At 38.3% G+C, this 60,948-nt stretch overlaps 1 long non-coding RNA gene across 1 annotated transcript; it reads right to left on the reverse strand.

The window, feature by feature from the left end:
- Nucleotides 1-44,033: 44,033 nt before the first annotated feature.
- Nucleotides 44,034-59,829, reverse strand: LOC114013758 (uncharacterized). The gene is made up of 2 exons (XR_003556928.2): nt 47,897-59,829; nt 44,034-47,790 (listed from the first exon to the last, which is right to left on the reverse strand). It is a non-coding gene; the product is annotated as an uncharacterized LOC114013758 (long non-coding RNA).
- Nucleotides 59,830-60,948: the final 1,119 nt, after the last annotated feature.

Below are 60,948 nucleotides of genomic sequence, written 5' to 3' on the forward strand. Positions count from 1 at the left end.
GCTGAAGCAATTATATTTTGTTGCTATTCATTTTTATTAAGGCAGAATAAGCATAAAACTTTGAAACTTTTCAAGTCAAAATATGCTTTAAATATAACAGTTAAATATTTGAATCATACACGAAATCTTTGAGGAGCAGTAGGGGATCTCAGCTCATGGTTTGCATATGGGCACAACACTTTTTTCATTAATGTTAATTGGATTTATAAGCCTGCATCAAAGGAAGCATGTAAGCTTAAAAGTAACAGTCAGTAATGCCCAGACCTCACTTCTCCTTTGGCATTTTGTGCATTTTCCTAGAGTTTTTCTCAAACTGTTTTGAACTAAATGTAAGTTTACTGTGGAGCATAATGATGCGTGGTTTAATCACTTTATCAAGGTCAGCGTAACTAGACCACTTACACAGAGACACCTGTTCTTTCCTAACCATATTCTGCATGCTCTGTTATGATTCACCTGCAGGCATTTTTCTGCATTACATTAAGAAATAAAAAGATTTCTGTGCATTTGCCCCAAAACCACTGTCACTTTAGCTTGATCAGAAGCAAAGGAAAACAGGTAGGTGGCTTCCTCAGCTTCTTGGAGTCCACCATTCCATCCTCTTCACCCCTCTTTTTTTGGTAGTGGAGAATGGGGAAAAGAATTTGTAATTAGTTCTAACACAGTAACGCTGTTCTTCTGATGCATGTGTCTTCAAACAAATGATATAAAGCAGCAATGCATCTGATTGGGAGCATAGTCAAGGTGCCATATGATACACCTCTACCTATAATTATATGAGCACATAATGAGTCTGCAGTAGCCAGGACTGTATAAATATTTATATTGATGTTTACTTATATTATTTAGGCAAAGAGATACCCATTGTTACCCTGCTCCCAGGAGAACAAAGCAAAGGCACTCGCTGGTCCTTCCTTTAAGTGACCATCAGCATCACTGACACTTGGTTGTACTGTGAGATAGAAGACAAGAATTCATGGACAACTGCTGACCCACAGCTGCAATTAGGGTGCTGCAGCATTGGACACAGTCATGAAGGGAGGGCTATAGCCCTTATGTGAAATCCATCCAATAAGCAAGACTGTTTGCAAGGCAGACTCCTTACCTATGGAGATGGTTGTAGAAGTAACTGCACTTCTGCACATACAAACAGCAGTTCTAGACGTAATGTGTAGGTAACACAATTTCCACAACAGGTTAAGATTTAATTAAGAATGAAAAATAAGACAAAAAATTCAGAGCTACATGCATTATCTATGTTTTTTGGATTTCAAATCAATTTTAATTGTAAACCCTCTTGTCAACACCCAACAGCTTACTAAAACTTGTCTGGTTACAAATACATTTCATATTATTGTTGAACTTCTATAAAATGAACCTGGACTCTTCTGCAGAACTCCTTACACCTTCATAAATTTAAAATCACTGTGAAGACTTTTCCTTTCAAGTGGTGCTGGCTATTTAGATCCTCTGTGTGCAAACTCGTACTCTTCTGTTGAAATCAGGAAAAACTTTTCCCACTGCAGGGAGTGAATAGCATCCCCAGCAAGCAGTTACACCAGTGGTCTGTCTGGGGTGTCTAAGGTTCTGTGAGTCTGTTAAGCAACATGACACCTTTCTGATCTAGTTTTTTAAAAATACAAACTCATCTTCCAATGCAAGATTGTCTTGAACTACAGACTTTTGTCCAAACAGATTAACAAGAGAGTATAGCTAGTGCTTGCATTTGTTGTAGAACACAGTACAATTGCGTAAGTAGACATGTTCAAAATTGTAGCTGCATTATACAGTGCTCTGTTCCTAGGCTAGTGATTAGCAAAGGAATCAGACCTTTTTCCTTTCAGCTGTAGACCATTTTGATTAATTTATGCTTTCAGCGTGTCTGGAGTGTAGTCAGTCAAGGACTAAATACAAAGACACCATTTATTTGATTCAGCCCACATACTTTATCATACCATAATCAAATGAATACGTCATACTTCTTTCCAACAATCCTGTAAATTGCTAAGCACCTCAGCTTCTCTTATTCTGATAACAATTGATCCTTGAATCTTTGATGGGTCTGAGCCTTCATTATAGTGTGTGCTTTAAGAGCTTAGTTGGTAGGACCACAGACAAACTTCCCAGCTAATGTTTGGACTATCTTTGTGGCAAAATTCAGTGTCACTGGAATTAATAGTTCTGAAATTTTGCTATATTAAATGTTCAATTGCTAGCAGAATTTCCATGGAATTTCGGGGGGGGTTCTGCGTTGGGAGACTTTCAATTTTTTTTTTTCTTTATGTATCATCCTAGTCCCAAGATTTTTTTAAAAAATCGAATAAATAAGTTCCATGCTAATATGGTTAGCTGATTCAAAGATACACCTTTTTACCTTTCTCTTCCATCCCACCCTTAAAATTTTATATACATTTCAATATTTTTTTTATGTACATTTTAAAAAGAAGCACAATTTACAATCTCTGCAAAACGGTTTTCACAGTTATAGCCAGAAGGTGGAGACGAGGTAGGATGGGGACCTTTATATAAAGGTGAAGCACAATATTAAAGTGAAGATGGCACAGATGTGCACCTCAAGATCAAAAAGAAAAAAATATGATGAGAAGGGGAGAGTTGTTAGGTTTGTGTCCATGAAGAATTCTTCCCAAGGTGCACTGGTGCATCTGTTGTAGATTTGTCTGTATTTGTAGTGACAGCTTTAGAGATATTTATGCAGGTGAGCATCTGCAGATAAGATCCTAGCAGGCAGCTAGGTGAAACAAGGTGTTGAGATGCTCCTATCATAGTTACATATTTAACATAATAAGAAATAACATAGAAAATGAAAGGATAATGAAAAATGAAAAATATTTATATATTAGGCAGTAGGCTCTCCCCTCACAGGACTCTGACAACTTTTAGTTCCAAAATGCCTCAATTTTTGCAGTGGTCTGGAAAAAAAAATAAAACATTGGCAAGAATCTGTCCATCTGTGCTGAAGATATCTATGGGAAAATGTGTTTTATTTTTTAAGCTTATTATTAATTTTATTGGTGAAATGATAGAAAAATCTAATTTATGAAATATCCTCCCAACATTAGATTCAGCCAGGCATGATGTTTTTATTTTTAGCCGATGTAAGATGAATAATAACGTAACACTCTCCCTGGTATTATCATCCAGCTTGTCTTGTGGGGAGGGAGAGGGAATCTTTTAAACCACACAGCAATGGAAGTTCATTCAGCTTCTTTTCTGCTTTTTAAGGATGACACAGACTTATATATAATTTCATCCCATACTTCTACAGTCAACAGAACCTTCACTGCTGAAACCTGACCTTCATTTCTCTCACAGAACACCATCATAAATCCATTTCACTGTTTCATACAGTTGATTGAATTACAAATTATTGCCCTAGCTACAGTCTGATTTCAGGCAACGCTGTGGTCAGTCTAGGTGCCATCACTGGGCATCTCTGTCTCACAGGTGGTTGTCACAATAAATCCAGAATGATTAAATGGGTTGTTTAAAGTTTACAGTCCGTTTTATGTGTACTGACCTACCATATAATAATAAGGTAATAAAATGTAGTACAAGCTGAGCTTTAGACCTGTGTTCATGTCATGACATTATTTAATAATATCAAATGCGAACACATGAAAACACATGAAAAAGAATGTGGCCTAAGGTCTTTCAACAAATCTCCTCATGAGTTGGTGCTTTTTTCCTGTCATTGCTGTACTTTCTGGAGTGCACATACTAATTGGGGGGGGGGGAAGAGGTCTGATGGCATAACAACATGCCATTTGTCACAAGCCTGTTGCTGATGTCATTAACATTAGGTACGCTTTGGCATATTTTCATCAGGGTGACTAAATCTGTTCCCATTTTACACCAGTGCTAATCAGGTCACAGTTGGTTTCCACACTACTGCACTACCAACATTCACCACATGAAAAATATGGTTGCAGGGTATAATAATTGCCATAACAGTTACCCTTAATTTTATGAGATCTACCTTAGTCGCTCTCTAGGGACCACAGAATTATCCTTTTTGTGAAAGAGAAAGACAAGACTTGCTGAGCTACAGTATGCTTAATTTTTCCCAACCTGGTAACCATTTGCAAGTTGAAGGAATCAGTCAGTGGCATCTTTGAGATTTAGATGGAGGCTGAACCAGCTTTTGGACACACCAGAGACCTCTGAAGCACTCAGTAGCAATTCATGAGAAGTGAAAATTATCTCCCCCCAAATAAGGATGGAACAGAGACACACCAGATGTTCAAGAGAGAGCAAGATGTCTATTACTCCTTACAGTGTTATAAGCATTGAGTAGGTAGCACAAGAATTTCAGACTGGAATTGCTGCTTAGATGCTTGGAGGATATAGGGTATTCACAGAGTAAATCCTAATAACTTTGTGATTTAGAATGCCTAGTGACTGTGGACATCCTGTACCTTATCATTGGTAATTGTGCTGCTTTATACAACTCTGTAAATAAAAAAGCTTTGGCTGAAGAAAATTTTAAAAGAAATTAATTTTAAATCATTTTTGACCAAAACGGCATAGGTCCTAAACTAGTAAGTCATCAGAGGGCTGCATCACATGCTTTGTATGTTGTCTATATATTTGAGAACACTGGTGAATCATGATCCTGAACGGACTCTTCAGGCAATCCTCTAAATCTTGAAAATAACTAGGCTGAGGATCTAATGCATTAAAATAAATTCCTTAATAATGACTGGCCAGTGTCCAGATTTTGATGAATTTGAATCAATGTTTATCTTTCAGTCTATTTTCCAACCATTTCTGTGGTTTCCTGGATCAAAGGTAAACTGATATATTAGTCCAGCTTTCTCAGTCTGTACACTTTAGATACACTTGTAGAAAACTTTCATTGGATATAATCAAGGATGACAAACACTCTTCAGACTTTTTTTAATTAATTTAATCAATTAAATTTTAAGAGCCTTTTAATATCTTGAGTAGAATTTTATGGCACATTTTCAAAAATAATGGCATAGTTATTACCTTCTGTTAAATTCTGTAGATTTTTAGAATGATTTTTGAGAAGTCTTATAGATTCATGAGCTTCCCTCTGTTTTTTCTTCATTTTGTGTGTTCCTGGTTTCAGTAATAAGAGATATCTTTCTAATAGGAGAATCATTAGGCTGTGAATTTGAAGCTGTAAATTCTTTTCCCTGCATCACAATTTTATGTCATTATGACTGGGGTAAGTCTGGGGTTTTGAGCCCTTTCCCAGAAAAAATTCATTATGTCAGTATTATTCCATTTCATAGCCTATTGCCAATATATACTCATTTTGCACATTCATTCCAACACCTTGGTGTAGAGACGGTGTGATTATTTAAGACTGAAAATGCTTTTCTGAGTCCAAAGTACAATAACTAACATGAAAGCATTTCTTATAGAAGGACTGTAGGTGCTTACCCAGGTATTGCAGGATGACTTTGGTATTCCAAGAGACACCCTTGTTCTTCTCCTTTTCTCATTAATTCTTCTCAGAGGCATCCAAAATGAAGGACCTCTGTCTGCAGTATTTACATCGCTTTGGCAGGTAGGACCTGCAGAATCAGACTAAAATCCTACTGAAGGAGGCACGGAACACACAGCTATTGGAAAAAAATATCCTGAGATTGTTTGGACCTTATCTGGAAATTATCTAGTACATTTTATAGAGCCTTTAAAAATATTTAGCTAGAGCCTCTACAATCCTATGGTATGGTTACAATGAAAAGTTGAATGAGGATGTTTTGAACTTTTTCATCAGAATTTTCAGCTGCGTGAACTTTGCATTTCACTGAGTCTTTGGTCAGAAGGTCTAAAGACCCTAGTAGCTAGTGGTATTAGCATAAAAATAAGATTTCGTGTGCTGGCAACCTGCCCCTGTGTGAATGATTCTTCCTTTTTAAAGCCCTCTTAATTGTACTGAAGATGTCACACCTGACAAACTGCTGCCAGGAAATGCAGAAAGTCTTTTGTACTTGTTTGTCATTGGTTTTGCCTTAAATTATTTTTTATAATGGCTAATACATATAATTCTCAGCTTTCTCTCAAGAGATGTTGATGCAATTTTAAGAATGTAATTGAAATATCACAATCTTCTTTTTAAAATGCTATGTGGGTACTTTCAAAGCTAGCCGTTATACTTACAATACAATTTATATTTATCTTGTAGAAAAAAACCCCGCAAACTTCAAACTTATGAACTAAACTTTTCTTCTATTCTATTCAACTCTTGTTCAGTAGTTAAAAAGATGTTCTAATTATGAAATATTTTAAATATGTATATTTTCCCCAGTTCTATACTATGTCAAAGCCAAGAATGTCTGAGCCTCTTTAGTGGATATATGTTACCCACATACCACTACCATAACCTGTAGCTTAGTCTTATCCAATCAGAGCAAGGTCATGAGCATCAACCTCTCTCTTTCTAGGTAAGAGTTCTGCTTGTCAGGCTACTGGTCTTATTTCTTCTGATCAGAAATTCATGCTAAATCCAAGAAAGCTTTCCAAAAGGTTTGCAGAATCCTGTAAAATGACCTATTAAGTCAGCTTTTTGCAGCACTTGGTTTCTTTCAGCTCTAGGACTGAGTATGACTAATCTCAATATCTTTAGTGAAGATGAATGTCCACTGCATCTGTTAGTTCCTAAAATGCTTTTATCTGTGAAAGGTAGAAATTGCAGGGGATATTTCTAAGGGTTGTGCCATGGCCCTCCTTTTTGGGAGGGTGGAAGATATTTCTGTTGTAATGGAAGTTCTGATACTGTTTGACAGAGAGGAGATGAACTGGAGAGCTACAATCACAATACCAGAATTACTTAGACTTGTGGTGTCACTATTGATACTAGTTTGTACCCATCCATCCCTAGCAAAAGGACTAGAAGGACACAGAGGTATATGGGGAAAGGTTTCTTCAACTTCCATTTCCTTTATTCTCTTTAGGACCCAAGTACAATTTGGCCCTTGTGGGGTGATGTAGTGTGTCAAAACCCCTTGAATTCAGAAACACATGCTGAAAATACCATTCTGTACAAGTAAGATGCATTTTTTACTGTCATTCATATGTAGTATCTGACAAATTATCAAAGAATTTAGTATCTGATGATTAAAGAAAAAAATTTGTCACATCTCCACTCTGTACAGCATATTTAAATGGAAGCTGTGCAAAACCTCTGCCTTCTCACTTTCCTGCCTCCCCAGTAAAAATTCCTCTGTTTCTCAGGAGTTTTGGAAGTTCTCCCTCTTTGATTTTTGTATTTTAAATAAACCAGCTAATCTTTTATTAAATAAGCAATGATTTAATGCAAGCAGAATGAAGAAGTGTTTAAAAACAATGAATCGACCCCTAGAATACAAGCATGTTTTATGGATTAATATCTGGGATATGTTAATTGATGTACTCTCTTGTGGATTTCAAGAACATGCAGATTATTCTAACATGCAGACTATTCTATCTAAAATGGAAGCATGTGTCATTATCTGCAGGAGTTCCCAGAAGCCCAGTAACGGTGCTCAATGACAGCATAGTGTGAATGTGAAGCAGCTGTGAATAGCTTTTTAACGCTACCACACTCTCGGCGAACAATGTAACAAGAACGAGCTCTACTTAGAAAATGTCCATTACATTTTCTGTTTATTTTTCTGAGTCATTAAAAATAATAATAACAGTAATAAAAAAACCCCAAACCCCTCACCTCTCTTCTTGCATCCTGGCATTGCATGGCCTTTGTTGTGCAGTTTTCATGTAGCAGAAATAATTCGTCTTGCTCTTTTAAGTCTTGCTGACACAAGCATGTATGTGTGCTACATTATTAAACTAGTTGTCTCACCTGACTGGATTTTAAGACAGAATTCACTTGCAGCCAAGTGAAAAATACTTCACCTCGAAGGGGAAGACCTGTCCACTTGACTCTGTGTAAAGTATGTGCTGGAATATGTGCAGCTTCTGAGACTGAGCAGCTGATTTTTCTCTGTGCTGCTGTTATGCTTGCACCATCTGCCAAAGCAGTGGAAACCTACTTAAAGTCAAACAAGTGTCATGGAAAGCAGGAAAGAGTAAGCTTACCTTTGACAGATGCTTCCTTCTGAAGTGGTTCTCAAAGACATTGTTTCTCTACCTAAAAGCTGTCTTCTGGTGACTGCTTTATGGCACTTACATACTGTTGGTGGTAGTTCTCAATGTGACATGGTAACAGGAGCAGGATGGAGCTCACCAGCGAACTGAGGAAGGGCCAAGGATGTTGCATAGAGATAAGAACTGTCCCTCAGATGACTTGAACTGCAGGGAGAGTGGGTGGCTGAGTGAGAGTGGTATTACATTGCTTCAGATATAAAGGGTACTTACCCTCCATTTCCAGAGAGTTATATATTGCTTTAAATACCATGGAGAAAACACTAAAAATGTTCCAGAGATAGGTAAATACATGTTTCTGGAGACATAAATGATGAGTACAAACCCAGCGTTATTCCTTTGACCACCAGATTTCACATCTACTTGTTTGGATAGGGTCACCCTTTGCTTACCTGCTGAGTTCCTGGTCTTGAGTTTACTTACAGGTTTGCATGAATCTTTACAAGCAGACTTCTGTGTCCTCTTCATTTCACATAGCATAGCAAAGTGAAACAAAAAACAATTTTTTTTCTTTCATAATAAGTGCACTAAAAGGAAATGAGGAGAGAAACTGTGCATATTGATTACTAAATGTTCCTCCAAGACATCTCATGGCAAGATAACGTGGAGGGATAAATGAAGATCCAAGCATGTCTTCTCCCTTGTTTTAATAGAAAGCTGGAGATATATTAATCTATTAGCATTGACAGACAGGTGAGCATTTTCCCACATGTAAGGACTTCTTGGTTGCTTCTGGTTTTAGATGGCACTGAAAGATTTGTGTGTATTTCTATGCTGTTTCATGGGTGTTGGTTTGCTGCTCTGGGTGTGGTGTTTGGGAGCTGGTCTGGTTCTTCTGTTACCAGAATGCAGAGCAAAGAAAGCCTAAACCACAAGAGGTGGTTTCCTGCTTGGCTTTATTTCATCCTGCAATGCATGTGGAGAATAGATAAGACTCATACTCTCTCACTGCCATAGTGATAGGATAAGGTTACATATTTTCTAGTGAAAAACCTGTTAAATGGAAAGCAAATACTCTGCACCAAGGTCTGTGTGTGTCATACTGTTATTTGAACTTAGAATTCTTATTGGAAAGCAAATTCTTAGGCATACGCAGAAACAAGGAAGCCTGTCACCATCCTGCTTGGAATAAAGATGAAGTTCTGGCTAGTATCAGAGAAGATGCACGTTTGGGTCAGTGTTGAACTAGTTTGATTTTAGTTGCGATGAAAAATGTGTTAGTAAAAAACATGGGGTTTATACGTCTCTCTCCAGCTTTCAGGCTGTCATTCATCACAGTGAATTATGAATAACTGTGTGAAATCACTCTATATGTCTGCCTTTATTAGCAAAGCCTAAGGCTTCCCCCAATAGCCAGTTTGAGGCCCTTCAGTCAGTGACCTAGAAGAAAGGCTTGGCCCTGGCCAGAAGACCCCTTCTGAATGATTCCCAGCTATTCTCGGAGAAGTAAATTACTAAACACCACTGTACCATGCAAGCAGGGTATGATACCACTACACCACTGCTAGCAAGTTAGAACAAAATTTGCTTGCAAGCCCCTCTGGAAACTGTTCTTTTAGATAGGCACTGGCATTGCCTTTCACATAAGTGAAGTCCTGAGTGGCCCATGGAATCTCTTTATTTCTTGGATTTGGGATAGGATTTCCTGGACTTGCTGATGTACTATTTAAAATTAATTTTTTTCTTCCCATTATTAGATTGTTAGATGTGAGATGGAATGCTGTATACTCTCCAAAAGTGGAGATATTTTAAGGGACTTCTATTCCTCAGTTTCCCCTCTCTTGATTATTCTGCCTGTGTTGATAGAACGTAAAAGCAAATGTTAGTTCAGTGGATCTGTCAGGCATTCAGCACATTGGCCTAGAAAAAGAGCCTAAACAGCACTACTAATCTGGGCAGAAGAGAATGTCTCTACTGCTATCCTGACAGCTTGATTCCATAAACTTTGCTGTGCAGGAGTGCTGGGCATAAAGCTGGTGGAAAATTGGTCTTCTTAGAGCTACCCTCCAAGACAATGCAGAGTGAAATACTTGAAGTCACAATGCGTGTTTTGGCCCTGGAAAGTAGTCTTTGTCAAGCATATGCTGGGTCCAACCCATCAGCTGGAGCCGTGTTGATTCTCAAGAAAAATCCAAAATTACATGGTGGCAGCAAGAGCCAAAATATAGGAGTTTCCACAGCGAGAGAGAAACTGGAGGCAGGGGGGGTGGGGTGTGCAGAGGAAGAAAGATATTGCAGTGATTAACTTACAGATAGGAGAAAAAGTCTGGGAAAGTGGCTGAAGTTCATGACACTTCACCTTTCCTGAATCGCATCGGTGTTGGTCTTGTTTCCCTCCTTTCTCTAGATCCTAATTCCTCTTTTTTTTTCTTTCCACTCCCCTTCTTGCACCTCATAGCTTATCTTCTAGCTTGCCTTCATCCATCTGAATTCTCTTGCATTCCCAAACGTATCTGTGGAAATTCTGTATGCTCTACTCCACAGGTATTAGCAGCAAAGAAGAATTTACGCTATTTTTTCTCATTGAAGCACCAGCTCCACACAGCTGTCAGAAGACAAATAAGTTTCTACTGTTAACTCTCTCTTACTCTTATGTACAGTAGTCACACTGTGTAGACCACCAGAACATTGGCTTTACTCTTTGTCACAGAGCAAGGAGAGTGGGGCTGCTTCAGAAGGGAAGATCAGCCAGGGGTCACAGCAGGGCAACCTAGCCAGGGACTATAGCATCACTAAATAAGGAACAGTTCCACATCTCCAAGCAGGGAGCAGGACTAATGACAGCAGCAGGTTTTGAACAGTTCAAGGATCACCTAACAAAAGCAAGATGGTAAGTCAGTTCAGTCACTAAGGAAGCTCAGCAGCAGTAGAAGGCATATTTACCTACAGCATATCTTCAGGTAAGGAGTAGGTGTCCAATCCTCAGCATATATGAGGATTCTGAGCTAACAGGCAAGGAGTGTGTGGGTGGGAGTCTCAGGTGAGGCTGGTCAAGGCAATTAACACTAATTAATTCATACAATTCTGCTATTGCAGGAGAGGTTAAGCTGTCCAAAACTGGTATGCAACCTTCAGCATGTATGCAAAGTCCAGCTCACTTGTTTCACTCCTTTCAATGTTTTTTCTTCAGCCTTATTGACTCAGTTTCAAGGTACTCTTTGTCTATTTGGACAGGGAACCCCAAAGTTTTTACATACTCTGCATGTATGATCTATTGGATTCAGATCTTTGCATGCTGCATTTGGTTAAATGATAGGAAAAATAATTTGAAGTAATAAGCTGATGAAAAATCAGAAACCTTCACTTTCCTAAACATTTATTTGATGAATTTAGGTCTTCTTAGGGTCATTTTCATACTTATTCAGTCCTCGGAGCAGCCAGGCAGCAGTTGAGTCTGCATTGTAAATTAGCATGTAGTCATTTGGAGGAAATAAACTCCCCATTGACAGCCACAGAGATTTTTCTTTTGAGTTAAATAATATTAAAACTGACCTTGGTTAGCATTCTGCAAAATAAAAGGCTACAAAGAATGAATGGGTTAAAAACTGGGCTCAAAAGCTAGTCGTCAATAGTTTCTATGTTACCGGAAGGCTGGCTATAATTTCCACAGGGTCTATTCTGGGACCTAACTTAACATCTTCATAAGTGACCTGGAAATAGTATGGAGCCCCATCAAGTTTGCAAGTGACACCGAAACAGAGGATGCAGTTCATATGCTTGAGGGTGTGTGTTACTGAGAAGACAGAGCCAGGATCTTTAAGGAGGTGCACAGCAGGGGAACAAGAGGCAATGGTCACACATTGAATCAGGGGAGGTTCAAACCAGATCTAAAGAAAAAAAATCCCCATAAAAATAATGAAGAATTGGAACACATGGCCTGGAAATGCTGTACATTGGATACAACATTTCAGAACCAGACTAGAAAAAGCCTTAAGCCTGGTCTGAATTCAGTGTTTTATCTTCCTTTGAACAGCTCATCCCAGGGCCCTTTCCAGCCTGGATGGTTCTGGGATTCCAATGGCATTTTCCCCAAAGGATGTTGATTATAGCTCTATAAAGGGAAACCATCAGTGTTGTGAGCTGTTCGGCTCACACAGTTCTTCACCATTACTGCTTAGAATGATGCAGAATAAGACCTTCAGTCTGAGAGGCTGAAACTTACTGATTGTGATTTCCTAACAAATTTCCTAAGCAGAATTTTGTGGTGTTAGAAAGGACCTGTAAGTTGCTGAGGATGCAGTCAGGTGTAGTCCCACGCTGAACTTACAGCTTTGGTAAGTTGCTTTAATTTATTTTTTCTTTTTTTAAAATTGTATTACAGTTGGGATTGATTGTGATGAATAGGGATTTTATATGAAACAGTTTATGAATGCTGACAACTATTTGTCTTTAAATTATTGGGTTTTTTTAATAAATGTTGGCAGTTTTTTTGGCCTTTGACAAAGAAATTTAGCATCTATGAGAACCTTGCCAGTTAGCGTCCCTTTTTGAATATTTGCAGAACTGGCATAATAATGGAAACATAAATAATTCATGTGCAAATTATGAGACTGTACCATCATTTGGGTAAGCAGTTACTGACAAAAAATGGCAGAGCAGCTATGTGTTCCCTGCTGTCTACCTGTAATTACAGTGGAGTGAGAAGCAGAGCCATGTTGTTTCAAAGAATATTGATTTCATAATATACATTTCTATTTTGGGTTCCCTGGATAAGAACAATGCAAAGCTATTCTGTCCTTACTAGCCTGAAACATTTAAAAATAATATTGGTTTTCTATAATAATGAGCAGATTTATGTGTGTCTCAGATCCTGTTAGAGGCTACTTAGCATATGGGAGACTAGCTTACAATAATTAAGAGGAACACTGATGCGCATCTAAAAGGAAAATAATAGTGAGAGACTGAAGTGTTTAATTTAGATTATCTACCTACTTAGGGTAGAATTTGACTGTGATGATTGTGTCTAGGGGGTGAACTTTTAATAGTTAGGGTACTTAACTAGTGGAACAATTTACAAGATTATGAAGCAGATAGTCTGTTATTCCAAGACATAGAAAATAGAAAGATACTCTAAAATGTGTTCTGTGGCACAATCAGATCCAAAGAGAGAATATCTGAAGTTCTGTGGGGTGTGTCATGCTGTCTGATCAGGTAGACAATATATTGCCTTCTATCCTACGTACTATGCATCAAAAATACTAGTGAAAAATAAATGTACTACCGCAATGTTAAATAGAAATTAATTGTATGATGAGGTATCTCCCATGGCTACCTCTAAAGGGAGAACAAGCACACATGCAGTTAACATGAATAAGAAAATATTACCGGAACATCATAACCCCCTCCAAGTTCTTTCCAGCTAACAGATGCTACTTTAGCCAGAGAAATACCATGTGCTTTTCAAAGGAAGACAGTCTGAACCTTCACAAGATTTTTAGAAGCTTAGGCCAAGAATAATTTACAATGTGTTTCTTGGCTGACTAATGTATACTATATGAAGTTATGTTCTGAGTACTCTTTTGTTGTATCAATATTCTGATTGTAAAAAATGATTGTCTTGCATTTGATGAGTGTTCCATATAAATTTACATCAGAGGTCTTTAGCACTTGGGCCTGTGTTGTACAAGATGCTGCTGAAAAGTGTTTGTTCAAATTAGGATGTGACTTACCTGTCTTTAACACTGGTTTTCAGTATGACAGCCGATGAAAATGGTGTTAAGATGCTGGTGTCAGAAAAAGCTGATAACGGTGAGCTCTATGGCAAAATGTACTTAGCATAGAGTTGTTCTGAGCCATTACTTCCTTGTTCACAAGTCCATCCTGCACCACTACTTGAACATGGGAAACATGAAGAGGTTTAGGAGTAAAGAAGGTCAGGGTAAATGTGATTATATACACTGTGGAGCTGAGTTTTATTGCATTTGTGATGTCTCCTGGGGTCTATTGATGTTAGGGAAGATCTCAGTTTGCTGAGAAACAGCCCAAGCATATGTCTAGTGTGATAGCTTTGACTTTTCTCAGGTGTTTTTTACAGGTTTGACTTAGATTTTGGATTAAAAATCTACTTTCTGATTTTTCATACTACTGAGAAAAAGACCTTTATGAAATACAAAGTCTCTTTTGAGCTGTGTGTCTAGTTTGAATTATTTTGTTACTGTGGATTTGTTTTGGTTTGGTTTAGTTTTTGGGTTTTTTTCACCAGTGGAACTGGAAGAGGGAAGATCTTGTGGTTTGGATGGAACTTCAGTCCAGTGTTTCATATCTGTTTGACTCAGTTGAAGAAACAGTTTAGAACTTGCTAATACAGATACTTAAGACACTTCAGTGGAAAAAGACCTTAACATAACTAAAATAAAGATTGTAAGAACTTATATGACAAAGAACGAGGTTGTCTGTTCCTATATAGCTATACAAAAAACACTTAGAGGAAGCTAATAAATTGTATATAGACATGTATATAGACATAGTAGGGGATGTACGATAGGACAACGGGTAATGGTTTTAAACTGAAAGAGGGTAGATTAGATATTAGGAAGAAATTCTTTACTGTGAGGGTGGTGAGGCACTGGAACAGGTTGCCCAGAGAAGTTATGGATGCCCCATCCCTGGAAATGTTCAAGGCCAGGCTGGATGGGGCTTTGAGCAACCTTATCTAGTGGAAGGTGTCCCTGCCCATGGCAGGGAGGTTGGAACTAGATGACCTTTAGGGTTCCTTCCAACCCAAACCACTCTATGATTCCATCATTCTATGTATCAAGACAGAAGTTGACATTATGATACAGGAACTACATGCACCGTGTATGTTTATTTCCTTTTTTTTTAGTTATACTTCTCCATCCCCCGTGTTGCATGCATACAAGGTCTAATATTGGCTTCTGGTACAGAACTATGGATCTGGTGACATTTCACTAAATTTCAGCAGTACTTAAGAAAATATTTAAAAAAACAGTACCATTCTTCACCTTCTAAAATCTTCTGCCTGTTTATTATATGTCTAAGTGACTTAAGCTGGTAGTATTGTATTAGCTCGATGTGAACTAGGAAAAGTGAGTTTAGCATGTAGATGACTGTACATACATACAATTGCTGAGGCTACAAAAATGATAGTAAAGAAAAATTTAGGATTTTTTTTCAGCATTCTTTATCTTCTTAGTAAAGAGACCCAAAATTCAAAGCACAGTTTACAAAAAAACTTGGATGGTCCCTACAAGATGAGACAGTTCATACCAGAGAAGGTACAAATCCCATCATACATTTATGTGAATAATAAATAAAAGGTAATGGCCCATTATCACAAATACACTTTGAGAACAAAGAATGTTTTATTACGTTTACCTTGTTCTGTCATTATAGCTTTCTTTTTTGAGGGCCATTCAAGCATGTAACCATTGGCAGCTTTATAAAAGATAATAAAATTTATTAGTATAATAATGGGCAATGAATAATACTTTAGAAATAGCAAATAGGCTGTAAAAATCAGATAAGGTCAAAACTGTGTTATCAAAAGCTATTGTGGCTCCTTTAAAAGAGAAGGAGACTCTGTGGTCCAGTCTTTTTACCTAGCACAGTGCTTAATGGGTGAAAAAAAAAAAGCTAGATAAATTAAACCAAATAAAAAATAAAAAAATGACATTTGGATCATTGTACTTGAGGGGTTTGCTGGTGACTTTATTTTCTGTTTGATGGCTTTCTTCTCATATCCCTGAAAGCAGTCTAGAACTTTCTATGTTTTATGGGGGCCAGAGAAAGAACATTTTTGACACATTGAATATTTGTGAGCAGCTTTGTTATACTTGTATGCTTTCCTTTTGAGTGTTTCATATTCTTTCACTTAATTCCTTGCTCATTATGAAGCAAGTCCTCAATGCTGTATGCAATGAACAGTATACTGTAATACTGGATTCTTTAATTTCACTTTTTTTCTGTGGTGAGGTGGCTTTGAAGTTAGTCTTACCTCCATCCAGGGGAGAATTCCATGCTTTTGGAAGAACTGTCAGGTCTCTCAAAGACTGGATTATCTCTCAATCTTTTTTTCTCCCGGCATGTGGGAATACCTCCACAGAATGAGAAAGAGATCTATACTGGCCAGAGTTAGCAAATTAGTATAACGGGTGCACATCACATGTATCCATCAGTTGCTGCTTGAGCAGAATAAGATGTGCTTTATTTTTATCAGTTACGAAAGAGTTTTATGTTTGGCTCAGGTAATGCTTTGGGAAATATCTGTGAAACATGCTGAAAAAGTCATGTACTTTCATGAAAATAGTATTGGCTACCATAGCAACATCCAAGCCAGATGAGTTACCAAGTAGGGGCCAATGGACACAGATATGATCATAGCAGTAACTGAAAAGAAACAGAAGGCAAAGAAAGCATTTTCTGATGCTAATAGCAAGTTCAAATTTCATTCATTTGAACAGGCTTTCCAAAATAACACCAATTTCCAAGATTGTAAAGAAATTCTCTCTTGGTTGAAGGAAAGGTATGTAGGAAACAGGAAATCTCACTATTGGGGGTGGGGAGTGGGGGCCAGGTGGCAGAAAACATCGCTTCTTTCTGTGACTCACCTTGCTGTCCTCTTTTCAATAGCTTATCTTGTCCTGTATTATGGTATCACGCAACTTGCCAGATTTCACATATGGACCAACTGTACTTAGTACACTTCCCCTCCTCCCCATCATTTCTTCTGAAATGTCATACCTTGGGCACTTATTGCAAAAAGCTAATTAATGGGTTTTGTCTACCACTAGGTTTTGCCATGGTAGCATGGGCTCTCATTTTTCCTGTTGCATATATGGTTCTGTTTTGGAGCTCTCAGTTTATAAAAACAATATCCCTTACATAAATAGGAACAGTGCTAACTGAAACAGTAGCAATAGCTGAATACCAGAATCATTATATGATTAAAACCATAAAATAGATACTACACATTTCAGAAAACAGAGGGAAGAGCATGATAATAGCTCCCAAAGCTCCCAACTTGTCTCCGAGTTCCACTGTGAAATAGGAAGATGGAGTAGCTGGGGTCCCTTGGCTAGCCACCAATAGCAAGTTCAGCAACCTCTCTTGGCTCAGTTCTTCCCACACAGCAAGTTCACCAACCTCTCTTGGCTCAGTCCTTCACACAGTATTTAGGTATTTATGCATATAAGTTTTATGCCACTTTATGCCACTCCCCACAGGGGGAAAAAATCAACAAAACCAAAAAGTTTGTTGATATATTAAAGCCAAATAAACTTAATCCTACATTTAAATCTCATTTTGATGAGGACTTCTACTATAAAGGCTGAGCTAGGTTTTCTACTGGTGATGCACAAGCTTTCATAAAAAATGTATGGAAATGTATAATGAAAACAAAACTAGATTTCAACCTGTTTCATTAGCAGCCCAGCTCTTGGGAACATTTGACCTAGATCTGCTACTAATAGACAAACTTCATAATGATTCAAGACAAATATTCATAATAGATGATGCTCACTTTTGCACTGAGGCCTGAACACCACCTGTATTCATCTTAAACTGTGTCTTTCCAGACTTAATCAGCATTTGATTCAACTGGCCTCAAGTCGATTCTGTTATATGGAACTGAATTTGCCTGATGCAAAGAAAGTTGGTAGGGTTTTTTGGTTTTTTCGTGGTTTTGTTTGTTGGTTTTGGGGTTTTTTTCCCCTCTCCTATTTGATAAAGATACAATAAATTTTCCATAGAGTGCCCATAGAATTTCTAATAGATGGGGACCAAGAATGAGAAAAAACTTGAACAGATGTTTAGAGATTAAGATGAACAAAGCTTTTTCAGTCAAACCATGTTCCAAACTGGAGACAAAAAAATCTGTTGCGTGGATCTGAATGAATAAAGAATGCATGTAAATGAATGGCAAGGCTGTTTATCACCACTGGAGAGATACTTGTGCTTGGTTGAAATTCAGTCCCAGGTAGAAAATCAGGTAGGTAGATGCACTCCAACTACGCACAATACCACTTTGGGAAGCAGGTTTAGATGGTAAACACTTTTAAAACACCTTATTTAAAATTCTTCATCTGACTTTCTTGTCTGTGGGAGCAGCACATTGTCTACATGCAGGCTGACTGGCAGTCAGGGCTAGGTTTGCTAGTAAAAATAAATGATAATGAAAAATGTACTGGTAAATGGCACAAAACATAGACCTGAGGGAGGGCCTCTGTTGTGTATACTGGCACCAGAGTGCTGCATAATTACTGCAATATCTGCAAGTGGGGAGTATATTTCAGTAGTGGCATCTTAAAAATATTTTTAACGAATGCCCATGAAAAAAAGTGAGTGAAGACTTAGTGTTTATCTGACTTCATGGCTTAAAATCTAAATTCTGATTTGATGCCAGTTTCATGGCAGTGGAAGTTAAGAATGTCCTGAAAGGAATAAGCTCCAAATCAGGACTTTTTGAGGGAGGGCTTTGAAGAGGGCTGGGTGCTGGGATACATACAATAGGATTCATTCTGTAGATTCTTGCTTTTGCAAAAAAGGGCCCACTGGGACTATTATTGAGGCAATTTCATGAACCACAGAATCAGTGCTTTATTTTAGAGGCTACCACAGGGAATAAACAAGCAAACAAAAACCTGTATCCCAAATATCAGTGAGTGCAGGCAGGGAAAAGAATGAAGATTTAAAGAAGGAAAGATGCCTCATTCTAAATGAGATTTGGAAATAACTGGAGAGTTGGTGAGATGGAAATATATGAAGGCTAGCTTGGAAATATGATGTACATGGTAGAGCTCTAATCCCAAAAGGAATATTAGAGAGTTCTAACAGTCCAAACAACAGAGAAGACTAAGCTTATGTACACAGAAGTGAAATCTTATAGAAGAAGAAAACTAAAACCACAAGTTAAAAGATAAAGAAAAAAAATCCCTTTCAGTAAAACAACATAGAACTTTTTCATGCATCGGCTGTATCACAGTTAGCGCGTAGGTTTGCACTGGTTGCAGTTTAGTTTTATGTTGTCTTCATTGTGCTTTCATGGGAGAAAAAAATGCCTCTAAACCCAAAACACTGGCCTACCAGCCAAGCCATTTAAAGTATGGGACTATGCTTTCTTGCTCGCTCTCAAAACAGAACACCATATTATAAAACTTCAAGCACATGCTAACAGCTACTTTCTCCCAGGCTTCAGGTCTTCCTTATGAAAGGACCTGGAAAGATTTGTTTCTCTTCTTTAATTGTAGAATAAGTGAATTATTCAGGCTGAAAGGGACTCTGACAGTCATCTAGCTGTTCGAAGCAGATTGATCAAAGTCAAACTTCTCAAAGCTTGTCCATCCATTTTCTGAGCATTTCCAAGGATGGAGATTATGCATCCTCTGTGGGTAACCTGGTCCAGTATTTGGCCACACTTCTGGTGGAGAAGTTCTTCCTTACATGTAAATAGAATTTCTTGTTTTCCAACCTGTCTCCTTTGCATCTTTTCCCATCGCTGTGTACTTAGAGAAGAATATGGCTCTATCCTTTCTGCATCCTCCTGTTCAATATTTGTTGGCAGTTAAAAGCTCTCTTTAGCCTTCTCAAAGCTGAACAAACCCAGTCCTCTCAGCCTCTCCTCATACTTATTGTAGGTCTTAGTTCAGGTTCATGGTGTCTGGATAGGTAAGGTGTGACAAGGCCTGAGTGCACTACAGCTGAAGCTACCAGGTCTGTACTGAGTTCAACTTTTCCTAAGTGTAGCAGCCAATTTTCAGCCAAAACTCAAAAGCAGTAAACAGGAACATGAACAGAAGTATACTCCTCAGCCCTTTTATTTGCTGTTTTGACATTTCCTTGGCACTGTTTAATAACATAGACATGCCCAAGTTCTGTTCCCAGAAACACAGTTTAAATGTATGTACTGTTATATTGCCAAAACATCCCCTGGCAAGCTTTTGGACCAGCTCAACCTTTATGCACTCAAATATTTACCATGAACCAACTACTCAGAAATTAGTCTAGGTCAGGGACCATTACCAATAGCTAGTTCAGATATCATTATGCACCTTAGAATAGTGTTTAGTAACAGGAACATGGGCTGTTCCATGCCAGTTGGCCTCAATGGTAGTGATTGATCCCACATGCAATTAATTTGTTGGCAGGGATGTAACTCTAGACTTGACTCCGCTAGAGCAACTCAAGGTAGCTTTCAATCCAGTGTCAGAAATCTCTGCTGAAACTGCATTGAAAGAAGGTAGGGAACTGAAGCATGTGGGAGTTAAGAGTGAAATTGAATAGGTAAGACCAGAAAAGGATACTTTGAAGAGAGAAATATAAATGTTTCTTTAGGCTTCTTTTAATGTTCTTTTTTTTATTCCCCACCGGAAAATTATTTTTAAACTGGACAGGAGGAAAGCAAAAGAGAGACTAAAAGAATTGAAAGTGTGAAAGATTTCATGTTCCAAGGGATTTATAGCTTTCAGCTATATTTTCTTTCCTTGCTATTGACTTGTTAGCCATTAGGTTACATTGGGTTTATATTCCAACACAACTTCATGGAAAATCATGCACATGTCAGGCAGATTAATCCTGATTTTCAAAATGCTCAAGAGAAAAACAGTCTATGTGTGATTTGCATGATTTTCTCAATACATTCAGGTTATAATTAGATATTGAGACTATGTAATGGAGTTATACAGCCCAGGCATTGCTTATGGAGCCACCCTACATTCCACTGGTAAAGAGTCCTGGAAAACACTATGAGAAACAAGAAAATGTCAACCACAGCTGAATTGGCATTCAGTATTATGACCTGATCAGATCTGATCTAATCTAATGGCTGACCCTGCTTTGAGCAGGAGGTTAGAGTGGATACCTTCTGAGATCCCTTCCACCTGAATGATTCTGTGATTGTAACAATTATTAGTTGCATCAAAGCTCACACAAATAGTGTAACAAAGGGAAATGCCCTATCAGTCGGGCTGATTGTATGAGCTACCTTCAAGTGCTAAGTGCTCTTAACTCCTACTGATTTTGACAGGAGCTGAGTTAACTCTGCAAGTTCATAGATTCATAGAATGGTTTGGGTTGGAAGGGATCTCTAAATCCCATCTAGACCACCCCCCTCTTCTCAGGGACACGTTCCACTAGATCAGGTTGCTCAGAGTCCCATCCAATCTGACTTTGAACATTTCCAGGGATGGGGCATCCACCACCTCTCTGGGCAATCTGCTCCAGTGTTTCACCACCCTCACTGTAAAAAATTTCTTCCTTATACCTAATGTAAATCTACCCTCTTTTAGTTTGAAATGATTACCCCTTGTCCTATTGCAACAGGTTCTACAAAAAAGTTTGTCCCCATCTTTCTTACAAGCCCACTCTAGGTACTGAAAGGCCGCAACAAGGTTTCCCCAGAGCCCCCTTTTCTCCAGGCTGAGCAACCCCAGCTCTCTCGGCCTTTTGTCATAGGAGAGGTGTTTCATTCCTCCGATAATTTTTTTGGAACTCAACTGGATCCACTCAATCCAGTAGACATTTAAATCACAAAGTACACTTCCTCTAATTTCAGAGTGGGTCTAAAACTGCATGAAGTGTAATGAAGAAGAACCAGATTCTCCAGCTAAGGACTTGCTTAAAAAGACTGCCAGCTATGGCACTGGTGAGGCTGCGCCCCAAATACTGTGTTCAGTTGCAGGCCCCTCAAAACAAGAGGGTTGTTGAGGTGCTGGAGCATGTCCACAGAAGGGCAACAAAGCTGGTGAAGAGTCTGAGGCACAAGTCTTATGAGAAGCAGTGGAAGGAACTGGGGTTGTTTAGCCTGGAGAAAAGGAGGCTCAGGGGGGACATTCTCACTCTTCACAACTACGTGACAGGAGGTTGTAGTGAGGTGGGGGTCTGTCTGTTCTCCTAAGTAACAAGAGACAGGATGAGAGGAAAAGGCCTCAAGTTACACCAGGGGAGGTTTAGATTGGATTAACTCTAATCTTAGTTTAGAAAATTAACTCTATCCCAGCTGAAACCAGGACAACAGAACAGATAACCTACCCAGAAGGAATTTACCTTCAAATATTCAATGACATTTTGACTCAGAGCCATTCACAACCTGAACCACAGGAAACCTATGCAAAATAGCCTCGTTAGTATACATGTCAGAAATAGTAATTTTAATTAGTAATATATATTGATTGAAGGAATAAAGTTCAGAGTTCCATGGCTGCAGAAACATCATAGGAAGTTGTTCTCACAGAGGCTGTAAGTTTACAGCACTTCATTCAGTGGTAGTGGTCTGGTCTCCTTCAGGCTGATTATTCTTCTCATTCTTCCCTCTTATCCCAGTTTTGGTCCTACCACTCTTTGTGCAACTGCAGAGTAAGCCAGATCAGGGAACTGATCAGATGAAAACCATTTTCTTTTTGCCGAGTTATTTTTAACCTGGCCAGTTCTCTGATTCACTGCTCAGCTGCACAAACAGGTACCGGTACAACTGAGTGGCCAGTGCTGAGATAAGGTACAAGCAAGTCATCAGAGGAGGAAAAAGGTGAAACCATTAAAGCCAAGGCACTGTTACAGAAAAAAGCTGGTTGAGAGACAGTCTGAAAATGTGGTTCCAGAGCAGTTTAAATTAAACTGAAGCTGAGCTTGCATGGTCCTAGCTTTTCATTAACAGCAAAGCACTGTGACATAGCTTGTGGCTTACTCTGGTGGCTCATGGTGTAGTCATGCAAGTGAGAAGGAATGATCTAGACCAGATATTACCAGGAGAAATTCCTATGGAACCACACCTTTTGTTATCAAAGTGACTTTTATTTGTCATCAGGAGAAGGAGTTGTTACCAGCTGTTGAAGTACTGGATATATCACCTTTCCTATCCATAGAGTTGATGCATTCCTTATTTACCAGGGGGAAATTCAAAATTATTTCCTGTTTAAGTCTGAGGTAAGTGTAACCTTTGATTAGATAGATTCATATCAGTAAGAGGTATTCAGCTTCTGAACAAACTGCTCACCTCCTCAGCCCGTTGGTCTTGGGTGAAATGGGAATGCATAAAAGTTGTATGAGCAGTTTTAAAAGCTGGTATCACAGATATTAGAAAAGAATGAAGCATCTTTCAGTAATCACCAACAACTAGTACAGCAGTGATGGCAAACCTGATTATACATCAGGTTTAAACCAAGGTACATATCCCAGGAAAACTTCTGGCACTTACTTTGGTCCAGGTGGGGACCAGTTAGATTAGAAAAATTAAAAATCCTATTTCCTTCCAGGAAGTGAGACAGAGTTGTCTCACTTATTATCACCAAGCAGGAACTTCTTGCTGAATTTGAGGGTACAATTCAATTTGCCATTAAGAAATTGCAGAGGTTTGAGGTGGTGGTATCAGAACCCCATAGGTTCTGATTCTGCAGCAGCTAGCCAAACAGCCTAGCTGAGGGAAAAGCAGACAGTTTCTGAAAGATTTGACACACCAGATGCATTACTACAGTTGTTCGATTTCAGCAAATTGGCATTCTTCAAAGGAAAATTATTGATTCAGGACATTGCCAGCTACACTGATTAATGGAACTCTGTCTTCAGAGTTAATATTTGCACCTTTAAAGTGAGGCTGAAAAACCTGAAAGGGTTCAGAAAAGAGCTATACGAATTAGTCAAGGTCTGAAATATTCTGCTTATAATAAAAGAATAAAACTCACCCTGTTTGACGTGGGAACAAGGAATTCAAGAGATGTCTTCCTATGAAATTACCTACATAAGGAATAAAAAGTCTTTGAGCAGATGCTTTTTTAAATTTAGCAGACAAAGCAAATTGTTGGACGCTAAAGTGAGATAAATTCAGACTACAAACATGATGTGATTTTTTTTTTTTTTTAACAGAGTGAATAATAAATCACATGTTTATTTTGAGTAGAGAGGTTTTTCCATCACTTGAATGCTATAAAGACTGGATCTGTTCCTGACAGATATTCCTGCACATCCACTAATGCATTAGAAATGCCTCCAAGTGAAGGAAGAGCACCCCCTTCCCCCACTCCCTGCCCCCAAAACACAGCACCCTTGCTAGAATGGGTTGTTTGCTCTGACATTACTTTTTTGATGGGCCTGCTTACGTCACAGGTGACAGCTCTAGGTTGGGAACTGAACAGAACTGCTGCTGCTTCACTGGCATGAGAAACTGGGCTTGCCCCTCTGCAGTGCTGGGCTGACTGTTGTAGCATGTTGTGTAGCATATGCTGTACCAAACAGGAATTCCTTCCAAGTTCATTCACTTTCCAGGATAAAAGTCAAAGGAAGAGTGTTTATTTATGCTACTTCTTATCCCAAATGGTATCATGTATACTACAGGTGAGCCCTAAAAGCTGGTAGGAATGGAGAATATGAAGACATGAGAGAAACAGCAAATAGAATCAGTCTTGACTTCTTGCCTCACAAATGATGTTTTGGTGTGTACAAAATTTCTAGCTGTTGGAAATGGCCTTATATGTCAACTTCAGTAAGTTTTGCTGACTTACTGTAGATAAGAAACTCTCCCTTTTCTTTGTGTGTGTGTTTGCTTCTATGGTATGCAATCTCACCAGAAAAAAAAAATTCTGGAAAAGCAGCATGAACGAAAAGTATATTTCAGCTATATCTAGTTAGGTGAAAAGGTTGAATGACTGAGTCATGCGAGATCAATGGAAGGACACTAGTCTTATTTAAACCTCTATGAACATTTTGGGAACTTGAAGCCTCTAAATGAAACATCCAGGGATAAATTAAAAGGGATAGGAGAAAGAGCACATATTAATCCTCTTTCTAGAAAGAGATTCATCCAGGACACTGCTGGCTGAAACTTTCAGGGATGTATGGGAATATATTTAGCCAGTGAAAATTGAAAAAAATTAAGAAACATTGTTCCTCAACTAACTTGAAAAGGAAATGGCTTGCAAATGAGATCCTACTTTTCAGATAGAGGAGGATGAAAAGCAAACAATTAAACCACATTAATTTACTAGCTAGGTAGAAGTCTACCAGCTAAAGAGAATCATAGAATCATTTAGATTGGAAAAGAACCTTAGGATTATCAAGTCCACCCATTAATGTAACACTGCAAATTCCACCACTAAGCCATGCCCCTAAGTGCTACCTCTACACATCTTTCAAATACCTCCAGGAATGGTGACTCCAGCACTTTCCTGGGCAGCCTGTTCCAATGCTTGGTAACACTTCCCATGAAGACACTTTTCCTAATATCCAATTTAAACCTCCCCTGGTGCAACTTGAGGCTGTTCCCTCTTGTCTTATCACTTGTTACTTGGGAGAACAGACCAACACCAACCTCACTACAACCTCCTGTCAGGTAGTTGTGGAGAGTGAGAAGGTCCCCCCTGAGCCTCCTTTTCTCCAGGCTAAACAACCCCAGTCCCCTCAGCCGCTTCCCGTAAGAATTGTGCTCCGGACCCATCAGCAGCTCCGTTGCCCTCCCCTGGACACGCTCCAGCACCTCTGTGTCTTCCTCGTCCTGAGGGGCCCACAGGTGAACACCGTAGTCGAGGCGCAGCCTCACCAGTGCCAAGTACAGGGAGATGGTCGCTGCCCTGGTCCTGCTGGGCACACGGTTTTGGATACAAGCCAGGATGCCCTTGGCCTTCCTGGCCACCTGGGCACGCTGCCGGCTCGTATGCAGATGGCCGTTTTCTGCCCCAGGCCCTTTTCTGCTGGGCAGCTTGGCAGCCGCTCTGCCCCCAGCCTGCAGCGCTGCGTGGGGTTGGTGTGACCCCAGCGCAGGCCCTGGCACTGAGCCTTGTTGAAGCGCACACACTTGGCCTCGGGCCATCGCTCCATTCTGTCCAGGTCCCTCTGCAGAGCCTCCTGCCTTCAAGCAGATGAGCACTCCCACCCAACTTGCTGTCGTCTTCACTTGTTACTGAGAGTACACTCAATCCTGGGGAACACCACTTGTGACCGGCCACCAAGTGGATTAAACTCCATTTAATCCAGCTCTTTGGGCCCTTGCCAGCTTTTTACTCATCAGAGTCCACCCATTCAAGCCATGAGCAGCTAGTTTCTCCAGGACAATGCTGTGGGACACAATGCTGAATCAAAGATTTTACTAAAGCCCAGGTAGACAACATCCACAGCCTTTCCCTTGCCCAGGTAGACAACATCCGTAGCCTTTCCCTCATCCACTAAGTGGGTCTTCTTGTCATGGAAGGAGATCAGGTTTGTCAAGCAGGACCTGAGTTTCACAAGCCCATGCTGGCTGGGGCTGATCACCTGGTTGGACTGCACTTGCTGCATGACAGTACATAAGGCTCCATAACCTTCCCCAGCACCATGGTCAGACTGACAGGCCTGTAATTCCCCAGGCACTCCTTCTGTCCCTTGTTGTAGACGGGCATCGCATTGGCTAGCCTCCAGTCAACTGGGAGCCCCGTGTTAGCCAGGACTGCTGGTATATGATTGAAAGTGGCTTGGTGAGCACTTCAGCCAGCCCCCTCAGTCAGTCCCATCTGGCCCCGTAGACTTGTGTGTGCCTAAGTGGTGTAGCAGGTTGCTGACCATTTCCCCTTGGATTATGGGGGTTTCATTGTTCTCCTTGTCCTTGTCTTCCAGCTCAGGGGTCTGGGTACCCCAAGAACAACTGGTCTTGCTATTAAGGACTGAGGAAAAGAAGGCATGAAGTAGCTCAGCCTTTTGCACATCCTTTGTCGCTGTATTTTCCCCCACATCCTATAAAGGATGGAGATTCTCCTTAGCCCTCCTTTTGTTGCCAGTGTATTTATAGAGACACTTTTTATTGTCTTTTACTGGAGTAGCCAGATTAAGCTCTAGCTGGGCTTCAGCCCTTCTAATTTTCTCCCTGTATAACCTCATGACACCTTTGTAGTCTTCCTGAGTTGCCTTCCCCTCCTCCTAAAGGTTATGAACTCTTTTTTCCTGAGTTCCAGCCAAAGCTCTCTGTTTGGTCAGGCTGGTCTTCTTCCTTGCCAGCTTGCCTTTCGGCACACAGGGATGGCCGGCTACTGTGCCTTTATGATTTCCTTCGTGAAGAATGTCCAGCCTTGCTGGACCCCTCTGCCCTTCAGGCCTGCCTCCCAAGGGTCTCTGTCAGCCAGGCCCCTAAACAGGCCAAAGTCTGCCCTCCAGAAGTCCAAGGTGGCAGTTCTGCTGACCCTCCTCCTTACTTCTCTGAGAATGGAAAACTCCACCATTTTGTGATTGTAATAGTGATTTAAGCTTTCAGATTGTCAGATTGAGTTATTTGATGCATAATTTTATTATTTTCTTATTTTACCCCTCCACTCTTCATTTTAATTTACATTCTAATTCTGCAAAGGTAGGACATTTCTGAGGCCTGCATTTCAGGCAGATTTTCTGCTGGTTATTACCTGTTTCACTTTGTTCCTTTCAAGAAGGTGTATCTAAATTTATAATGTTGCATGTGGTATTCTGTTTGCTGAAAGCAATCATTCTCATGATGAATTTGTATGTGTGGGATGGAAATATGCACATCAGCTTCATTAAGTATTCCATTAAAATTGGGCCATAGAGCTCAGTGACACACAGTGAGGTGCAGTTCTGAATTTATGTTGGATTGCACAAATATTTGGATTAGATGCATGTTGTCAAGCAAACAATTAATTTTATAAACTGAAATCCTCTCTGTACTAAAGGGATAGGAGACGGTCCCTCTTCTCACCATACTGGGCAGGGAAATTATACAGTGAACCTGCTAATGTGGAAATAGTTTTGAAGCTAGCCCAAAGAATGTGAAAGGTGACTAGGGGACAACAATGCTGTTTTGTAGCAGCTCATTAGAGTTCAAAATCTGGTTTAATTTCATGTTAGAATCAATTCAAAACTTTTCAATTTTTTTAGAAGGAAATAGATTTTAATAACTTTTTCTTTTCTGTGGGTTTTTTTTGTGTTTGGTTTGTTTTGGTTTGGGTTTGGTTTTATTGGTTTTTTGGGGTTGGTTTTTTTTTTTTAGAATGAGGCAGGTCAAGTTTTGTCTTGTTCTCTCCTCACAGACCTTGGATCACAGGAACTTGCAGCTGACAACTTTGTTGAAACAGATTTGTCAGTTTTCCATCTTCTTAAAATGTTCTAGCAGCTTTACTATGTAGGTAGTTAGTTATTGAGTGTACCTTTCCTCCACGGAGACTTCAAGAATTCACTTAAAAGGAAGAGTCTCTCTTCTGGCTGTGTCTTCTTCAGAGACTGTCAACAGGAGGAAAAGCAACTACTACATTTAAAAAAAAAATTAGAAAGGAAATGAGATAAAGTGATGACCCAAGATAAATTAAAAATTTGGATTATTCACTTTTAAAAATATTTATCCCTTCCCTTTGTGTTTACAAACCAGATGCTCGGCTATAGTTTATAGAAATATAACCATATTGTATGCAGAATTGTCCTTACTTGCACTGGCTGAAGTTCACTACACTTCCCCTTTCCTGTGTCCTGGCTGCTTCTGCCTTTCTCTCCTTTCTTTCTTTGGGCTCCAATTTTCTTCTTTCCTCTTCCCGCTCCAATTCTTCCTTCTCATAACTCAGCTTTTAGGTTGCCTTTGGCCATCTGTATTTTCTTTCATTCCCACGTGTGACATTCTCCCTGGAAACCCTGTATGTTCTGCTTCGAGTGCTGGCAGCAAAGAATTTACTCAAATTCTGCTCACTGAAGCACCAGCTACACACAGCCATCAGGATTTGAGTAAATTTCACTTTGCTGCCAGCACTCAGAAAAAAAGAGCTGCATCAAGAGAAAACAACAAAGAGCTGTAAGTTCTAAAAGGATTTTCTGAACAGGAATTAATTCATTTATATGATGTACCTCACATAATATCAAAAGAAACAACATAGCTGCTGGGCTATTAAGTTCATGATTCTTCTTATTCTTCATCAGTACTGTAGAAGCTACTGCCCTGACTCTACCTCATGCCATTTTATTAGTATGAAACAATTCAGTTTATAAGACTGGAGCTTTAAAACCTTTTTCTACTATGTTCTATCTGTGATACTAGATAATTAATGGCATTGCTTCATTTTTCCTCATGTAGATGTACATACATAATTCTATCACATTGATAATATTCAAAATATATTTAAAGGTTTTTCTGTACAGGAGAACATGGTTGCAGCTCTGTCAGAAGTGGAATAACTAGCTCTGGTTGCAGCAAAAGTCTACGGTGGTGATATAGGTATCATGATGCTTTTTGGAGCCCTGGGAAATATTTGGTGGTGGAAATCTACCTTACATAAATACAGTGCTATCAATACAGGACTGAATTAATGCAAGGCTGACCTATGTGAGTTACAAACAAAAAGTGGAGTTTACACATCCCTTGGACTCCAACGACAAGCGTAATCTCTAATTCTGCCTTATAAATCAGGAATCTTTACTGGGATTAGTCATGTCACTCAGAGAATTACTTCAAAGCAACAGAAGAAATAACCTCTTCTCTTGTGTACTTTCAGTGATATAATTCTGCCATGGTGATGGAAGAGAAGAAAAATCAGACTAGTCTAACCTAGGAAATGCAGTTCCTGAATTACTTAGTAACTGAATGTGTGGGGTTTACAATGAATATGAATGATATTTCTTCTCTTTTTTAACTGTGTGATTCCCAAAAACAAATATCTAGAGTTTTTAACCAAGTCTTTTCAGATTCAGTAGCACACAAATGCAATTCTGTGTGTGAAGATAATGTGCCTTAAGAACTACTTAATGGTATAAATTATTGTTACTATTGGTAGTGCAATAGCTTTTAGGACACCCTTGTTCCATCCTCCAATGGGATACCACTCAATAAATAGCTTAATTGAAGGAAAAAGCCTTCTAGCAAAATCTAAAATGCCAAGATAAATAAGATTTGAAAGAAAAGTCCCCATTTACTGGAAGGCATAAGAGGCACAAGTCCTGATGTACATTTTAAGCAGAATTTACATGGTGGGTTCAGAATACTGTCTCAAACCCCTTCCTTTGTTCCCTGTACTGAATTGACTGCAGGCAGTTAAGCTTCTGATGGTGTCCACAGGCTCACAAGGTCTTGGCTGAGCTAAGCATCAAAGTGCTTATGCAACTTGTAAACAGGTTTGAATCCATAAGGAGGTACTCCTAACCTGTAGTCATCAGTTACTAAGAACATTAGGAGTTCAAAAAGAACAGAGAATCTTTTGTATAATCACCTTGTGGAGACTTGTGAGCCTGCCTCAAACTCAGGGTACATGAACTGACACTCCAAGCAGTCCTCCAAGCAGCAAGCTTCAGGGGTTAGAGAAGAAAGTTAGGAGGAGTCCACTCCAAGCTGTTGAGGAGGTGGGGAACACTACCTTATTGTGTGACCGACATCACACAGTACCATTCTGGGCATATTCAGACTCATAAATCACTACTTGGCCCTGTCCAAGTAAAGAATCTGTTGCACAGAAGATGCTGAGATAGATTCTCTTGCACAGAGATTTGTTAGTAGGGTTTATAGCTGATGGTATACACTGACTAAAATGGTGAAAATAACTTCAGGGAGAAAAAGAAAACAAATCTGAAAAAGTAAAAGAGGACATGGAGAGAGTAAAGCTTCCCTTTCAGTCCTAGGCCATCTAGCATAAGCCAAAGAGGGAGAGGGAGCTGTTCCCAGATATGCACCCTCTTCTGGGTGTCCTTTACACGCAACAGGGTTCCCATGTAAGACTTCCCCCATAGTAACTATGTAGTTGTCATTATAACACACTGACTCCCTTTTGCCTGCTTGTGATGCTGTTAGTATTGATTGGAGCATGCTTTGATAAGGGCAACTGCCTGATGCTGGTTAATAGTTAAGGGTTGTGCAAGCAAAGCAGTGGGTGCCCCAGTGTGAACACAAAGCTATAATGAAAAGGTAGGAAGAGGGAGGAAGAAGAGGTGATTCTCAGCCAGTGGCAACTGGACAGGTTTTCTTCCTGGCTGAGCGACCTAAACACTAGACTGCAGTTAGGCTCCAGCTTGCTGGCTGTGTTGACTCCAGACACCTGCACAGTTCCTGTAGTAGGCAATTTGTCTTGAAGAGTCACTAGAACTTAGCCAAAACTGCCATTTAGTGGTCTCTAAAAGAATCATGGTCTTTTGGTCTCATTACATACACACATAATTTATTCCATGCATGCCAGGTAAGGCCTCTTTTACAGAAACAGCACTGAATCTTTTTCAGATGAGTCCAGATAAGCAGCAGGTGGACAAAGTACAGGCAACAACTAAACTTTATCGGTTTTGGCATATAAAATTAAACAATGCTGAATGATGGTATCATGAACAGCATACAAGTATTTAAATCCATGTGAATACAAAGGCAGGCACCCATAATTATTACCATAAATGCACCTGAAATATGATAAATCAGGCAGGAAGCATTTCTTTCCTTTACAAATTAATTGTGGAAACAATACTTCCAATAATCCTGATGGCATTAAATTTCTACTTAAATTTCCCTTGAGACTGATCCCTTCTTTCTCTGCTCAGAACTGAATTTGTTTAGAACTTCTAGTCCCTGATATTTTAAGCTTTTTGATCTTTAGATTTGTTCAATCAGTGACAACTGTCCTTACTACCATAAAAGCCTAAAAAATTGTAAATAGGGAATCACAGAAAATTTAAAATTCTGAACTTTTGAGCAGAGAAAGTAGTCTTCAGCACCTATTAAAGGCAGTGGAAAACATACAAAGAATTTTATTCCCTATAAAAAGGTATCTGTTTTTAGATAAATATCCAAAGATATTATTTTCAAAATGTTACATGGAGTGTGAAAACATTGCATTTTCTTAAAGAGACATAATTAATGGAAAGACTTATTAAGCCATGTCAAATATTCCCTGTAAAATGCTTAATTTTTAGCATCCCATCTTTTACTCAATATCATAAGGAGCACTTCCACATGTGTAGCTGATTAATGGATCTTAATGTGAGAAATTTTTTTTCATGACTCAGCCTAAACTTTCTTTTCACTGTTTCTTCTCCCTCTTCATATCCCCCAAGCCCATCACTTTACATATTTCCAGTGTTATTATGCTAAATAATTCCTGTTCATCCTCATTATATACTTTTCATGTTGAAATTTCTTCCTAAACTAGACTAGAAATTGTTATTGGGATTGTGTGAATAAAAATTATAGTACTGCTCTTCTTTTCTCCCCAAAGTCTACTCAATACAACACTAAGCGGGATCAAAAACACAGAATCAGTGAGTACAAGAGCAAAGCCTTTCTTAAAGGTCATCCCAATGTCTGATATGAACAAGTTGTGAGGAGAGAAGTCTTTTGGAGCCTGCACCTTCATCTCAGAGCCCCTTTCCAGCCCATTGCCAACTGCATGCATGGGATCTGCAAGCAGATCTTTGCTTTGACTCTTTCCTAACCCTAATCCTAACCGTAGAGCCACACTGAGCCTGAGACCAAGGTTCCCAGCCACACACAGGAATAATTCTCAGGGAAGAGTTGCTTTTGCAGTCCATTGCTTCTTCCACTCCTTCCTTGCTCCTACTGCAGTTTTATTCTTTTTCTCTTCCCCAATCTTAGCACTACACATTAACACTATACCCAGGACACTACCTTGGCTTATTTTGAGCCCATATCACCAATCTCTGTCTCATTCCAGCTGCCACTCCAGGTTCTGTCTCTCACAGCTCCTGAGCTGAAGTTAGGGTATATTTTGTATTTATTGTTGAGAGAATGAAAAAATCTGGAGCTGTAACTTGAATGGGGCTGAAAAGGGGCTGCCAGAGCAAGCTGCTGGGCTTTGGACTTCTCTCCTGAGAATCTTTTCATCTTGCCACGGATAGGGTCCTGGGCTGAGGCCAAGCCCCATCCCCAGCTCTAGGGTTAGGTTTAAGATTCATGTTAAGGTTAGGGTTTGAATTAGGTTTGGCATTTTGAGAGAAGGCAAGCTCAGAGCAGCACCCAGAGTGACAGTATGAAGGAGCTTTCAGAGGATAGGCACATGGAGGGATTCAGGAAATGTATGAAAAACATGGAGATGAAAATTTTACTGAAATCTTTATAGTTATTTGTACCCCAGGCACTGGGGCCTGCATTTGAGTATAGCATGGATTTTTGTGTGGCTGAATATGCATAGTATTTTGACTTAAAGATATATCTTAAATGTAAGAGGCATCCCTACTTATGTTGTCTTTGACTGCAAGACATTCTTATCTCACTAGCAGTCTCTTACTGAAACAGGTTGTATATCAATACATATGTTCCTGACAGAAAAATAATCAATGTAATGGAAGCTGTTTATATCCCAGAAGAGGTCTTTCTGTCTGAGAGATTCCAGACCATGGTAATGGACATTTATTATCTTTGCAGAAGCCTTAAAATATTTCTTGTTGCAGTCTTCTTTTCCTTTCCTTTCCTTTTCTTTTCTTTTTTCTTTTCCTTTTCTTTCTTTTCTTGTTTCTTTTCCTTTCCTGTACTTTTCCCTTTCCTTTTTCCTTTCCTTTTTCCTTTCCTACCCTCTCTCTAGTCATGTATCCTATTGAATGTGCATCTAATCAGAAAGAGATTTTGCAATATAATGAGCTGTAGTGCCACCAATAATTAATGCCATTCAACTTTGCAACCATGATTTTCTATTTCCTTTCGTCTTTGGTAGTTATTTACCCCTGTGAAAAGTGAGTATAACACTAACAAATAAGATTGCTTCTCAATTTACATATATAGAATGTCATTGCTTAGGAAAACAGTACTTATATGAGTAACTGAACAGTTAAACATCTGACTTACCATTTGCATCTGCAATCATAATAATGGCTTGCATAATCTAACTGCAATTGTGCATGTGTTTTTTGTGCATGCACCTGCCTTATGGCTCTCTTTACCTTTGTCACACAAACATTTATGAAAATTTAACATCTGTTATGTTTTTGTCCCCATTTCTGATTTATATTTAAAAGATGGCACCTCTATCAACACCAAGTTCCCAATTATCTTGGGTCATTTATTCAATCAGTGTATAGTCTGGAATAAAGATACCATCTAACAGTTTATCACATATTCTCAACCCAACCCCCCACCCCCCAAACCAAAAGAAGAGATTTGTTTGGATTTCTCTTAGCAAGCTACTGAAAAAGATCAATGTACAACTATACAGTAAAGTATAACTAGCTGGCAAAATTGTACAGAAACTGACACAGAACTGTGTTATTTTAAATTAACTCTAAGGACTAATTTTCACGTAACTGTAAACAGTTTCATCATCTGACAGTTACATTGTTAAACAGTAGTATTCCATGCACTCGCTTTGTGAATTGTATGCATTAGAGGAAAAACTACTCTTCAGGGTGTTCTGACCAGTAGCTTAAGCTACAGTTAGTTGTTTAAGTGTGTTACCGACACCTGCCTAAGAAAGAGACCTTGCTTTTGTCACCAGCTGTGGGCCTTCATCAGGACTGATAAAATCAAAGGAAGGACTCCCAGCAAGTTCAGTATATTCAGGATTTGCTTCTAGCTGACATCACTAGCAGAGTATAGAAACAGACCTCTGATCATGGTACAATAAAAACTATCCTATTTCAATACAACGTTTAATGTTGTTACTCATGAAGTTTTTGGAAGGTGAATACATCAACAAATTATTTAAGCATTTAATAAATATACACATTTTTGGCATTAAAATTTCTCAACAGTTCTAGAGAAGGCAGATAATTCAGGCATAATGTACCTAGAGTTATTGCCTATAATTATTCTCATCCAAGTATTTGCTCTTGAAAGCCAGTGAAAAGAGAATTCAGGCAACAGGCACATGGCTTTCAGCAGATATACACCTGCTAGTAGTTATCCTTTCAGGTGTTACTTTTTCCCCCCTGTTTTAATTGACCTGTAAGAATAGTCATGTAATACTTCAGTTTTTGCCACGGAGAGGAGATTCATTGTTCCTGGAACAGCAGATTACAACAACAACAACAACAACAATAAAATCCAACCCATGATTTTGTAATTTTTTTTTTTTGGCTTCAGCCAAAAACCTCCAGAACCCAATATTTTTGAGGGGGGGGGGGGGGGGGGGGAGAGAAAAAAAAGTCACTTGGTTCCTAGAGAAAGTTGGCCATCAAAGGAGACATAAGAAATGGGTTGAATCTGAGAAAAGAAGAGAGAGAGAAGGAATAAATGTGAGCAGATGAACAGACAAAAGTTCTGCCTAGGACAGACAGACCACCCACCCTAAACAGGAGACTAGGATTTGGGAAATCATACTGTCCCCGTTACCTCAGAGAGGCAATGGTTAAGAATTTGTGGTTATAATGCTGGTGCTTGAGGAGGACTGCAGCTGAGCTGTAGCATAGGATGAGACCAAATTTGAGCTCAGCAAGAAGACTTAAACTGGTAGATATTATCCAAAGCTTGTGACATTTTTTTCCAAGTAATGGAGAAGGGACTACTTGTCTTCTAACATTGTCAGAACTGTCTTTGCTAATGGAATATAAGAAGAGGGTGGGTTTTGAACATTGTATTTACTGTATTTCCTGTGCCTTTGAAGGATGGACAGGGAAGCAGGGAGCTGTTGTTTAGGTAAACAGGGTTCTTTGGGGTAAAGGGAGGACAGCAACAGACAGCAGGTACATTGCTAAACCAATCACAATAATTTGGTCACAAATAACATTCTAGAAAACTGGGAATAGCTACAAAATCTTCTGTGAGTTTACTCACGGAGACTAAAGAAGTTCCTTTACCAGGAAAAAGTATTAATGAAGGTTTCTCAGCAGAGAGTAGGTGGTTCATTAATCATAAATGGTGGGTGCAGTAATTTTCTGGATTCCTTAGGAAAGGTCTGTCCTTTCAGAAACTGTAAAGAGCCAGTGAGAAGCAACTAGAGTGAATATTTTTTGAGCCTTGGAGTGCTATGCTCTCTCTCTAGCCAACTGACCATTTTGACCTGGCATGGAAATGATTGTAACTCATCCCACATTATTTCTAAACAGTCTTGCTATCAGAATTCAGAGCGTGTGTCTTTGTTGTCCTGCCTTGTCCTACTGCCTAACTGTGGGAAGGCTTTTCCTAACACCTCTTCCCTATATACCACACAAAACCAATGGGTCATCTAGTTTGGGTACTGGTTTAGCAGCTGGATCACAGTGGCACTTGTTGGATTTTCGTTAAGTTAGGATTTCAGGGTCAACCCCAGTATTGATGGCAAAAGCTTACTCACAAGTAGTTTTAAGCAAACCACCATGATCTTAAGCATGGACATTGTCAACTGTGCAAAGCACACACGTAGCTGACTATATGCTATCTGTTTATTTGGGCTTAAGAAATACGGTAAGTGGAAGAAATTAACCTTTTAAGGGGTCTTCTATGTCTCGTCTGGGTCTATTATGCATTGCAAAAAAATTGTCAGGATGAATGCTGTGTGCTTTCCCTGAATCTAAGCATGCATGTTAAATCAAAGATATAAATTATTTGCTCCAAAAGTGGTATCCTTGCTCTTGCCCTCCTGACTGAAAAGCAACTGAAATAACACAGCTTTTTGGACTTATGTGGGGATTATACGGTACATTAACTTTGTTCTTATCCTCTTCAGCAAGGTGAATTTAATCCTTTCAGGGTGTAGACAAGGATGCTTTTTGATCTACTGTATGTTGCTTCATTATTGTTGCTTATAATAATGCTAGCTATGGTAGGTAGATGGTCATTTTCTTCTTCTGCATCTCATGTCTTTCCCTGTAGAAAAGAAATTTAAAGATCTCTCTCAGATATTTTAATTCCCACAAGAATCCATAAAACTCAGCATATTCTAATATTGTGATTCTAGCCATGCAAGGCACTTTGCTAATTAAGTTTACATTTGGATAGATCTGGACTTAAAGCACAATTCTTCAAAGAGGAGTCAAATGTAACACCTGGCAGTCTCCTCTGTTTTACACATTACGGTTCTGATACCTTCAGTCAGTGCTGATATCATTCACAATGGCAAAACATGGAGTACACTCACTGCAAATACCTTCCCACTGAGAAATGAGACACACTGCATTTACAGTTTTGCTGAATGTTCTAATTTCAAATTAATTATAAAGGGGGACAACAAAGTCCATCTACAGCAATGTACTGGCAGCTCCATTTAAAAGAGTAATCACCAGTTCCTTTGGGGATATAGTAACTCTTGCCAAGATACAAAGCAGGCCTTGAGGAAGCTGACAGGACAAACTGTGAAATGAAGTGACTGTTTATATAAGTAGAAAAGTCTTGAGACTCAACGATTATATATATATAAATGTTAAAGGACTTAATAACATCAGCCAGTTTGCATACATCTTAGAACACAAGCTGACCATAGCAGCGTGGGGTTTTTTTTCCCCCAAGTTAAAAAAAAAAATACCACAAAGTTTATTATTTTACGTACAAAATATATACAGTTATAGTGGCATGCTCAGAACATACTGCCAGGCAGTTGGAAACAGTGTTCATTAGTGGCTTTGGCAATGGACTGATATTCAGAGAAGCCAGGTCTAAGTCCAAGATATGTTGGTGTCTCGTCAAGTCATTTACCATTGGTGTCTTCAGTTTCTTATGTTTCAAAGAGAGAAATAATACTGTTTATCTTGTAAAGTTCTTTGAATCCATGAGATGAAGCAAGCTATCCATGAGCTTAGGATTGTTATTGAGTTGTTGCATGCAGGTTTTCATACTTTCTTTTTATTATCAAGCACAGCTTGATAAAATGCTCACTCAGTAAGATGGTTCTTTTAATAAAAGCAAAGGGATTTCATCCTCCCTGAGTCCCCAACAATACAAACTGGTTATTAGCATTAAACTGAAGACTGTGCTTATTTGACTTCTGATTCTCAAGACCTCAATTTGTGCAGCTTTTGGCAAAGAAATTGTTTTCCCATAGGGTAGTTTTATTGCTTCCAAGTGAGGTGTTTTCAGCTTCCACACTGTTGGATCTTATGTCCTTGTTTCTCTTGTTGATACACTTGAAAATTGATGCTCTTCAACAATCTTTAAACACTTGTAACTTCTCAAAATCCTTCATCTCCACATAGAGTATGGGATAAAATCTGGGGTATGCATCTCTCAGTGTGAGAATGAGCATTCTAGAAGAATGCAAAATAGTAAAAATAGTAAGCTAATTCATTATTTATTTTTTTAATATAAAAAAACATTTCAGAATTTTAGAGGTCTTCATTTTTTGGCTATTATGTCAGTGTGTGAGAATACAAGATTCTCACTGAGGTAAGAATGTGTCCATTGCCTCTTGTCCTTTCACTTCGTGAAGGAACTGTACCTCCACCTTCTTTATACCCTTGCATTAGGTATTTGCGCATAGCAGTCAGATCTCCCCTAAGCCTTCTTTTCCTAATGATGAACAAGCACAGCTCTTTCAGCTTCTTCCCATAAACCATGTGCTTAAACTTCCTGTCTATCTTAGTGGCTTATTTCCTCAACCTGCTGCAGCATGTCAACATCTTTCTTACCATAGGGAACCTAAAACTGGATTGCAGAGTACTGCAGATGCAGTCTCACAAGTGTCAAGTAAGTCAGAACTGTCAGTTCCCATAATCTGTTGTCTACACTCTTGATAACACAATCTGGTATGCAGCTGGACTTCTCTGCAAGGGAAAATTTTTGTTCCATTTTCATGTTCATGTTGTGTGTTGCAGAACAGAAACATAAAAAGCCAAACTTCCATGAACTGCACATTTATTTCAGCATAGACCCAAAGCAAAATAAAACAAGACAAAACCCAAAACAAAACAACGCACCCCCCCCCCCCATCTTTTATAAACCCTAGACTGCAAGGTGGCTACTCTGTAGGTATAAGATATCTTGCTATTTGCAGACCATTTGAGATGAGTTGAAGTAGATGGTGTGTTTTAAAAACGTCAGATGAAATTTGATGTAACTGAGAGGCTGTGTTTCATGTTTCATGTGTTAGTAGTCTCAAGACAAAATGTCATCTCTTTGTTCATGTCAATTACTTAAGAATAGCTGAACCAAAATCTCTGGGTTAGTCAGTCCAACATGTTATTCTATTCCTGACCACAGCACTAACAAGTTCACTTTTGAGATGCAATCTGAAATAGAAAACCTGAGATACTACAACACCACACAAACATTTTTAGCCCTGTATTTTATGGTACTGCTCAAGGAGTTACGACTTGAAAATGTCAAGTATTAAGTCAAGCCTGAAGCTGAGAGTTGGTCTTGACATAACTCAAGGAATTTGGCTACCAGCAATAAATTCAGTTACAGAATGCCTATCTAATATATTTAAATTCAGTATGTCAACAACCTTAGAATTTACTGCTCAACTTTGAGTACAAATAACATTTAGAATAGCTCACCAGCCTTTTATCATGCCTGTTCACATGGCTGCTCTAGTCTACTCTTTAAATAACTGCCCTATGACTACATTCTTGGCCTCTTTGTGTTTATTATTTAAAATTCATCCAAGAGACAAATCCAAGAGACAGTACAACACTAATTCCTTCTATGTCTGTTTGGCAACTTCCCATTCATTTTCCCTAATAACAAAAAAAGTTATTAAAATTGAGTAACAACCGGTATATTTTCTCTGAACATTTCTTTATTTCTTATATTTGCAATGTTTACACTGTCATCAAGTGTCTTTTCTCTAAGTGACTAATATTACACTCTAGAGCTGTAAAGATCAATTATATAGAATATTGCTCTGGGCAAACAAACTTATCCTGAATCTGAGCAAGAAATTAAAAGAGAGTTTTCATAGTATCACGGATTATATATTATACTATCAAATTTTGTGATTATGTGACCCTGAATCTATAGTGTCTTTTTGGCTACCTTTGTTAAAGCCATGTAAATTTTCTTCAGTTTTAACTTGTCTCAATCCAATTATATGCAGATTCTTGTCTTCTGCAAGCTTTGTTATTTACTTGTTTCTTAGATTATTTGTAAATAAACTACATCATTGAATCTTTCCAACACTGTTAACATCTGCTGTGCTAATCACTAACCCTTTCTGCACATAATCTGTCATTACATTACAATGGGAAAGCTGTATCCATTACTCAAAGCAGTTTAATTTCCCAAATATCTTCTCCTAGACTTTTCAAAAATCCAAGTAGAATTTTTTTCCATTCCTTTTTGTACTTTCAGGTGATAATTCTTCAAAAGTCCTAAATAATTAAGAGGGACATTAGTTTCCACTAAGAAAGCCATCTGACTTCAGGAGTAGTTATTCTACATACTTAAGACTTAGAAACATGATGTCAAATATTTATGCAATACTGAAATAACAGACACAGTTCTGTAATTCTAGAAATCAGCCACATGTCAGATGTGAAAGAAATGTGACTAATGCTTTGGCACTCTGATGTGCTAAAAGATTTTCAAAACAGCTCTGATAGCAGGTTTGCGTGCATCACTTTTAATTCCATTACATTTAGGGTTCATATATTCATAGTAACAGTTGGTAGGCTAGCGTCTTGTTGTAGCAAGATATATTAATGATATATGCAGCCCAGTAAAAAATAATTTTTGCCCTTACTAGTCTGTGGCCTGTGGCTTTTTATTGACCTAGGGGTGCAGGGTCTTAGTACTTATCTGGGCTTGTCTTAGCCCGAGCTGATTTGACCTTGTTTTAGAAGTGTGTAGATGTAGTTGGTAATAAACATCAGCCTTTTCTATTAACTGGGTCAAAGAAATAAGGTTGCTTTCAAGTTCTTTCGAGTAAGGCTCCCCTGTCCCCTTCTTACAGAAGACCAGAGCTGTTGGCTTTAGGACCTAGAGGAGCATTAAAAGAGTGCTAGTAGCATTAGAGAAAAGGGGTAGGTACTAGGAAGGTAGTCTATAAGTTCCTGCAGTATAAAGAGGGTTCTTCTGTAATACTTAGATAATTCAAGACGTATGCATTTGTATAATTTACCTGGGCAAAATATAACTAGATGTTGTCTTTTGATTACATGCTAAAATATCAATTGGACCGACAATAAATTCTTAACTAAGTATCTAAGGTGTGATCCCTTTTTTTTTCTGATAACAGGATTTTAATATAAAACATGAACAAGCTTGTCAAAAGCTCAACATTATGTACATGCCAAGGTTTGAAACCCTAAGTAGTTTCATTCACATTAAAAGGGATAGTTCATGTTCAGTTACACAGGTGCTCAAGTTTGGGCTTTTTAAGTGAGTCTTAACCTCACTCTTGGTGCTAACTCTTAACGGAAAATACACCTCTACTTTTAGCAAGTGCAAAATGTTATTGTACAGGAAGCTGGAGTCTCCCTAATGAGTAGTATCTGAGCTTAATCACTTGATAAAGTGCAAGTGCTGTTTTTCTTCTAATGCCCCAGGAACTCTGTCAGTGAGGTTGCCTCTTTTTATCTTTATTTCTTTATTCTTCTGTCTTTGTTTCAGTTTTTACAGTCTCATTTGCATTCCCTCCCCTGACATCCTTTGATATACAATCATTATAAATCATGGGCAGTTTTGTAAAGTTCAGGTGTTTTTTTCTAAATTATACTACAGTTAATACCTCACTACAAATATTATTTCAGATCCCTTCTGTTTGCCAAGGATGACCTTATTCAATGCTATTGAAATGGTAGGAGCAGAAGGGTATTTTCATCATCAAACAGTCATAAACAGCCCAAATTACATCACGGTATTGTATCAGTAAGCAAAGCTGCTTTACTGTTATTATGACTGTGATTTTTATTTTGCTGTGGTGACTGAACCCTGCTTGAGGATAAGGGCACAGTTACGTAAAGTACAACGCCAATATACAGTGGATGTTTACACATCTCATGTGATGCACTGTGACCCAACAGCAAAATATGTGCATTGCTTCCTCTGAAGTCATAGGGAAGGAGGGGTTGCAAACCATTTCAGCTATTTTATTTTGTTAGAGGGGCACTTTTTGCTATGAAAAGCAATTTCAGAAGCAAGTATTTTTCATCCTGAGGATGTCAGATGTTTTACATATGCCCAGTTTCTCCCTTGCTTACAAACAACGTTCCAGTGAGGCTATTTGCCAGGCAGATATAAATACTCAAAAAAGACAAGCAGGACTCATGATGGTGAAATTGAGGTTAAATTACAAAGACACTGAGTATCTGCACATGGGATTTAGAATTGGTACACAGTGAGTATGTTGTGGTTGTTGTGGGGGCCGCCTTCTAAGTAAATTGTTGCTATTGTAAGGGAATCCAGTGACGCTGCCGGACATAACATCTCCTTTTTATCAATACTATGTTCGTGTTGTGTTTACACTGTGCACAGAGATCACACTGAACTTAAACAAAGGAAATATGGCAGCATACAGAGCACTGGCTTTAGCAGACTTCTTGTAAATGCTGTTACCCAATCAACCAGGAACAGTTGCTTGTATTGTTGAACTTTTTAGTCTTCAGCTGTTTTAGAAAACTCCCCAGTACTGAAGATTAACTTTCTTCTGTGTCCAAGGGCATCTCATATGACTTCACAGTTCCTAAATATTATTTTTTTTGTGTGAATTCTTCATAATTTGAATGAAACTGCTCTTGTTTTAGCACTAGAGATTATTAAAATGTATTGAAAAATGGGTGTCTGTCTTCAAAATTCTGCCCAAAGCCAAAACCTTAATGCAACATCATCATCATAGGCAATCCCGTGTCTGCTTTTTCACACCGGTGTTAAATCTCTGCACTGTGGTACAGATTTCATGTTCAGTGCTGTTGGGTTCACTCAGCTTGCCTAGTTGTTGGTAGATTTGCTGTGCGCAACACCTGTTAACGTCATGCAGTTTATTTGCTAATTTCTTCTTAGACGGAGTTTCTGGCTCCCAAAAGCCTATGCATTTCAGCAGACTCTTCTCTGTTTTTTGACAAATTGTTGTTAGAAGAAGCAAATGAGGTAAAATATCTTCTAAAACATCACTGATACATTTATCATGCACACTTTAGGAACAGTAATTTTAGATTATAAAGATGTTTCCTAATATTAGGTCCCCAGAGGAATCCAATGACAAAAAGTAAGCTGTGAGAACTTAATTATCTTCTTCCATACCTTCTAATATGAAGGGTTTTGTTTATAATGGAAGACATCAGTGGATCACTTTTTTGACCTGTTTAAGTAATGGCAGAGCTTGAGTATCTGTTTGTAGGGAAAGGGTTTCAGAAAGTTTAAAAGTAAATCAGTGCAGAGGATTATATGTCTACCGCCCCAGGACCTTTCTCTGGTTTTTAATGTTCTTCCTAACTTGAGCAGAAAATAAGAGGTCTGAGATTTCCTGTACAGTGGGAGTATTTGAAATATTGTATTTTAGGAAACTCCAACATAGAGCTCTTAATGTATTTCTGACCACTCTCTGTCAGTGTTATTATGGGTCTCTCTGTAAGGTGGCTGGCATGTGCAGGCAACTCCTACTCAAGACATGAGTAGCCTAGCAGGGAAGCCTGGCAGCCCAGGCAAGTTTGCAGGTAAATCAAGAGTTAAGAGAGATCTGGGCTTTTGGTGAGCTGCCAAAGGAATAGGGAAGTGACAACCTCGCGGTGCAAGTCCCTGAGTTGTCTGCTAGCTGGACTGATGTGAGATGGAGATCTTAATAGTGGAATGACTTCAATATCTGCAACAAACCTTCTCACTGGGAAACTGACAATTTGCTCCAATGACAGTTCTTGAAGGAAGTGTATAATTCTGAGCAACTTCCCTTCTCCCACTCCCCACCTCCCAAAATATTTTTATGCTCCAGGATAAGCTTTTTTCTTAAAAAGTCAAATACTTGGCCTTCTGTATTTTCAAGTGTGTGATCTATATGCTGAACTATTTAGTCTGATGTACAATAAATATTTAATTGTTTATATAAAGTAGAAGATTTTCATGTGGAGGTTGTAAGAAATAACCACTGATGAAATGCCAGTTCCCAGGGAGTTGGAATGAGACAATTGTTCCATGATTAAAGAAAGAATAAACAGGTCATGTATTTAGAATGTAATATTTTCTATCCTGAGTAGGCCCCCTAACTTTAATGGTCTAAACAGTTCTAAACAACTCTTGCTCAATTTCATAAGTTTATTTTATTCAGAGGTTTGGCATTTTGATTCTTTTTTTCAAGGAATTTTTTTGAAGTGGTTGCTCTTCCTACACCATCCATGGACCACAGCAGACATAGGTGGTAATGGGAGAGGTTTATGCTCTGCATCATGTGCAGTCCCAACACCTTGATCCAGTCCAAGAACTTTGCCTTTGTTGTACAAAAGTTCCTGTTGAAACAGCAAAGTTGAATATATGTATTGACTTCTACAGGTTAATAATTTGCCTGTTTGCACTTTCTGTGTTTTCTGTAGAACTTTGTCCAATAAAAGATTAATTTTTTGAAGGTATTTTTGGGTCAAAACCAGCAAAGACATTGAAGCTTCACAGATTCTCAGGATGCTTAATAATATGGTTGGGTGCTCATGTACTGAGGCTTTTTGCAATGTGTAATTCCATTCAGTAGGAGATTCAGAAGGTTTAAAAAATGTTTCCGCTTTTGAACAAAATAATGACTTTTTTTTTTAGAAAGGAATGTATTGAACTTCTGCCTTTATGAAGAAATGAAAATACAAAGGATCATTTATACAGTTTTCTCAAAAGGAAACTGTTGATGAACTTCCGTAAGCTCCCTGAAAAACACCACAATCCTGGTGGCTTACATATCCCTGGCCACATCCAGCCAGCATTGTTATTCCAATTCTGGGTTCTTCATCCGGTGTGCAAGGGCTAATCCACACACAAAGCTGAGATATTTGTTCATTGCATGTCTCTGCAGAGATGGTGCCAGGTGGTAAATCCACAAAGCTAGCACACCTCTTAATACATAGTAAAACATTTTCTACACTTTGAACAATGCTTTACTATTACATTTGGTCACAATTCTTACTGGTTCTTACAAGCCCCATCTCCATTTAAAGGTACAGTATTCTTTCTTTTCACCCTGCATGTTCTGTGGGGAGGGGGCTTTGTTAGTAGGGGGCTTTTTTTGCTCAAGAGCAGGCCTTGTAGTATGCTAATTGGGACAGTTCATACATGGTTCAAGTAATTGTCTGTTTGGTCTCATTAACCCTTCGGTTCTCCTTGAGCTTATCTTGTTATTTCTTAGTTTGACTTATTTATGGTGTCTATTCCTTTTCCCAAGGCCATACCTTGTCAACTATTTGTAAGGGTTGATTAACGTCCTCTGTTTTTCAGATTCTTACTTTTTTCTCATTACGGATATTTACGTATTTTGTTTAAAAGGAAAGTATTATTCTATTAGCATGGCAGTCTTGGCTTCACTCAAGTCCCATGAGCAAAATATTTCCAACTCCATGGCAGGCAGCAATAAAGCCCTACTGTTCATGGCTTTAGTTTTTATTCTGCAATTGTCAGATTTGTGGCTGTGTTTAGCTTGTCTGGCACACTGTTGGGAAGCTCGGTGACCTGCCAGTAAAGTGTGCTGTCCTCTGTAGGAAACCTACCTGCTTCTGTCAAATGGCTCATCACATCCTGTTCTTGTAGAACACTTATACATTGGTATAACAGTCCAATGGAAAAATGTCTAGCTAACTACCAGGAATGGGAAGATCACTGAAAAACATGTTTTGTAGGTGGGATGGGCAGAGCTTCAACTCAGCTCACTTTCCAGTAATTTGCAGGGATAGACACTCACTCAGGGTTACTGTTTTGGTCAGACCAAAACGAAAGAAGCAGAAGTTTTGGACAGAACCCCTAGTGTATGGCCACCTTCAGGCTTAAACAGACTAACAGAGTTTAAATCTCTCACATCTGGAGTTTCAAGGTACCAGGACTCACTGCATTTGTCACCATGAGTGTTCAGCCAGTGGAAGTTAGCTGAGATTTGAGGAATATATTTAACATGTGTTAACTAACATCTTAAAGAAAACTTTGTCCTTCCTGAATATGTTTGTGGTTTTTAGCTATCTGGACAGGACTGGTCCTTCCTCAGTGTGTATATACTCATTGTATGCATGTAAAAACATGGTTAAGTTTATTAGCAGTGGTATTGCTTTTGCAAGGCGCATGAAGCACATTTCTCATAAAATGAGCTTCCTCCAGCTGCTCTGCAGTTCTTGCTTCATCTTCCACTTTCTGAGCTGCAACAGTCAGAGTTATTGTAAATTTGTCACAAATTAACAGGAAATTGTGCTTCCCCTTGCTAATACAAACACTAATGGATCAGGCCAGGTTCTGTGCTGGTGTTAATTGCTCCATCTCTATTTGAAGTCAATGGCACCGAATTACTTCCTGATAACAGAGGACTCAACATTTAATATTTAATTTGACACACAGGCATTGGTTATGTTGAGTTGGAAATCTCATTTGTGAAACTTTGTAGACTTGGGCTGAGATGCTTTGTATGCTAACACTAGAGCTCTTATTTTGTATCCTTTTCTGTGGCTTTCACCACAAAGTGTAACCTCCCATTTCTATTCTAGCCTGACACAGTTTTTGAAAAAAATCAGCAAGTCTTTTGGAAAGGAGGGGGTGTGTCTTTCCCTCATTTCTCCAATCTTCAGATGTAGTTTTCCCCATCACACCTCTATTTTTAGTTTGCAGTCTTTTGCACTCCTATTCAAATTTTCCATTTTCTTTATTTTCCTCTTTCTTTGATTCTGTTTCAGGATTCTTAACAGCAACAACATTCTCTACTTTGCTGCTGGATGATTAGAGTTTTATTTCTAGTTATTATCTTGCTATGTGAATCATTCTGATAATATGTATCATATAGAATTGCATCTAATAATTTACAATATTTCCATTTCTGCCCCCTCCCTTCTGCCGTCTCTCCATCCATTTTTGTCACAAAGATTCAGAATAGCTTGCTGACAGTACCTTTCTTCTACTTACACATATCCAGTTAGAAGTGTTTGCTTTAAATAGGGCAGGCATTTCACTGATAAATGATTATTGAAGGTATATTTGTTATTTATTACGTGGTGATAAATTAATGAAGAATATATTATTCTGTTTGCTGCCTACATGTGGACCCTCTCTGCCTTTAAAACTGAGATTTAATTATGAAATTCCATTTTATCTGTCAAATTCCTGTAGTTCTTTGAGCCTTCTTTAAAGATTAATAGTTGGCTAATTATAATCATGGTGTTAATATTTTTTTTCTGAAGGTAGTCAAGAACAGTATCTCCATAAGGGTTTGGCTAGGACAGTCTTATCTAAAGCATGGAACTGTCACCTGCTCCATGAAAATGTGCTTGGTTTAAAGAAAAAATGATTAAAAAAAGAAATATTTCCAAGGGGAGATAAAAATTTCCGTTCATTTTAGTGATCTAATCCATAGAAAAGGCCTGCAACCAGTTTTAGTGGCACATGTTATATGAGGATAATGGAGGAGGTCCATGAAGAGAGAATAAACTGCAGTGCAGAGGTGAGGACAGGAGGTTTAAATGACAGTGGGACATAGGCATAGCAATTTTTTAAGTTTGCGTTATTTTCAACACAGCATGTTGAACCCATACCTGTAAACATACCCCTAGCATGGCTGAACCCTCTAGTACATGTGGTGATTGGCTTGCTCATGCATCCTGGGTACCTTAGGACACCACCCTGCATATTCAGACTGCTTGGCAGCAGTGAAGTCCAAGAGGTGGATCATGCCAAGTTCATGGTTTTTGAAGGCTGTGCTCAGGAGAAGGCAAGGATCACTATTCCAGAAGCAGTGAGATGCAGAGAGTAGGTTGCATAGTAATGATCCTGGAGAGTTTGCTGCAGCAGGATTCCTGTCTTGTCCTGGAAGGAAAAGGGGCAGAACTTCCAATCTACAGAAATAGAGAAATTATTTTAGTGCACATGACAGGATAGAACTTACTGCATAAGTGGCATATCTGGATTTGTATCTCATATTAAAATGAAACTAATTAATACCTTCATCTGTATCGGAAAGGAAGAGGTGGCCTTTTCTAGAGTATTCTTTTGTCTCAGAATGCTCATGGTTGGTATCAACACAGAGTCTTCTGACATTCACACAAAGCTTTTCAGTTCTGTTGGTGCTTAAGCCTGAGCTGTTGTGTAAATTTTACCTTTGATGATGTGTTCACTACTGAAAGAGGATAAGGACAAAGACAATCAAGTATTTATGGTCTTCCAATATCATCCCATAATGGACACTGAGAGAGTTCATTCATTGCAAGAGTTATAGAGCAGCTCAGACTATTGAACTGCAAAAAGCCTTAAATTATGGACTCGTATATGTTCATACATGATTATGCTCACATAAACATGAACAACTTCAGTAAAATAAATTTCATTTATTGTGACTTCTTCATTTTAACAGTTTATATAATAGCCAAATGAAATGAATCAATGTCTTCTGCCTCAAAATCAAACCACAAAAATTATCTGTTCACTAATGACTAGGATTTCTTCAAAAAAAATACTAGACCAGATAACCTTTTTACTCTCATGTCTCTTCTTAAGAATTTGGCAAGAGTGTAGGTGAATGCAGACATGAGGTTTGAAGGCACATGTGAGGGAATCATCTTTGTTACTTGACAGCTATGGTTATGTGAAGAGGTTAAAACCTGACACATACTAGTGAAGAAGGAGCACAATGCATAAAAGAGAGGTAGCCCTGTCCCAATAATGACAGATTCATCCTTAGATAACCATGTCTTCCTGAGGGAAGCTTACGTATTTTTCCTTATATTTTAAAATTTATGAATTTATGGCCTGCTTGTTTATTTGCAAGTATATTTTTCATCCAGATTCCTGCTTCAAGCCTCGCCTTGTCATTTATGGTCTAATTTTTGAGAAAAATCTATCTTATAACAGTGAATGAAGATTGCTTTATTTTAAAGTTCTTTTTTTCATAGGTGTTATTAAATAAAGTTGCATGTCAATCCTATTGGTCATGAGTTCCTTGAAAGAGGAAACATGAGTACCTCAAACCTTCCATTTTGTAACCCTAGAAAGAAGATGGAGTTGCAAGTAGAGCAGTGAGTTTCTAGGTGAGTTCTATATATTACACAGCGCTGGGAATAGAACAGTCTTCAGTAGAATATTGCTCTTGGGGGAAAAAAGTATCTTTGAAAAATTTATACTTCTTCCCCATTTAAGTCCCTTTTTTTCCTTAATTTTTATTTCTGTTTCTGAATGGATAGACTTCTCTCCTTTATTATTTTATTATTCACTCCTTGGTTTGGCTGTTCTTTCCATCTCTGAAATGCAGTAAATTTAGAGCACTAGGAAGGGAAATAGGACCTAGTGAAGTGAATTTGGTCAATGACTGTGGTATATCATCCATTGCTTAATCAACCTTAATACAAATGCAAACCTTCAGAAGAATCAGAAAGGATCCTGAGAAACCAAGGGTCAGTGAATCTGGCTTCTGTACTAGACAAATGTGTAGATTTGTACCACATTTTAGGCTACTCAGCTGAATAACCACCCAGACTCTGATATCTTTTTTTATATTAAATAAAGGTTTAGGGTTCTCCCAGAGGTAATGTAAAAATATGAATTTTATAACTTAACCAGTTAAATACACTTTATATTGAGTGATGAGTACCCTGTGTACTAGAGTTAGTAGAGAAATGGTTACATATTATCTGAAGGAAGAGTCACTGGGTAGGGGGAAGTCCTATTTCACATATCTACTAAGTTAACAGCATATCAGTAAGGATGATCAGGTTAATACTGTTGAAATGAAGCTGTCATAGGAAAAAAAGAAAAGTTGCCTCATAGATCAGCAACTGTTTGAAAGTTATGGAACGAAGGGCAGGAGTGTATGCTTGGCTGTGACAATAGAACTGTATATTCTAAGAGATCCTATGTAGCATATTCAGAAAATCCACAAAAGGGATGAATAGGGAAATAATAAAGTTTTTATATGATTTTGAATTATTTAAATTATTTAAATTTAAAACAGACAAATCTGAAGCTGACTGTCAAGAATTGCAGAAAATCCTCATTCTAACTAATTGATAAGAGTGACAAAAATGAAGTGGAATACAGTGCCATAAATGCAAAGCAATGTAAATGAATATAAATAGTCCATGACTGTAAACAGGTAATTAGAGCTAAAACCATTATGAACACCCAAGTTCTTAATTTTTTAGAAAAAGCCTAGCAGAAGAAAGAAGTGAAGCATAAAGAACTTCTCATTAAATGTTTCAGTGCTTAAGAGAGTCTGAAGTGAAACTCGAGTTTCAACTGCATTTCTTTGACTAATCTTAAAGAGGAGTATGCAACATCTTATAGAGATATTGGCAGTTACTCTTCACTGATACAGCCATGAGGCTGGAGAGGAATTTTGCCTCTAATAACAGTTCAGCTTCAAGGACAGAGAAGAAGCTTTTCAAAGCTGCATAAGCAGCAGCTTGGCTCCAAACCTGACTGACCTCCAGTAGTGATGAAGTGCCATATAAACATATGTGTCTGTCTTTACCTCCTTCCCACCAACCACCCACGCACAAACTAGCCTAGTTTCTTATCCACACTGTGTGGGCAGAGAATGGGAAAGCAGCTCCTGGGAACTGCTCCCACTCTCTCCTTGCAAGAAAGAGAGAGTGTTCCTAAGGTGTTCTGACTGCAGCTGCTGAGTACCAAAACAAGACTCTGTCCTGGCAAGAGACTTACCCACCTGCTTCTATCACAAGTGAAAGCCTCGGTCAGATGCCTGGGTGCCAGCACAGCCACAAATATCACCATCTCCTGACAAGACCTGTTATCTTCACTTGTTCACTTCGCTTAATCTTCACATCCACATTTCCATGAGCATGGCTGAGGTTTAGCACTTTCCCTCTTCCCACCTTATCCCCACCAAACTTCAAATAGATGAATTACCTTCCCCTAATAAAACAACTTAGAATTTCGAGTTAAGCATTATCAAAACCTTCTTCAAAGCCATTCACTAGCTTTCTATAATATGAAAACATGGTTTTACCTATCAAAATGTATATATACTGATCTAAAGCTGAGTGAATAATAGTTTTTAAGGTATCTGGAATTTCTGCAAAAAAAAAAAAACATTTCATTTGATCTAAACCAATTGTATTCAACACCAAATACTTCAACTTTACTTCAAGTACTTTTTAAAAGGATGAAATGTTACCAGTAAGATCAAAGGACACTTCAAAACAAAAAACATTTAACAAAAATCAGTGTTTCCATTTTGAAAATATTTTGCGATTTTTCCCAGATATTTTTAGAATGTAAAGATTATCCAATGTTATTAAATATTTTGCTCAGGAAAAGAAAGCAGTGCTTGTAAAATCTCACTATATTTCAAACAGACTCTCTCATCCTCAGAATCTACCATTAATAATAATTTTTAGAAGCTGAGACTTTATTCCAAGTTTCCACCTTGGGGGAGTTTTCTTTTTATCTTGGCATTGCAAACCTTTGAAAAGAAGCATTTCGAAGGGAAGGCATGACAGATCTTTTAAATGGAATATGCAGCTACTGAGCTCCACACTATAATTACTGTCATACTGAAGAAGGTTAAATATTTATGAAGAATGTGCTTTTTATCATCCCGTCTAATTTTTAAACCTGAATTCTGTAATTGCATTGAAATGCCAATAATCAAGAGGGGGTTCTTTCTTGGCAGGCATAAGATTTTTACCAGTCTCATTTATTTGTGAAGCGTGGCCAATGGAGGTACGTAAACAAAGTGGGTTTTTTTCTTTTTGGACCAAAGATAAATTGAAAAGTTCTGCCAAATAACTTCTTAGGCAACGCCTAACTGATTTTTCCTTACAGATTAGAAAATGGGCTTCCCTCCTTTATGTATATTGAGTTTTATGTTTGGTCACTTTGCGAATTTTTTTGCTCCCCAAATCTGGTTAGGCTAAATATCAAAGTAAAAATTAATCTTACATTCTCACTAGTGTAGATTGCCATGTTGAAATCATACAGTAAAATTCTGAAGTTTCATGCCAAAATTTACTATAACAGCAAAATTTACCTGATTCTTGCACTTTAATAAGTTTGTTAAAAATCTGTTCCAAATTCTGCTTTTAACAACGCTATTACAGATAACTTTCACCTTCTTTTACAGTTCTATAATCAAAATACTAGTAAAACAAATAGGTGAAAATATTTCTGTTTAATAACTTGATTGATGCACATCAAGCCTCACCATTTTCATGTGACAGTTTTATGTAAATCAAGCTAGAAGAATTGTCTGAAGAGATTTACTAGGAAACTTATCCTAAATGATGTATAGACTGTGATTTAGTTAATCAGTCTTTTAAAAACTTTCCAACTGTATTATGGTATATTGGTTTGTCATTGGGAAACATTAGGGGAAAAAATCACAGTTATCTAAAATGGGCTCTAGACAGGAATCTGACACCTAAATCTAAGTCGTGATTCAAATTCTGCTCACACAGTAACTGCTTAAACCAAAAGGCATCTAGCTGTTTTCTCATCACTAGATAGTCCCCCAGGTGTGATTCATAAAGTCTTGTCACTTGCACAGGCCAGAATGGACAACCTGGTTCTCACCTATGCTAGGAAGTCAGAAGTGACACACAATAATGCCAAAGTGTTTGGCTTGGCAGAGGAGGAGGAGGAACTTCTTGCTGAATGTCATTCCACCACAGAGCTACTGAACTGGGACCCTGTCAGCATCGCTTCCTAGCTATTTTCCTTAAATAACTAGCTTCTGGAGGAGAAGTGATGGCAGTCTGACTATCTTTTACTTTACAGACTTGGGACTAATACACTTACCCAGTAGGTGATGCTTAAGAAAAAAGGAGTCCTGGGTTTGATTCTTCATTATAGAGCTATGTGTTTATATTTAGTAGGGGCAGGTGGGTGGGGTGGAGGGTAGGAACAAGAGAAACAAAATAAAAGCCAATGCTAAGATCAGAGTATAGGACAAAACTGCTTTCCCTGGAGCCTTTCAGATGACTGGCCTTTGCACTTTGTGCTTTTCTACACAACAGCACAGATTCTGTTGGAGGCATGGGGGGCATGCAGCCACCTGGAGAAGCACTGCATGGCTTTGAACCCATTCAGACTAGAGAGGATCTTCTACTTCACAAAGTATTCTAGTCACGAGGACGGAGGTGGGAGGTTACTTTAATTGAACTCTAGGTGCCTACTTTTTAGGTGGCAACTAGCTCGACTACCTCAGCAGTAAATGGATAGCACATTCAGGATGTGATTCATCTTATGGAAGAATAACTGTCTAAAGAATGTCAGGTCAGCCAACTCCTCCAAATATTTCCTTCTGTCACTTGGCTGGAAAGGGATCCTGACTTAACTGGCTCAGCCACAGCCATTTAAAGCTACCCATCGGTATGCATAGGAACACCACCGTGCTGCAGCTCTGTTCTGAAAGAAAACAAGTTCTCCTCAGCTGTGTGAAAGGTATGTCCTTGTCCTCACAAGGAGACCTTGCTTCCAGAACTGGAAGGACCATCCCTAGAGTCACAGAGATAAGCACTCCATGGTGAGGTATTTTCTGGTGGGTACTCCAAGCAACATTCTATTAATAGTGCAGGGTCACCCTTCTGAGAGACCTAAGTCTTCTTGTGCATTATACAGGGAACGTAGAGGCCCAAATTCTGGTGTGATTTCCATTCAGTTAAGCGAGGTAAGCTTACATCCTAAGTAGGCCTGGCTTTTCATAGCTTCCAGAAAATATTTTAAGGGCTATAAGCATCTTATTGGTGTCAATAAATTTGAGTCACAAAGCATCGTGTATTTAAAATTAATCTTGCTCTGCTTCATTTGATTAAAATTTAAATAACTACTTAGAACTGAAAAAAATGTATTAATTGGCATTTGCAGGATGCATTTTCTTCTATCCAAGCTATAAAGCTGGAAATATATACTTTGAGAATTTGTTATGAATCTAGTGTTGACTATCTATGACTCCTCAATTCAGTTTTGCTGTTGCTAACCTGAATGCGTAGAGTTAAATCATGGGAAGCGGCAACAACGTTGTTAAAGGAGTGAGAAGGTAGAACAACGGCACAGATAAGACAGCCTAAAGTATATAACTTCAAAGAATTTCAGATATGAGTGGCTGCTGGGCTATTGGGAGACAAACTGGCTCTGTGCAGGATGGAATGGGGTACTCTTCCTAGGGCTATGCCTGGGTTCAGCAGAGATCTGAAACTTCAAAGACTTTCGAAAAGGGGAGGTGGCATGAATAGATTAGGAAAGGCTATGAGGGATGAATCAATGGAAAGCTGACAGTCAGACTGCAAGAGACATGGGGAAACATCATGTACAGTGAGCCGAGTGGGGTGTTGGGTTTTGTTTTGTTTTGCTTTGTTTTCTTTTGCTTTACCTCCAGGAATGAGGTTAGCTCAGTTCAGGGGAAAATCAAAGCTTTCACACAGTTCTGTAGATGTTCCTACCTTTCAGGAATTCATGTTTTGCTTCTTGTTTTGCAAGGATGATCATTGTGACATCATATAGCTTTAAATCTGTAGATATGTTTGAGAAAATAGTCATGACCAACATCTTACTGTGACTCAGATCAATGCTGGGAGAAGTTAAGCTGTGGAATACCACCCAAGAGAGGTGGAATTAATGTCTAGAACTTTGATGTATATTCAGCAAGATCCAAAAACCCCAGACTTTCAGATATCAGCTGTGACAGTGACATTCATAATTGCTTCTCTAGCATTATGTTAAAAAAATAAATCATAAAATACTGAATTCTTCTAGGGTTCAGATTCAAAAAAGGAAGACTGAGGACTGGCAAGATGATGATAGACAGTTTAGATTGTGTCTGATTTATCCAGAGTGACCTTGTACAGGAGTTAGATCTGTGTTGGATAACACAGAAAACTAAAACATTAAATCGATTAACTTTTATTATCTATTATCTATGAATTTTATTTTTTTATCTATTCTTTATCCAGTAAAAGAGGGTTTCTTGCAAACTTATTTTTCTGCATCCTTTGCTGCTTTGTATCTACAGGTGCATAAAGATTAACTTTGAACTCTGCAGTGTGTTAACAGTATTGTATTGTGTTTATTGCTGATCACCTTCTAGGAGGTGAAAATGGCTTTAACGTGAACACGTGCATTTTTTTGGCTCCTGTAATTCTGAGCAGTTGAAGGGGCAATAAATGTTGAATGAGGTTGCTACATTCAGAAAAGTATAGTCAGAATAAAATTGTTACTGCAACTCTAGTAAGCCAATATTCATTTTGCTTAAAATGTGCTACCCTAGTCTCATTGTTCTTCAGAACAGTTCCAGTGTCCTTGAAACTGTACGCATTATAGGCAAACTGTAGAACATTCAAGGAATTCAGAATAGATAAACCATTACATATGAGTTTCAGCATGTGAATGGAGAGTGGTGTCCCTTTTCTGTCTCTAGCAAGCACCTCATCTGGGCTCTTTAACTCTATTTACATTACTTCAAAAATTACTGATTTGAAAGGCATTGGGAGTTGGTGGCAATTTGGAGTAGTGATAAATGTTAGGATATGATTTAAGGGATCTAATTTACAAGCTCTGGAGAAAAGCCATTTGCTTCCCAAAACATCTTCACAGGGATCCGTAGAGGAAATCCTATTATGTCTCCTTTCCAGAATCCTGATCTAGTTTTATACTTAAGTACTCATGCAATTTTAAAGAGCCTCTGGGTTTTTTTATTCTGTTTTGGAATCCTGACAACATTAATGCAAGCATGTTCTCAATTACACTTAGCAGAAAGTATAGCACAGAAATATTCAGCATTGCATGAGGGGTTTTGCAAGTAAAGCTGTAAAGATTTTTGTTATACATCATCTGGACATCTGAAGTAATGTTGTCAAGGTCTTTCCAATGTTGTGTAAATCCTGTACATGTTTTTTATAGCCAATCAGAAGAGCAGCAATGGAATGTAATTTTTGCAAACAGTACTGTAAAAGCACGACACATTGAACTACTTAGTTTTTGTAAGCAGACATGAGGTACATCTTGCTAGCAAGTGTATAAACTTTTAAATTATTTGATTCCAGTTTATTTAGGAAAAAAAATAATCGTATTCTGATACTCACCCACAGAAGTCAAGCAGAATAGGACTTTATTTATTTATGGGACCATTAACTATAGAATGGTGACTTACATTTCCTATATTTAATCCTCAGAACAGCAAACAACTTACAGCCACATCAGTTCAATTACTCTCAATGATTTAAAGGAATGTTGTTACCTCCTGCAAATGAAATATCAATATAAGCACTTCAAAAATATTGAAAACTTTGATCCTTTCAGCAGTTTATTACTTTATTTAAAAACATTTTATATTGCTGTATTTTATGCATCTGTTTGCTTTCTTTGTTGTCTTTATTGGAAAATAATGTAGTGCTATCTTTAGCTTAACTTAGCTAAACCTGTAAATATCATAAATATAATCATTGACCTCATTGTTGCAGCACCTTTTTCTTCCTGCCTGCTATTTTCTTCTCTTTTTCATGATTTCTACAGAAGCAAGCAGAAGCAGGGCAGTACGGGCCCTTTTGTCCTTATATCAAGGTTCACCTAAAGCTACATTTGCTTTCCTGCATCTTTTTCTTTCCCAGTTGAATAACAAGGCAAGTGGCATTAGCATATACTCAGTAAGAACAGCACCACCACATCTCATGGAGACCATATCCCCATGATTTTGAGAGAAAACCACTATTGAGGTATGCAGTAAATAAAGCCATCTCATGAAAGGAATGAATTAAAATGTCAGTTTGTTGTGGGATTAACTACTAATGATCTGATGTTCTGATTTGTGTTAACTTTTACCTTTTCCTCTTGAGCTAACCTACATTTGATCATGTGTCAGGAGAGAGCCCTTTTGAGGACACCTCTTAGCTAGACCAAATTGAGGGAAAATGATTAGATATTCCACAATATTCTGAGGATTTTATAGACAGAGCTGGTTCTCTTTCTTCCATGAACATCTATATGAATTTTATAATAATAAAAAAAGAATAAAAATGCTTAGCGGCTTCACATTTCTTTGTCTTCATATCTAAACTACATTTGGCATCTGAGCATAGTCATGGCCTTGCTCTGGAGTTTATGAAAGTCTTTCCCTGTTCACCACGTCCATCATGTGAGACATCTGTTAGCAGATTAGCATGATCCTTCAGACACGTTTCATTCAATAAAAGGCAGCGGTTGTGGTTGCTGCTGCTTTTCAAACTAGCATTTTAACCTGGACAGTCAGACTGGAAGTCATTGCTTTTCCTCAGAGGTTGTCCATGGAGGCTAAAAAGTTGTTAGGAGATGGTTAATAGGTGCCATTCAAAGAAATGATGACTGTTCTTGCATTCCACACCTCATAAACCAATCTGCAGCTGTCTGCTTTGTCTGATTGCTGAACTGCTTGCCTGCATGAGCAAACTGGCATTTGCCTCAGTAAAAACTCCTGCATATTCTTTTTTTGTTTCCAAGTATAAAATGGAGAGCAGGAAACTGGCATTTTCTTTGCATGAGGCATTCACTTAATACAATAGAAAAGGCGAAAAACCCTGGTAACTTATTTACTGATAGGCAAGCTCCAAGAAAGCCGTAAGAAAAATCTGGTTTCATTCATTAGCTGTCTCTCTCTTATGCTTGAGTTACAGGTGTCAAAATATGTGTAATTTAGTAGACTTTTCTCAGGATATGAAAGAAAAATAACTTGATCTACTACAAATCTTTAGTTTGGGCTGTAGAACACACTATCAATGAACCGTAACTGCTGGGACTGTCTGCACGCTTCTGCTGCATTTAACTTCATTGTCTTTTTTTGTGATAAATTGTAAAGCAACATATCAGGTTAGTAGATTATTGACTGTCCTGCTGGAAAATTTGTAGAGTGGGCATGGTTTTAAATTAGCTCTGTAAAAGAGTGAACAAGTCAAATCTGTGCAAGGCAAGTTTACGTAGCATGCATTGGACTGACAGGCAGTAAAAAACTGAAATGTACTTATTTGGGTGGAGGGGATTTTGTGAGACATGAGTTGTTTCCATGAACACTTGGAGTCTAGCTAATTTTTACATGATTTTCTGTTCTTTGAAAGATATTTGGCTCTACTCACCTCTGCTATGAAATTTTAAAGGGTTTTTTTTTTTTTTCCTGTGATACAGTTTGGTTACTTTAAGAAGGACAGCTAAATAGCCTTGTTATTCTTTTCCAGGATCAGGGAGAGAAGACTTTGGTCTCATTTTAATAAAGTCCTTTACAGCATTTCAGAAGTGCCAAGGGCTTATGAAACAAGCACAGGTAATTTTTGTTTTCTTCAAGAACCCTCTCCAGTCATGAAAAGTATATGATAACAAAGTGTGTTGGCTTTAATGAATCTGTGCTGATTTAAATGGGTTGAGAGTTCTGTTTACCATCTGGAAAAGTCTAGTGTATATCTAATGTCTGTGTATTTTATTTGATGATTTGGGTTTCTTCCATTATTTCACTTCCTATAATAGTAAAACCTTGTGATATGATTGCAATTGTTCCATAGAAAACAGAGCTGAGGTAGGTCATCCCTGCCCTCTGGTTGGTTTTCTGTTTCACTTTTGCCTAAGGAGAAAGCAAGACTTCAGAAAAGGTTCAGCTAAACTACAGACAGCTTATCACCAGAGATGGCACAGACAAAGAAATAATACTCTCTGTATTGAAATGATCTTCCTCTAAGTGTTAGGTGTCTTTAAAGATTAGAAGATTTTATTTTATCACTTCAGTTTGTAGAGATTTAAAATGTAGCTTTTTTTTCTCCATTTGTGAACCCCGTGGTTTTTTTGTTTGGTTATTTTTTTTCTTCAGAATGTAGAGCCCATTTCTCTGTGACGATATTCACAGAGCCTTCAGGAGGCTGTCAGAGCCACAGTATTCAAACCCCTACAAAGAATCTGGTACTTATGAAGGTACTTTCGAAAAGCCCAATGGATACCTTTCTGCATTTCCAGGTACATAAATACCTTTAAAAATATGGCTTTTACCTGCCAACGTCTCACCAGGCAGATTAACAATATATCTATTTCTGGCTGAATATACTGTTGAAAGGCATTGATTTAAAACACTTAATCTTTTTCTTTCTCTTTGGGACCATTGATTAATTCCTCAGCATTTCCATTTTCAGAGAAAGGTAAATAAATACTGCATGGTTTACCAAGTAGGACTCTGGTGGATGTGCTGAAAAATAAGTTCCTGTTTTACCCACACTTCAAAGTCTTCACTGTCCTTATTAAGGGTAGAGGTTTGCATTTGGTTTTCTCAAAAATTAACTTGTCTGCTTTCTTTGTGTGACTTTCAAACATAACTTGAATGTCATTCTCCACTGTAACACTGGTTGCATTTCAGGGGTCTTATAAAATAATTTGAAAGAATTGTATTATATAAGTATGAATTATTATCACTGAACTGTAGATATTTCATGGCAGTGATTGTGACAGTTTGAAAGACGCTTAGTCAAGTAATGGCATATCTGCCATAGGATTAGGAATTAGTATACTGTATTAAAAAATCAAATGTGCTGATTGTAGCCTTTAACTGAACAATGCATAAAAGCAAATGCGATTCCTTGAAATACTTTAGCGATGCATACCACTGATGGGACATAGAGGAATTGACTTCAGCACCTAGGTATTAATTCTACTATGGTGACTTCAGTGGTATCGGGCATTTCTGACTGAAACTCTGAATCCACTGACTACTAGTTCTGTAGAACTGTTAATACCACTCTGTAGCAGAAATCAGAGTTGTACAGATACATGTCTGTAGAGTTTTTTAGAACCATTTCCCACTTGCCAAGTTAAGAGCAAGTTTTCAGAAACTGATTTTGCAGATAGGAAAGGTATTAAATGGTATTTAAAATATTCTAAGTAGAATTCTCCTTCAGAGGTATAAAGTAAGCCTGACATTAAACACAGTAAAAACTACATGTTCACCAGCAAGAGGAAAAAGTAGCCTTCCTGCTCTCAGTACTTCAGAAGATAGGATTGCATGCTGTAGTTTATGTCTGTGGACCTAGAGTATTGTCTCCCTTTCCTCAGATGATTGTACGGAGGACACTAGGTTTAATTAGTGTATTTGAGAGCAGAAGGAGGTATAGTACTGCTTATTAGAAAAATATTTTCCCAAGTATTAGAATTTTGGTTAAACATGATCAAGAATTGTATATTCTTTTAGATTAAGAATTAATGACATTTTTTGTCATTCTTTTTCTGGTCAACTGCACCCGTCACATATTTAACTATAAATACAAAGCTGTGGCACAGATCCCTTGTGAAATTAATGAAAAGGTGGTGCTAAAGGTGTCTCCTTCAAAAACAGGAATTATCTTAGACCCTCTACCCTTTGCTGGCAGACACAAAGAAGTTAAGGATTGTATAGAAAAGTAAACATAACCCATTGAGAGATGAACATTTTGAGAGCTTTGGGGAATTTGCACTTTCACTGTTGTGGTGTCCTCACAGAGAGGTTTGGGAGTCGTTTACCACCCATTTACCCTCCTCACTTAGAGTGTTTGAATACTACTACTATGTCAAGAGGTGAAAATGAGCTCTGGGCATTCACTTCATTTAAACGTTTTTATCAAGAGTATTTTTCAGTTCACAGGTTGGTCTGAACTAGAAGATTCAGTGGGTGAAGATAGGTTATGCTGCAATGTACACACCAGGGCTGTGTGTCACAGCACAAAGCCTTCAGTGCCAAAATTCGTATCAACTCCCACAATAGCCACAGCATGCAACTTATCTAGTTATCTCTGCATGACCAATGCTTTAAAGCAAATGTATACAAAAATAGATCCGTTCCCTGATCCAATTCACAGGATAATTGCCCACAAAGTTGTACCAGTCCTAAGGCAGTACAAATAGAGGGCAGGAATATCTCAGGGTGCTGTAATTCCTGAATACTTCTGTAGTTTAACAGGCTAATTTTTGGTTGCGTTGTTGGAATGAAAGGCTGTCTCACACTCAGGTGTGCTCAGGGTTGCTTGTATTTGCAGAACTGTGTGATGATCTGAACCAGGGACCTGATGCAG

The sequence above is a fragment of the Falco peregrinus genome, chromosome 2, assembly GCF_023634155.1.
Source record: "Falco peregrinus isolate bFalPer1 chromosome 2, bFalPer1.pri, whole genome shotgun sequence".
In the NCBI taxonomy this organism is placed as follows: domain Eukaryota; kingdom Metazoa; phylum Chordata; class Aves; order Falconiformes; family Falconidae; genus Falco; species Falco peregrinus.